Source organism: Dendropsophus ebraccatus, chromosome 8 (assembly GCF_027789765.1).
Source record: "Dendropsophus ebraccatus isolate aDenEbr1 chromosome 8, aDenEbr1.pat, whole genome shotgun sequence".
Lineage (NCBI taxonomy): Eukaryota > Metazoa > Chordata > Amphibia > Anura > Hylidae > Dendropsophus > Dendropsophus ebraccatus.
Window position 1 is genome coordinate 56,457,038 of NC_091461.1, and position 72,089 is coordinate 56,529,126.

The following is a 72,089-nucleotide window of genomic DNA, read 5'->3' on the forward strand; positions in this document are numbered from 1 at the left end:
TAGGACCCTCACTGTTCTCTACTAATTGAAAATAAATGTACATTTAACTGAGCTGCATGTGTTTGGGAAGATCAGATAGAGAACTGTCACTCTACAGATATTCAGTAAAATCTTATGGCCATAATATAGATACTATCTATCTATTTTCCAGCTTGGCTGATTATTCCAGATTGGTAGTTTTAAGGGTCCATTTACACAGAAAGATTATCTGACAGATTATCTGCCAAAGATTTGAAGCCAAAGCAAGGAATGGATTTAAAAAGAGGAGAAACCTCAGGCTTTCTTTTATGACCTGATCTCTGTTTATAGTGTTTCTGGCTTTGGCTTCAAATCTTTGGCAGATAATCTGTCAGGTTATCTTTCTGTGTAAATTGACCCTTATCAATGCTAATTAATTCAGGCACTTAACTACTAGAAGGCTATGTTCACACATACTGTTTAAGTGGCATTTAATTAGCGTCAATTTTTCTTGCCATGAGTTGTGCAATTGCAGTAAAATAGCACCAAATAACACAAATAAACACTATGGTAGACATTTATTAAGTCCGTAACTTTTTGCCCGGGGCTTAAAAATGTCCGAACAGCACCGATGCTCCCCGGATTTATGTAGAGGCGCAATATCTGTACATAAATCCCGTGCGCACCAGTGTGTGCAGATAGTGAAGCCTACGCCAGCTCAGAGTTGGCATAGGTTTCTTTAATATTTTACCTTTTTGATTATATGGTGATTTTATAAATAACCCTTTAAGCAGAATGGTATTATTTTTCCCAACAGACTTCCGCATAAAATCTGATTCACTACAACTGTATATGTTTCATATGTAGGCATTTATTAAAAATTTGACAGTTTTTTACAATTTGCAAAAATATAAGTGGATACATTTATAAATATCAAATACTTGTAGTATAATGCTTGTAGAAATTTAAAAACTGAGTATGGGTTAATTTTATAAAAATTATATGAAATGGAATGTGAGTATATAACAATGGTATACAAAATACGTCTGAACCAGCAAAGTGAGACTATTCACAGAATAATCAGGTCAAACATTCTTTTCAGCCACACAAATGGCCAATAAGATTTGCAGCAAGAAATAGGAATATATCATTAATACATCACAGTTCAAACAATTGCACTAACATAACATGTGCCAAAAATTCCCCTGGCTGGATTTCTAGATACACCTACAGCCATCTTTCTGCTGAACACTTGTTTGGCTGACAACTATCCCTTGACTCCCCCAGACATACATGTATGTTTGCAACCAAGAGAGACAATAAAAAAAGACAGGGACTAAGCCCCCAATGGAAGCCAAGGACACGGCCTAATGTAGTCCAGCATGCCCCAACGATCTCGATAACTACCAAAGGGGACCATCTGGACCCCAATACACATTAGATAATAAGCTGGTCCCACTAAAATTAGAATAGAGAATAGAAACACACTTGAATTTCCTATTCCTTTGGTATTGAACACTGCTTTTGGCTTCAAAAACTGCACCGCAACCTGCCACAAAACATCATGTGTGATTCCAGCTTTACTATGTTTCGCCATGTTCCCGCAACGTCTTTTTAGGCTAAATAACGGCCATTGTTAAAAAATGTAAAAAATAAAAACGACCATAGATAATGATGATAATCATGAAAAAATTTTATGGCTGTCTTCTGCCTAAAAACAATGGTGTATGAACAAAGCCTTTAACTGTTGTTGGCCTTTGGCAGAACATCCACGTTGGTGGACCTCTATACTTCAGCCTGGAAAGGAAACCCCAATGGTACGTTTACACAGAGATTTATCTGACAGATATTTGAAGCCAAAGCCAGGAACAGACTATAGACAGAGAACAGGTCATAAAGGAAAGACTGAGATTTCTCCTCTTTTCAAATCAATTCCTGGCTTTGGCTTCAAAAGTCTGTCAGATAAATCTCTGTTTGTAAACAGACTATTTGGCTATGTTCACACACAGTAAAATGAAAGCTAAATACGGTCGTAATTTTAAAACCGTGTTTGAACAGATGAAAACAAATGGCTGTATTTTGCAAAAGTAGGTGGTAAATAATGATCATGTTCAGTATTTGGACGGTTGTTATCAATTATAGCTGTCATTCTATACAGTGTGTGCACGGCCATACAATTTTCCATTGACAATAAAGTGCCTCCTTATTATGTTGAAAATACGGCTGTATCTTAACTTTTAATTTACAGTGTGAAAATAGCCATAGACAGCAAGTGCCAGATATTTGTCATTTACTTTTATCAAAACATCTAAAAACAAATCTCTGGCACTTTCTGACACCTGTTGATTTGAAAAAAAAAAAATTTAAGCTGGAGTTGCCCTTTAAGATGTGAAATATGTTATATTACACAAGAAATGAAAGGTACAAATATGGTACAATTTTTAGATATAGAGCATATCAGGGTCAACCTGTACAAAAAAACATGTAACTATTTACATCATATACACCTGACTTTTATCAATGTACAGTTATATCAATATATACTATATAGTGTCAATTCATATTAAAGCGTTACTGTCATGTTTTTTTTTATTGCAGAAATCAGTAGTATAAGCGATTTTAAGAAACTCTGTAATAGGTTTCATCAGCCAAAAAAGCCTCTTTCTGTACTCAAGAAGCAATCTCCCAGCCTCCCCCCCTGACTTCTTATCTGTGCATTATCAGGCAAGGGGGGAGGGGCTGAGGGAGATGAGGGAGCAGGAAGAGGTGACATGAAGGTCAGCTGTTTCTAGACTGTCTGGGCACCTAAACCGCAGGATTCTGGGGTCAGAAAGGTCAGTGCTTATCTATAAACTTACTGAGAGAAGATTGCAGGGTGTTGTGCTGTGCAGAAATCCTCTGTGCTCAGTCACTCCTAACAGCCCCTCCCCTCTCCATAGCCACATAATGGAGACAGAAATCCTGCTTCATTTGATGTGAGGGGGGAGGCTGGGAGATTGCTTTTTCACTACAGAAGGAAACTCTTTTAGTACATAAAACCTATTACAAAGTTTCTTAAAATCGCTTGTACTATAGATATTTAATGTTTTCAGAAAAATGGCCCTGAAATGACAGTTACGCTTTAACATATTCCGTAGTTCCCATCTGTGAAACTCACTGTTTGTGCGGTTGAAAGTGTTGATTTACATTTGGTGCAAAGCTCCCTTATATGTTATTGTTAGTCTATGAGCAGTAGTGAACCTATACTAGAGCAGGGTATAAGCAGAGAAATCTAAGTGCCCCATTATTCTGCTGTATATGGCAGCCCATAGTCTATCTATGGTGTAGCAGATTCCTGGCTAGTAACTCCCCCTCCACTCCAATGTCTGCTGATTAAAGGGAATCTGAGGTGCCTGTGGCCTCTATGTTTTATTGTCTGACCACTTTTGATTTTAAAGGAAATTATTATTATTATTATTATTATTATTATTATTATTACTACTACATATATATTATATAACAGATATATATGAACATTTACAGTGTGCAAACATATCCTCTAAATCCCAGCTTTGATCCCTATAATATTCAGTAGGCCCACAACACAATCTAAGAGTGCTATAAATATAAGTGTTGCCAATATCATTAAATGTTTGTATTGTGATGTGTGGCCTAAAGACATATATCTCGTAATAGTAAAATAATACAGTGATATTGGTAAGTGCTTCACCTATACTTATGGGATCAGTTTACATTAAGATTCACTGAGCATGGTTACATATTACCAATAACAAATAATAACAGTGGTTTATGCCATTACTACAGGAGAATATGTCCTCACTGTACAAATATCTCTATATATATCTCCATATGAAAACAGCTTTTTACCTGTATATATAATTTTTCCACTCAGATTTATTCACAGACTTATTGGGCACAGATGTATATTACACCATATGTGAATCCATCTGCAAGATTTTTTTCCACTCAAAGTGCATCCGGTGCTCTTATATGACAATATGTCTACTAAATATAAGTATACGTATAATAAATTGAGCAGTACACTTGTTTTAAAACCATAGGCATATTGGTTTTACTAGGTTAGATGATCCTTGATATTGATGATTTCTCATGGAGAAGGAATAACAAAAAAAGCAAAAAGATAGCCAGCACTCCACTAAAACTTGTTCACACTGTGCAGTTTGAACATATAGACAAAACAGAAAAAATGTAGCAGCAACCTGCAAGTGTCAGAACATTCTGTTTGATCAAATGGTTTGCTAAGAACCTCATAAGAAGAAATGCTCGTGTGTACGATGGAGGGAGTATGTACGGTGAGTCCTGACACTTACAGGTTGCTGTGCATTTTATTCAGAGAAGGAATAACATGACGTATAAATATTTCATAAAGAGAGAGCTGTGATGAATGACAATAAGAGAATTTTACCAAAATCGATACATGAAAAATTAAGAAGCACGAAGGTGATATGGACAACTACTCTACTGTTTTTTCATACCACTTAGAATGAACTGGATGTTCTAAATTTAAGCTAAAATACAATGATGTCCTCTGGCTTCATATATCCTGCTAGAATAAAGGTTCTAGGTAATAAATAGAGAGAGCGCTTCATAGGAGCACATATGCAGAATAAATAGCAGTGTGAGTATAATTCACAGATAACCATGATTCCAATGGGTCAATAGATGGAAATCCATAGACTTCATAACATACATTCTCATTACACTTTTCCCACTTTTTATAGTCTAACATGCAGATACATTCTATACATCTGTCTTCTGTATCCTTTCTTTTCACATATCTTCATCTTTTCTGGAAAAATATAAGATAGATACACATTATAAAAAGGATATTGAAATAATAAAGAATCAAAGTACAAATGATATTAGAACGTTCATAGACACTTCACATACTGCAGTACTCACCTGTTTAGGACGAACAGACTGGACCAAGCGTTTTCTCTGTTCACATTCTGTCCGAACACAATCATGGAGTTTCTGTCTCTTTTCTTAACCTCACCGATATCAGGCCTGGTGGAAAAAATATGTATTGGATGAGTGTGTTTATGAGCATAAAACAAGAAGAAGAGCATAAGATGTTATTACAGCTATGATGATTCATTGCACTTGTATATCAGGACATGTAAGTGTATCTGGAGGTGCTGGACACCCGGTGGAAAAATCGACATTTATCATTCCTTGTGATTCACATGTAACAAACATTCCATTCTCAGCCACATGAATGCTTTGTGGAAAAGAACACTCATACTCTCTTTACACGAATATGGCACTTTGATGTTAGTAAGTACAAAACATGGATTTAATGCCGAGAAATCTCCTGGGGGTCTCTCACAAGCTGCATGATTGTAAGACAACACCAGGGAGGGGAGGCAGTGTGGGGTCCAGCCAGGAGGATATAATAAAAAAAAATATATATTTTTTTTAAATACATACATCTAAGCCCAGACAACCATTTTTAGAGATGAGCGAACTTACAGTAAATTTGGGTTCACAAACTCCTGAACTATCAGCATTTGACTCTCACTTCCTGGAGAAGATAGATGCAGCCCGAGAACTACCTTAAAAACATGGATACAACCTTCTCCACCCACCAGGCATAAAATGCTGTGCATCCGGGAATTTGTGAACCTGAATTTAGGGTCCTGTTACATGGCCCAATCATAAACTGTAACGAGTTTATTGACCATTTATCAGGCCGACTATTAGGCAGCAAGGGCTGCACAGACATTGTAAGCGATGTCCATGCAGCTCTTGCCTTTAGTGTAAAAGAATAAATTATTAACTTACCTTACCACGTTCCCCGGTGTCCTAGGGCCTTCCCTGGTCTCTGCAGCTCTCCCTTCTGTTCCCTTCTGTTCCGGTCTCTGCACCGACAGGCCGCCGGCAGCTCAGACAATCACTGGCCTGTCTCGGCAAGTGATTGGCTGAGCGGCCGCGGCCTATCAGTGCAGAGACCGGATCAGAAGGGAACAGAAGGCAGAGCTGCAGAGACCAGGGAAGGCTCCCGAGGACACCAGGGAGCGTGGTAAGGAAAGTTAATAATTTATTATTTTATACTACAACTACCAGCCATCGGCCGCACATCGCTATTACATGCCCGATAATTTTGGGTCTGGACCTAAAGAAAAGACCAGCCAATGATTGCTTCATCAATGATCGCTCTATTACACAGAGCAATAGTGGTCCGAATTGTCCTGATTCGACTGATTATTGCTCTGTGTAATAGGGCCCTTACTGTTCACTCATGTCTATCCATTTTAAAGAGATTGTCTACTTAGGAACACCAACCTTTATACTTTTATGTAGCCTGTTAAGGAATTCTTGTAATTGGGGGGGGGGGGGGGGGGGGGGGGCATGTTCAGGATCCTAATCTCTCAGCCAGAATGGAGACTAGTATACAAGGGGGAGGAGGTGTAGATTTTTGCATGGTTTATGCTTGTTTGCAGACATAAACCATGATAAATTAGGCGCTGATAGAAGCCATACCTCCTCACCACCATTCTTTGTTCACCACAAAAAAGGTAAGAATCTGTGCTTTTTCCATGGTGTACGCCAGGAACACTATCGTTCTTAAATGTTCCACAATAATGGCAGTTCAGGGATTCAGACACCACCATAAAAATAATAATGCTTTTATTTGTATAGCGCACACAGATTCCACAGCACTTTACATAGTTTTGGCCAATTATTGCTCCCTGTCCCCAATAGACAGATAGATGTTGGTGGGATTTGAACCCAGCCACCGTGCTGCCCAATGGCCTGATGGGCTCCAATGACTATGATGGGATCTGGTGTTTTTACTGAAAAATAGAGCAGCAAACAGTACACTTTTTAGGCATTTTAATGGACTCTGCAGTAGAGATGAGAGCATTGCCTAAGAGATAGAACTACACATGAAACTTTCTCTGCCCTCTTCTTTGACAATAGGGTCAAAAAAGCAATTACATTGTTAAAAAAGGAAATGCACAGAATATGCTGTAGTCTAGGTTTTCTTTATCTTTAGACAATAGAAGGAAATTCAGAGCTTGACTACAGATGTTAATGTGACAGTAAGGGCTTGTTTGAAGAATATGTATATATATAGGTTGTTTCCTTTCGGCTCACGTACAAAAATGTGACCTATACTTTTCTCACTATTTCTGTTGTATGAATTACGGTCACAGGAGGATATCACACACCCTCAAAGCACCGTATTGCTAGGAAGTCCAAAATACAACCAAAAGAACAATCTGTAAACCAACTATACATGACATCAGCAGAGTCCAACATGAGCATTTTTTGAACTTTTTGGGCCTATTTTGGAGTCTGATGGGGACCAAGGGAAGTGTGGGAAGAAGAAGGGTGAGAGAGGAGATAGGAAATGGTAGGGACTAAAAGGGAAAAGTGACAGAGGGTAGTGGGTAATTGGTCTAGTCACAGATGGCGTGTGAGGATACTGTACATATGTTGAGGCATCCAGTAAATCTGAGCATAGGAACTCTTCTCAACCAGATGCTGAGACTCCTGTACAGGAAGGAGTTAATGAAGTTCATATGTGTGTGGGCTGGTTTTTATTTCCATAAGGGAAGGGTGGGCTCCATGCAGGCAGCACATGTGCAGCAGTAGTGTAATATGGCAACATGGTGCACAAACACTGGCCTACCCTTACTTGCTGAGCCTCTACTATATAGTGTAGAATTCCCTTATATGTGCAGTACCTGTGGAGTCTATCTAACCCCAGTACTATGGATTTTTATGCAGGATTAATCCCATGCATTGTGTCCATAGGTTTTTTGCCGGCAAGTAAAGCTATTTTTCTCAAAGAGAAAAGAGTGCAGTTTTCATACTTCATAGTATGTAGTCTAAGGAGCCCCAGCTTTGTAAATATAAACCCTTGACTGTAGGTTGTTTCTAGAAAAGGTGGTCAAAGTTCTTATAGGCAAATCTGCCCTGTTATGCACATTCTGCCCTGATATTTTCACTAGTTTTGCCCTCCGCAGGCAATTGTCAGTGGGTGGAGATTAACTGATATGATGTCTCCCATACACAGCACAGATCCCGTCCCCTATCTCTCTGTTGCACTTCCTCAGAAGCAGCAGAAGTATGGAGGATATTATACAGCAGTAGCAAAAAGTGAGAACTGTAAATGAAGTACAGGGTGCAATACAAGCTTTGCTACAAGCTGCAGCCATATTTTTCTATCTTTCTGAACTTTTTTCTCCTCCCATTAACTCACTTCTCCAGCTCCCCCCTCTCCATAGATGTCTATAGGTAACATGTTTCTCTTTAGCAGTAAATTCAGAGTGATTTACCATGTATGTGGAAGCTAGCTGTTATACATACACAGCACACACACAAATCCAGCGCCCTGCTCTCCCTTAAGAAGCAGCAGCAGTATAGAGAATACAATACAGCAGAAGTGAACAGATTGTCTATGAATTAAGTTCAGGGCTATGGTGAAAGTCTTACTACAAGCTAAAGTGTACCTGTCATTATAACTTTTAAAACCTAAATCAAAAATAGATGTGAAATAAAGCAAGTTTGCAATTTACATTTACATTTTTTTTTTTTTTAGTTATAATGGAAAACACAGCACTTCCTGCGTTCTGGCTTTTTTTTCAAAGAGTCTAAACAAAGGAAGTCCAGTGTTTCCCAGGTCATCTGCTCTCTCAGAGGAGGCAGTCATTTGATTGATAGACACTTTGAGCCATGACTCTCTGGACAGATCAGGCTTTCATGTGGTAAGGCTCTTTGTTTCAACAAGCACAAGACTAAAAATCTGCCTTCAGGAGACTGGACCTGGATTTCAGGTAAGTAAAGCTTTGTTTTACAGCATGATAGCAAAAAAAATGAATGTATATTGCAAACTTGCATTATTTCACATCTACTGTTGATTTAGATATTGACAATTATAATGACAGGTACACTTTGGGGGACACATATTAAGGTGCGTATCGGTGGAAAGTGCCGATTTGCGTATTATTTTATTCGCAAATGGCCGATTTGCGAATAAAATATTTGCATATCGGCACTTTCCGCCGGGTATGGCGGGGGTGTGGAGGGGGCGGAACAGGGGGCGCGGACTCAGAGTCCGCGCGATTTATCTTTTGTTCCAGGAGATACGCCGTACGCCTCTACATAAATCTCCGTAGCGCCAGAGATGCGGGGACATTTTTAAGTCCGGCGTAAAAAACGTCAGACTTAATAAATGTCCCCCTTTAACTTCTGCCCTCCCCTCTCCATAGACGTCTGTGGGCATCATGTAACCAGATTCCTCAGTTAGTTGATCTAGTCTCTCAGCACAGATTTTCACAATGAATTAAGAATTTAGAGTAATCTCTGACAATCTCTGTACAACAATATAGAATGTGCTAGTGCTTAATAAGTTACTGTTAATACATAAACAGATAAGTCCAACATAGATTCCAGTTTACCTGTATAGTTGGGGGCAGGATCTTTTTAGAGATGCTGAGCATAATCCTAGTTTGTTCTGGTTCTTATTTTTCTTTTTAAGAAGATCTCTGACTCTTCCCCATGGGTGGAGATCAAGCTGAAATACAGGAATAGGATGATGACAAGATGTACACAAGTCATATAGGACCCTGATGTATGACTGCTATTCATTAGCTGTTACCCTATGACCCTGTAGGACTAATAAGATAATGAGAGAGTAATATTTATACAATATCTAATACCATACGACCGGGCCACGCACAATCACAAACAGATTTATCCACTTTTTCCATCTTTTCCATGGATGATAGAATGTTAATAAAACAAGCTTTGTTATCTTTGCTTCACACATTCTGATGAAACGTATTTGACCCTGTGCATAATAATATATATCTCTCTCCGGAGTGATGTCTGTCTTGCTGGAAGCTATTTTCATTTGCTGTATTGGACTTCTCCAGTGTTAACAACCCAATCCTGCCAGAGAAGTCATGCAGTGTGGAAAAGCAAATAATGAAGTGCAGGTTTAGGCTTGTTCAGAAATACTGGAGGAATTTCTGAGCGGGCATCAGGGCAGCAGACACTTTATATTGTCTCAGAGGCAGAGCTGCCGATTCCTGGGCTTCCTTGTGACCGCAGTTATTGAGACAAACACCTGGTACTTCGCTATTGCGTTCGTATCTATTGCGAACGACCGAACGATGTCTTATTCAATGCGAACGATTTGCGAATGTTTTGCAAACGAGCAACGATAAAAATAGGTCCAGGTCTTATAAAGCGATCAACGATTTCTCGTTCGGTCGTTAATCGTTACTGCATTTCAACCGAACGATTATCGTTTAGATTCGAACGATTTAACGATAATCTGAACGATAATCGTCCGGTGGAATAGGGCCCTTAGTCTTGCTTCAGACTATTCTACAAGGTATCTGGCAAAGGATCAAGCCTCTGTAACATAGGATATATAGACAATGCCTCCAACTGTCCATCCATCTGATGGGTGTGCTAAAACAGCACACCCTACTATGTAAATTGAATATATTTTATGGCTATTGACACTGTTTCATTTTTATATTAATTTGTTTTGAGAATGCAAAAAAAATAAACTTTCTGAATAGTCTTTGTTGCAAAAAAAAAATAAATCCTAAAATTTAGCTGCTACTCACGGAAAGGCTATGTTCACACAACATTTTTCTTGTGTGTCCGTTATTTTGAGGATTGACCGCCCGTCATCACTGCTGGTACGTTATTCTAGTTTGGGCACTCACCGATCCGTGCTTGTACTTTATTGTTCCATCTTGTTAAAACATGGATTAGCAGCCAGCGAGGACACCAAACACCTTCAGCATAACAGCTGTTTCGTGTTTACACGATTCGTCTGACGAAGCGTGTAAACGCGAAACAGCTGTCATGCTGAAGGTGTTTGGCGTCCTCGCTGGCTGCTAATCCATGTTTTAACAAGATGGAACAATAAAGTACAAGCACGGATCGGTGAGTGCCCTTGCATTTTTTTTATGTGAACGATTTAGAGACTGTATATCTTGAACTCTAGCAAGAGAGCACCACATATAACCGTGCATGGGAATACTCCCCCATCTAGTATTGAGTCCTAACCACATGGTAGTAGTGCCGGTGTCTACCTTTTTGCAAGATTATTCTAGTATGGGTTACTAATTGGCCTTTGGGTGTGTCTTTAATTGAAAAGTCTATTGAATTTAATAGTAAAAATGGAGAAAGGATGGTGAAAAAAAGAAAAACTGTGTGCGAACAACTAAAAAAAACGTCCACTGTTTGCAAAAGACATCCGAAAATAATTGACATGATTATTATTTTAATAATAAAATTATTATTATTATTATCATCATCATCATTATTTTGACGTCATCACAGATAATATCTGTCATTTTATACACTGTGTGCATTGGACGTCCGTTAACAGTCAGTTAAATCGCAGCAATAACGGATGTCTTTTTAAATAGAAAAAAGGTGGCCGCCTTCTCTCTTTTTTTTTTTTTTACATTGTGTGAACATAGCCAAAGATAGGCTAAATCCATCAGACAGACCTCTCAGTCTGGGTTCACAATGAAGCAATATGGGGACATTTTTGTACTCAGATGATGTTTTTGTGTTTAGACTCTGAATGTATTGAAGTACAGTGTCCAAAATCTCTGCCCACATAGATTCACATGGAATCTGTACAGTACTACAAAAAAATGTGCAGCTTCTTACTAAAGATCTTGTAAGGATTATATTATAATGTAATATTCCTAAAATAGACCACATAGTATAAGCATCCTGGTTCAAGAACCATATTAAAACTTTTTGAGAAGTCACTTTAAAGTCTGTTTATTCAGCTGCATCTTTTATGTAGATGAATTTCATGCAGCAGATGAGCTTTTATGTATATTTACTGTTACTTAATATAGTCTGCCCTGTAATTATCTGCCAAGTGATAAAAACGTTATTCCAAAATAAAAAAAAAATTGTGTATATTAGTGATTGGATTTCACTGTAAAAGAGGAAGTCTCAGATATGTGCTTCTTGATCTTTAGTAGTTAATTCCTAAAAAAAAAAAGGGAAAAAACTGACATACCTTTTTCATATCTTGTTCTGATGCAAAGGGGTCATTGTAATTTTTTTCCCACATTTGCTTAATTTCTTTGTCATCACATTTCAGTTTAGTAAAAGGCTTCCTTACTCCCAATATAGAAGGACTCCTCCAGCCGTCTGTCTGTGCAAGATTTCCTAAAATGAATAATACCAATTACATTTTTACAGCACAATGAAGCAATGATTCTCTGTATTTATCCATGCATTGGACTAGAAACTGAAAAATCTGTAAGGATGTACTGTATGTATCTGAGATGTATTTTCTGCATCTATGATGGGCCTCTGGAGACTCTAGTTAGTGTTCCAATGGCAACCATGCCACTAAATCTGACATACATATGGGGGTAGATTCGCCCCTTCTCCCTGGCCCACGCCTGCAGTATGTCCTGCTCGCCTAATGGGCGGGGGAGGGGGGTCGACAAGGCGGGGCGAAAGCATGGCCTCCTCCCGCCTCGGCTCACAGGCGTAAATCATTATACAAATCTACACCTGCTGAAAGCAGTTATATATTTGATTTGTTGCTTCGGCTGCAGGGTTGGCTAGGTTTACTAAAAGGCGTGTGATTCTATTAAATCTGGCCGGGAAAAAGGGTCCGGGGCCCAATTTAAAGCTGGAGTATAGTCTAAATAAATGCCCCCCATAAAGATGACTACAATAGTCAGATGACATATTTTGATCTTGTCCTTTTAAATTTAGCGTCAGCAAAGTATTGGCCATTGAAAGCGATCTCTTCTTGGTAAAGTTGAATGGAACTGATCAAAACATACTCAAAATTGTAGTTTGTAATCCTATTGGATGTGCTATCACTGTGCACTGATGGTATTTTTCAATGTGCCCCTTAGGTACCATATACTTAATTGGAAACTGTCAATCAGGATTTCCTTAAGGAACTGCTGACATGTGTATATAGTATAAAGAGTGAAAAGACTGAGAGGGCGATCAAGAAGAGGCCATTCCACTATAACTCCATGGGTTGGTAATAAACATCATTTTTCCTATATAGAACCAACGAAGATGATACATACAGGTACCATTTGTCTAATTGCAATGTCAGCTATCCGCAAATGTCACAAGTTACTTATGAGAATCCTGGGTGCTGGTTTGCCTTTAAAGCATACATCAAATAACAAGCATTTGCTTCAAGACAATATAAAACTCATTCTCGTACTATTGTTCTCTTAACTTTTATCAGGGTGTGTTAAAACAGACACATTGAGATAAGAAACCAACCTTTGTAGCCAAACTTTTCAGAGTTAATGCCAATTTCTGGGATCATGGAGAGGTCAGATTGGTTTCCACTTTGTACAAACATACTATGCGGCCGGTTCCTCCTTACAGGAAAAGGTTTCTTAGAGTCCTGGTACGGAGAGAGGAAAATATTCGCTGCTCCACAGGAGCAGTGCTGTCCAACGTACTCCTACACCAAGAGGAGAAAGGAGTCATGCAAATGTTCCATCTCAAGCCTTCCAGTGAGTGCAGTGATATCATATGCCCACATTGCTGGCATTCCAAAACTAAGCCCCTTCTAATGGAATTCCTGGATCTTTGACTCAACATTTTCTTTATGCTCTCTCTGGGTAAACAGGCTCTGTGATTGATCACTTGATAAATTGATTACTTTAACATACATTTACGACCATCACTTGAAGTGTGTTTGTATTTAAGGTTATCTGGGTTCTGTACTTTGCGTTACCTGCTTGTAAGTGGCACAATGAAAAGACATTTATATATTGATCTACGCATGGTCAAATCACAGAGAGACCTGGAATAACTCCTTTAACTAATGTAATATAAAATGAGGATTACACCACTTTATTGAGATTTCTAATGAAATTGGTGGCCTGCAGATCAACTTTTTTAAAGGTGTTTTAACACCAACAAACTTTATAACCTATTTGCAGAACAGCTGATGAGTGGGAACCTCACTTACCATAACAACAGGTGTCCAGTGTCCCCCTATATGAACACATGGCCCTGAACAAGATAGACAAATGCTGTACTTTATCAGACCCATAGAGTTCAGTGAAGCAGTGGAGTACATGTTTAACTGGTACTCCATTCAAATGGATGGAGAAAACATCCCTATTTTTGTAAAAGGTGGGCCCTAGGTGATAGCCCTTCATGTATTACCTATCCTGCAGAAAGAGGGCTGAATTGTCCCTTCTTTCACATTACTTTTGAAATATTGACAATTTCTATAAGCTTTTATGGTGCATGGCTGTATCTTAACAATGTTGTGTTATCTGCCCTATAATCATACACATTGCCCAATATTTTGTGTCATAGTGTTTTGTATTATACAATTTTATTGCTTCTTACCTCTTTCATTTGTTTCATTCTATCTTCCTTCTGTAATGTAAATATTTGCTTCTGTAGTTTTAGGTTATGCTCCTGAAGTTGTCCAATTTTTTCTATTAGTTGACATATGTGTTCCAAATAGCCAAGACCCGATCCAAGAGCTTTCGATGCTCCCTGGTTTACCTGGAAAATAATTTTAACAACAAAATGGGAAATAAACCTTTTAAACTTATTGGAACTTCTGACAAAATTTTGAAGGAGTTGGTGGAAGGAAGAACACTACCTGGGCATGATTTAATGCCAGTTAGAAATGTTCTTCTAGTAATGCCTTGTAGGTTATTACTGCTAGCTACCTGTGTTACAGGTACAGAGGGAGGAATAACCTTATAAGATCTTCAAGGATCAAAACCTTTTCCTTTTAGTGAAAAAAACATTTGCCCTTCACACTCAGCTGAGATTTACAACAAGGTGTCTCTGAGAGTTACAAGGAGAGGAAAGGATCCCGGCATTTACCAGATAAAGAGTGTTACAAGGTTACATCAACAGAACATGTGTAATGATGCATGGCATGACCGACCTCTTCTGGGAAGTAACATTTGTGTTGTGTGGGTTGAACATACTATATATTAGCACCTTTAGCCTATGGGATGGATATTCCTTATGAATGCCTTATCTTGTTCTATCATATCTTCCTATGAGATTCTATAGAATATAAGGGATGACCTACTAAAGCTCACAGGCATCTTGTTGGTTAAGGTGGATCGGTCAATACATTTGTACAAAAGTTTCTGAGAAGGTTTTTCATGGTGACTTTTCCTGCAACGCTATTCATTGTCATTTATCTGCCTTTAGTTCTTGTATACTCTTTGACTTTGTAAGGATTCCCTCTAATAACCAAAATAACACACTTAAATAAGTATTCCAAATTAAAATAATTTATCCCCAAATAAATTTGTTATGAATGGAGTGGCTGCTCTATTCATTCTCTATGGGAACTGTTGTAGTTGGCCGTGAATTGCCCTGGGCTTCATAGACAATGAAAGGAGTGCTCTATTCATACCAAAGACCCGGGGCTCTATTCCTGAGATCATGGGAGGTCCCAGCATTGCGACCCCTCTGCAACCTAAAACTCATGACCAACCCTGTGGAAAGAAGGGGATAAATTCAAAATACCCTTTAACTTAGTAGATGTTCTATGGGATGAGATGATATCTAAGTCAATGTATTCCATGTTCAGTAAAGTGCTATATACCAACACCTTCAAAATGATGAATAATAAATATCCCAAAACACTCTAGGTAGGTTCAGTAAGCAAGATAAGAGGGTCACATGAGCCATGTATTAGCGTATCTCAAGGCTGCCAATATGTTAAACATTTGTGATTTTGTATATGAAAACTTTAGAGCATTACAAAATGTCATATTTTCACTTTTTGATGAAGCTTGGTGGGCTTGAAGGCTATGATTTAGTCCGTTGGGTAAGAGGTAGAATTAGCAGCATTTCCAACTAATACCAGCCTTAATTCTGACAATGATCTATGATATGATGGTTCCATAGATTGTAACCGAAAATGATTAAAGAAGTCCAGCAAAAATTTTTATTAAAGTATTATATTGCCCCCCAGAAGTTATATAAACCACCAAAATACACTTATATGGGGAATGCACATAAAGTGTTTTTTCTCTGCACTAACTACTGCATCAAGGCTTCACTTCCTGAATAAAATGGTGATGTCACGACCCGACTCCCAGAGCTGTGCGGTCTGTGGCTGCTGGAGAGGATGATAGCAGGGGGATGCTCAGTGTCCCTCCAGTGCCCTGTGTCCCTCAGTGTCCCCCTGCTATCATCCTCTTCAGCAGCCATAGCCACAGCTCTGGGAGTCAGGTCGTGACATCACCATGTTATCCAGGAAGTGAAACCTTGATGCAGTAGTAAGTGCAGGGAAAAAAGCACTTTATCTGCATTTCCTGTAATAAGTGTATATTGGTGATTTGTATAACTTTTGGGGGCCAATATAATACTTTGATACATTTTTTGGCCAGTCTTTTCCTTTAAAGATAAGGGAAGTATGTATTTTTTTTCCAATGACTCATGAATTCCCTTATACACACTTACTTATAGGCTGAGTAGGAAGGAAACATAATACCGTATCTAGCTTTACTGTTGTGAATGGCCACCACTGTCATCTCTGTTACACAAATGGGATATTAATTTTTTTTTTCATCTACCAAAGACACATTAGCTTTTCCTCGTTGCCAATGTCATCACTTTGTAAAAATAACCAAGCTGATTTGTGGAAACAAGCTGTGCTCATTTCTTTTACACTCTTCATCTCCCTTTACAAAAGCAGGATGTCAGCTCAAAGCTTTCCCATAACAAACGCAATATTAGGGAAATGCCAAACCAATGACTTTCCGTTCACTGCATTATGTGCGGACTAGTGTGAGGATCAAATGTTCAACAAGAACACCACCCGGAGCACATGATGAATGCATAAGATTTCCAATCATGTGGAAGTTCACAGCACTTCCGATCCGCGTGGAAGTATACGGTAATGTTCCTAACTTATCTCCACACAATGAAGGAACTGCTTCTTACTAGAGATGAGCGAACCGGGTTCGGGTTCGAGTCGATCCGAACCCGAACGATCGGCATTTGATTAGCGGTGGCTGCTGAACTTGGATAAAGCTCTAAGGTTGTCTGGAAAACATGGATACAGCCAATGACTATATCCATGTTTTCCACATAGCCTTAGGGCTTTATTCAAGTTCAGCAGCCCCCGCCTCATCAAATGCCGATCGTTCGGGTTGGGATGGACTCGATCCCGAACCCGGTTCGTTCATCTCTACTCCTTACCTTTTCAATGAGTTTATGTAAAACAAACAGCGTACCTAAGAAATTCTCTTGTAATGACTATATTCAAATCCTGTAATTTTCTGACTTCAACATAAAATACATACTATAACTAATTCTCATTTCCCAGTAGGCGAATATGGATTTACCAGATTGTTAGGTCATGTATAGAGATGAGCGAACCTCGAGCATGCTCGAGTCGATCCGAACCCGAACTTTCGGCATTTGACTAGCGGTGGCTGCTGAAGTTGGATAAAGCCCTAAGGCTATGTGGAAAACATGGATGTAGTCATTGGCTGTATCCATGTTTTCCAGGCAACCTTAGAGCTTTATCCAAGTTCAGCAGCCCCTAGCTAATCAAATACCGAACGTTCGGGTTCGGATCGACTCGAACCCGAACCCGGTTCGCTCATCTCTAGTCATGTAGGCATGCTACAATTTTGAAGTATTAGGATTTTTGTCATGCAGCAATTTTTTTTGTGCTAAAGTAATGGATTTGTGCCACTTTTTTATGTTTGACTTGGTGTTGTCCCTGCCCCCTCAGCTTATATAAGAATCCCTGTAACCCATTTACATTTTGCTTATAATAATAGTTCTACCACTTTGTGGCCAGTGTGTCTTGTCCAGTCTGTTTTAGTGGTTCAGTTAGCATCTAGCATTGGAAACTTTGGTTAAATGCTAAGTTTTTGTATATTGTGTTTTCTGGCCCTCTCCTTTCAAATAATTTGTTAGATCCTGAATCATCCTGTAATACTACTACCACCTCCATCGGCTGCAGATATTTTGTGGTGAGTAGTCATTTACTTTTGTTCCCAGCATTGTATGTCAGTCTCATGCAATTACTGTGGCTGATCTCCCTATTCTGCCATGCCATAAATCTAAAGGTGAAGGCTTGTTTTGCATCTGTCAGCATTGTAACAACTTTGTAGCAGCCTTTTTGAAATGTCTTAATATAGCCCCTTTATAAATAAATGTTCTAATGGTGATAAGCTGTTATCGTCAAGGTAAATGTAGTATGACATGGCCAATGAAATGAATGGCTATTTAGGTAATGAAGGCGGGTACTCCAGCATATTAACCTCTTTTACCAAAGAGGTTTTCCTAACAGACAGCCCTTTGCATTTCAACAGATCCCACTGATTTCATCAGGGTCCAGTCATAATCTAATGTAAATGATGATAGGAATTTACCTCTTGGGACCTTGGCGCAGTCTTTGGGTTGTAAGTTGCGACCAAGACTGTGCTTTTGGCCATGAATTGTGTATATTCTGTTTACTATCTGAGCTGTGTCTGAACTGTGTCTTAGGCTGGTATTACACGGAACGATAATCCGATTATTGCTCCGTGTAATAAAGACAACGATCAGCCGATGATCGCTGTCATCGGCTGATCGTTGATATAGGTTAGAACCTATAATTGTCGGGCGCCGACAGCGCATCGCTACGTGTAATAGCATTGTGCGGTCAGCGACTGACGATATACATTACCTATCCACGCTCCAGGGCTGCTCCTGTGGTCCGCTTCTCCCCGGGTCCCGTGCGCTCTAGCTTCAGAGCGGCCTGTCTTCAGAGTTTCCCTTGTACTATATCTCCTGATTCCTGCTTTGTATCCTTGACCTCCCCTGCTTGCTGCCTGTTCCTTACCATATTGCCTGTTTTTTTGACTATGCCTATTGGATCCAGATTTTTTACTATTGCTGCCCAACCATTGTGATCCGGTTTGCTGACTAGTCTTATGTGTCTTGTCAATACTTTTGTTTCATGTATCCAGGCCAGGGACCGCCGCCCAGTTGTCCGCTGCCGCTTAGGGCAGATAGCGGCAAGTAGGCAGGGACAGTGGGTGGGGCTGAGCTTAGAGTACATTGTCCATGTCTCTCCTGCATCTCTCTGTGACCTTAGTCGTGACATATGGCAGATTTCGTGACAGATTTCAACATGCACAAAACATAATCCACTGCCATTGCCACTGTCTTTCTATAGGTTACCACTGCTCATATATCTAATGCAAGGCTACAGTGCTAACCACCGTGCCACCCATACAACTGCTCATATATCCAATGTGATTTTGTGAAGTGAAGCATCAGATTCATCAATATTATTTCCCAGGTCACTGATCTATGTTATCTGCACATGAAACTAGTTCCCACAAGCCTGCCTTCCACCAGGAAAACTGCCTATTGCCGTCCTAATCTCATTCTGAGACTGACATGCAGCTGGAAGAACAGATGTACATTTTTGCCTTAGGTCAATAAATAAAGACTTCTTTGAAGTGAACTGAGCGCATAAACTACATAGAAAAACAAGACTGGAATAAAGTGATATCTTCATAGAAGGCATAACCTTTGTAGTTACATAAGCAGCATTAAATTGCCCGGTCCATTATCCGGGTCACTCACTACCAGGCATCTCAATGTTTCAACCTACATTTAACTAAGCAGAACATTGCATGGTAGAGATGAGGCTAATCCTTTGGTTACTTTCCATCTGGATGTGTTGCTGAACCTGCTGATAAATTATTAGCCAAAGGATAGTTCTGTGTATGATTTACCTGTGGACATCAAGCTAAGAAGTAGACTGTATATTCCTTATGGGATATAAGTTATGTAAGCAATGTTTTGTAGTACAACAAAGCAAAATTATGTCTCCTGTTTAAAGTAAAATAGGTTGTTAAGGTAACGCGCACTTCTAAGGAAAATATAAGCCTCTTGCACAGAATTCTAGGAAAAGGTGTTGCTGTGAGTTCTGTTTACAGATGCCAATCAGAATGTCTTTAGGTAAAAGCAAACCGTAGGGCTCTGTTCACACACAGCAAAGTATGTCTGAAAAATGGGTATAAAATGCAGTCGTATTTTTAATCTACATTACATTAAAAACTACGGAAATCAGTGCACACATTGTATAGACGTGGTCATATTTTTAATTAGATTTTACTGTGTGTGAAAATACTGTTGCTTAGAAAAAAAAACCCATCTGGAATCTGATTGGTTGATGTGGGTAAAAAGTTTACTTAAAATTTTATTAATATTTGTTTTTTTAAGAAAAAGAAGGCCCTGACCGGCCCTTTACAACCACGTCAGAGTACTGATACTCTAAGAATAGATTGAGCAGAGACAATATCACTTAAAAGGTGTAAATCTTGATTTATGTGTCTAGTCAAAAGGATGTCCTATTTCCTGTTGTGTACTTTATATGAAAATGCATCTCCCGTAATGGTAACAACATTTTCAATGTTTCCAATCTTCCTAAAAGGTGATTTGTACAGTAGTTCAAGTAAATGTAGGATGATGTACAGTACATCTTTATATATAGGACAATGTGGCATATAAATAAGCTGGTCATAGAGAGCTTCTAGAGAAAATGATAATCTGAAGATAGTATTAGAGAGGACCTGTGGCTTCTCCTGACCTGTCTGTTTTAGTATTACATTCTTCCCAATTCTTCCCAATAAAATAACAATTGTGGATTATTATGGATCTGTGATGAGTCATTCATCTGTTATTCTTACTGAAAATGTTTAACCAAAAGCCAACTGGGTGTTACCAACTGGGGGTGTGTCCTTACACTATCTGCCACTGGCAGCTTTGATTGGATAGTTTTAAACCATGTAATGACACGCCCCAGTTGGTTACACCAAGATTTGATATTTAAACATACATTTCTAGTAGGACTAACAGAGGAAAAACACAACATACACCGATAAGAAATATTTCACTTCAATAAGGCTTAGCCGCAATACTAAACACAGCCTATGTGCAAGTGGTGCAGTACCTATTGGTTAGATGTACCTACAATAACATCTACATGGGACTATCACAACCATCTCATCTGTGTTTTCCCTCGTTCCATCTAGAGATAAGTAGAGGCACAAATTCCCAAAAACCAGTCCTTCTCCATAGTAACTAAAATACTCTTACCAGCATGATAACTGTTTGTCCAGTGGTATTTATATGTCATATTACTTATAAAAAACATACTGATCCTTCCTATGTAAATGGCCCTAATGTGTGACTAGGTTCATGACTAGGAATGGGGCTGTAGCAATACGCCATGTGGAGTTAGAGTCTGGAGAGGGGGCATTCTGGAGACGTGACTGTGTGCACCTAAATGCCTTGGGGACTGATTTGTGGTCCTTGTCCTTCGGGACGGGATTGATGTGGCACTGCCGGTGTGGCGGTACACCAACACCTAAGGGGTTAGGTGTTATCGTCTGTGGCGGTGGGGGTCCTCAGGGTTGGAGTTGACTGGAGTGGACTTGGATGTGGTGGGAGGGGATCTCGGAGTGGTTCAGGACTCCCTTGAAATATAGATACTGTTTGGGCCGGTAGTTAGCTTGGGCCGGTAGTTAGCCGCTGGCTAGGGTGGGGGTACGACTGCCATAAAGGAGGTCTAGTGGGACGCATGCAGGTGCTTAGTCTGGTGCCTCAGAGTGTCTATGTGAATGGTGACAATCTCTGTATAGTGCTGCAGTATATCATATAGCATTATTTAGACATTCAGGGGTTAGACTAGTAAAAGTCCATCCCTCCCAGTTATATGTTGTCTTTGACTGGATCAGCAGGTTATATGGAATTTGAGTTATGGTCTTTTGTATATATTATTTTTTCAGCATCACTGAACCGCAAAGAAACAAATAGGTAAATATAGACTGGATTTCCTTACTATTGTTCTAGAATGTCTGAAAATGTCAGGTGCTTTCTGACTTTACAATTGGATTATTTCCTATATGTGTTAATTATAAATGACCTGAACCTTTAAAAAAAATTTATTTTCTCCCAATATTATCCAGAGCATTCCCAACAACTATCCTATGTCACCTGGTCATACCGATTTCCTTCAAATAACAAAGTTGACGTAAAAATAAAAAGAGGACAAAATTCCCCTTGAAAACCACAGACCTACGTAGTAGTCAATTCCCTGAGGAATGTGCAAGGCATTGTCTTCTTTGTGGACTTCTTTTAATAACATCCTAGTGATCAGAAATAGAGTCTGCAGCTGGGAACAACTTCACAGCATGGTTTTCCTTTTCTTGATCTTAGCTTCCTTTACTGTGAGGCTCAGGACATGCTAGAAAATCCTGATCTTCTTACTGCCTTTTAACTGGAGTCATCTGACCATATCACAGCTAATTCACTACATACGGTGTGCGGGAATCGGGCCACGGTTCAAATAGGAGTGCGGAACCGGCTTCTCCGCACCAGCTATGTTCTATTCATCTGCGAAACTTAAAGCAAATGTACTGATGGTACATTCACTTTAAAGTAAGGATGGTCCGAACCCGCCGAACGCTCGGCATCAGATTCCCGCTGTCTGGCCGCTCCGTACAGTGGGTGGATACAGCGGGAGGACCGCCTGGAAAACTGGGATACCGCCTATGGCTATGGCTGTATCCCAGTTTTCCAGGCGGTCCTCCCGCTGTATCCACCCTCTCCACGGAGGTGGAAGACAGCGGGAATCATTGCCGAGAGTTCGGGTTCGTACCATCCCTAGTTTAAAGCATACAGTAGTTGGGTACTGCGGAACCCATGGCCTGGATAGGAAAAGACTTATGGGAAGTTGTGATACCCCTGTGAACTTCTACAGCTTTATTGTTTTTATGTTATTAAATGTGTATCTGTGGTTTTAAAAGAAAACCTGTCATATGGAGTGATAACAAGAGGGTTTTAGTGCCCTTTCCTAATTGCTGATATTGAGCTAATGAGTCCCCCGACGCACACGCACACTCTATGGTGCACAGCTATTTATATGGGCTGTTTGCCTGTATACTCATCCCTGGATCAGGCAGAAGGGTAGGTGCCTTGTGAGTTTCTTTCTACCATATGGTATAACCTAAATAGAAGAAGGCTTTTTAAAACTACAGTGACCATTTCAATTCTTAGATTACCTGGCTCTTATAGCTGAACTTTATTCCAGATGTCTCTACATTGTTGCTGGTGAACCTCAATGGTCCATGATCGGCACATTAGTGCTAATGAGTGCTAGTCACTTCTGCATGCCACACATGCTTTTGCTGTATCATGTTCCAGATGATAGGTTTAATCTGTGACTGCTAGAATACAAGTCACTATTATTTTCCATGATCTGATTTACCTACATCTATGTTCCAGCTTATATGTTTCTATAGTCCATGTGTGCCGCCCTGTATTTTGTATCATTTGCCTCTACATTTCAATATAGAGGAAAGCTACCACTAATAGGTTACACTAAAGAGTCAGACCTTTTCCTTCTGGATGAGAAATTCTATGCATATTAATATGCTCTGTTGCCACAATCCACTTTCTTCCCTATAATCTTCTATTATTCGAGTTCTGATAAATTCAAACAACTTAACAATTTACTTTAAAGGAAAAGTCCTGCAAAAACTGACGGGGGGGGGGGGGGGGTTGTCGAGGGAGGGCTTGGCAGAAAATAATAAACAAGTAAACTCACCCCTCCTCGTGCCTTATAGCGCCGCCTTGGGGTCCTGCAGCTTTGCTAGCTGAGTGATTGCCCACTCAGCCAATCAGTGACTGGGGCGGGACACTGTGGGACAACACAGACTGTGGGACAACACTGACTGGCTGAACGGGCGATCGCTCATCCAGGCCTTGAGCTTGCAGCTGGAAGACCTGGTAATGTGACGTGCCCCGTCTCCAGCAAAAGATGACAGCCGGCTGCTCTGAACGGAACCTGGGAGTGGCGCAACAGAGACACATTTATGTTTATTATTTTCTCTCACATCCCTGACTGCCGATTTTATTTTTTTATGGGACTTCCTCTTTAACTTGCTGTAGCGTACAACATACATTTTATAGTACTGTACAGAGTATAGTACTGTACATTATATTCAGTATAGCATAAGGTTACGATTTCCCATTTCTCATAATGCTGTAACATTGAGTCTTCTGGTTGAAATAACAGTACGCTGGCTATTTCCTATACAGGAAATGATGGTTTGAGTGAATATGAGTTCCAGCAGATAAAGATATAAAAATAAAAAACAGGGTGTTGAGTAAGTCTTACAATATTCTCTGTGCCTTTGTTTTTACTGAGACAGACAATAGCCCAAGGCTGGGGCCAGTACTTGTATTTCATTTCCAATAAAAGATAAGTTATTAAATTCTAGGGAAACTCTAGAATATGTTTTCTTTAAAATGTAATTATTGTTATGAAAGATAATAAAGCAAAATACACTATAGTATCCGCGCTCACAGGACAATGTAGTCTTATTGAATATATTACAGTCCGTAGGAAAATAAACATGATTTAAAGGTAAAAAGTATGTTTTATTTTAAAGCTTTAGTGTCATTTATATTAACTTTTGACATGTAGTTTAGACATTTAGGATTGTACAAGATCAAAATCTTCAGACTTGCTGCAGAGGGAAAAGGGGGGAAACGTTAACCACGGTAATTTGTTGGATCGGGTGGAACAGCTGTGGAGAGAAGTACGTGGCTGCACAATTTCCCCAGCTATGACTGATTGCAGTGGGTCTCAGAACTGAGAACCGGTGTGATCCCAACCTTTGACATGTTTGAACAACATATCAAAACCTAATAAATGATAGTTATGCTTTAAAGTATCTAAAACAGTGTTCTTTTTTCAGTTTACACAGCATTTTGCTTCTGAAACTGTTTGTATTCTAGTTTTATTTCAGCTGTAACTGGGGACAAGAGAAGGCAACCGTAGCAGCCACTGAGGGCTCTGTCCATGACATGTGATTGTAGACATGTATATAGACTATTCCTTTTATTTCCTATCTCCCCTTCCTGCTTTCTTAATTACATACAGGTGGTTTTCATGACTACCCCTACACTGATTTAGGAATATCCTCTAGACAATGTACATGTTCCAAGTCCATATCTCCTTGTTCATATGTCCACTTTAGTGATGTTCAAAGAAGAGTGAGTTTGGCCCTGGAACAATGAAAATGCATCTCCCATTATGGTGCTGGGTTTTGCCATCCAGTTAAGATAGGCTTAAAATGGCCATACCCATAAGAGCTCTCCCACTCCCCCATATAATTGCCAGCTTGGCACAGCTTAGTGTACATGTATTCTCCATTGTGGAGGAAGGCGAAATCTAGTACCAGACTCCTGGCTTATGTCCGTAAGAACAAAATCATTCAGTTCTTGAAATCCAACAAGCCCACTTGGGAGGTCACTACACACATTAGATGGGCATCTGCTCTCTCTAAAGGCTGACTGACACATATCTAATATATATGCCTTAGTGATTGGTTTCCCCTCTATATCATTCTATGACCCTTGAGCCAATTCCTTACTCCCTTGTTCATGGATTATGCAGTTTCTCTGTAGAGGGGAGTCCTAATCAGGTTCTCCATGCACAGTAGCAAAGGTGATGAGACCACCCAGGGCTTAGACCCATTCCCTGGTCAGCTTCTGCAGTATGCATACCACTGTCCACTGATAGCGTCTGGAATCTTACTGAAGACCCTATAGAGGTGGTTCCTCTCTAGTAAGTATATGTGTCCTAATGTTTCAATGTCATATGGGGTTCCCTTATGTTCCTTTTTCATTCTTTCTATACGTTCCTTTCTTTTGTTCTTACATGGTATACTGACCTTTATAGGTCTTTGCACACATCATCTGATATAAGGGCGAGTTATATGATAGATTCATGTGTGATCCGCCATGAGTAATCTCCTAGTGTTCCAGAGTAAACATATCAACCAATCCTTTAATAGTGTTAAATTTTCAGTTCACTGTTTACAATGTTCTCGTAAGATTGATGTCATTTTCAATGAATGTTTAACAAAGCGCCATATCTCTGATCGCAATTTTCTTTTTCTTCTGAAGATAAATTACATGATTGCTTTTAAAGCCCGGCGATGATACAGGTTGAACAGAAAACAACAATCTGTCAGCGCAGGGGATAAACCTGAGCTTCTGAAGTATAGAAGCAACGGGAGCTGGAGCCGGGCCAGACTGCTTATAAAGCCTCATTCAACAAAGATGCCTTTATTGGCTTGAAACATAAATAATTTAATCAATGTAGAACCTGTGTTGAAAAATGTAGCTTGTTGTACCATGCAAAAAGTTACATGGCAGGACAAAGGAAATGCATTCTTCATGGCCTGCGAGGACTTTTAAGTCATCCTTAAATATTCTATAATGGCTGTTCTGTGTCCTGTGTCCAGCTTGTCTGTCATGTGTGGCCTCCAATGACTGCTAATTACTGTATGTGAGGGGGCCACGTAGAGAGAAGGAATGCCTCAAGGCTATTAGCTAAGAACTGTTGAGCCTAAGGAACAATGATGTGCGCAGCCTAATGATTAGAAGTCAATGCACTTACGAGGAATATACAAAGCACCACAAACCCTTTCTTGCTGCTTAATCCTTTCAGTTCGAAGAAAAAAAGTTTTGCTATAGAATCAGTCAAAGCAGACATATCCATTCTCCTCTATATGACATGAGCCAATATTTGTTGTTCAATGAATTCTTTGCAATATAATCAACAGCTATTCATGTCCATTTGGTGTTTTACAATAGAATCCACAGTGTCACGTTCTGGAGTAATACTAACATTATCACATATGGATAGTTAATAATTATACATTTGCGGATGTACCCCCTCATTACGCGGTGGCGCCCCTCCCCCCCCCCTCTGGAACAAGTGGCGCAGAAAGATCCAATCCAAATAAAATATTCTCAAAACAAGTGTTTGCGAATATATTTACACGCATTTGGCCCATGTGTGCCACAAAATGGCATCTCCACCAGAAAATAAATGTCCCCCTAAAACTTTACAGCACTTTAAAGGGAATCTGTCAGCTGTAGTTTGCATTACAAACTGCTGACACTGTTAGATAGCTGTTAGGTCAAGGAGACACATGGTACCTCTCATATATCCAGCTGTGCTTCCAGGATGTACAAAAAAGGTTTTATTTTCCAGGTGTCAATCGAGAATTGAAGTAAGGGTATAAGAGTATGTTCACACTACAGAATAGGCAAGGATTTTCAATATTCTGCCTGTCCCATTGATTCAATCTGATTTCTCAAGCACAATTCTCGATCCGCCCAAAAAGTTTGGACATGTCAAATCTTTGGGCCGGTTGCTCTTGAATAAATGGGACAGGTAGAATTTCAAGTCGAAATTCCTCACCTATTCTGTAGTGTGAACATACCCTAAGGGCCCTATTCCGCCGGACGATTATCGTTTGCATAATTGTTAACGATTAACGATCTCAAACGACCGCTATTGCGAAAAACCTGAAAACGTTCACTCATTTCCATGGAACGATAATCGTTACTTATGATCGTAATTGCGATCATTTTTCTTCGCTATTTAATCACTATTGCGTTCGTATCTATTGCGAACGACCGAACGATGTCTTATTCAATGCGAATGATTTGCGAACGTTTTGCGAACGAGCAACGATAAAAATAGGTCCAGGTCTTATAAAGCGATCAACGATTTCTCGTTCAGTCGTTAATCGTTAACTGCATTTCAACCGAACGATTATGGTTTAGATTCGAACGATTTAACGATAATCTGAACGATAATCGTCCGGTGGAATAGGGCCCTTATACCCTTACTTATTCCCTTATTCTGCTTGATTGACACCTGGAGTCCGGTCAGGTCAGGGTCAGGTATTGGGGAGGGGGTAAGGAGGTGTTATGTAAATCAGGCCTTAGGACAACTAATTGTACCTATTTGCCCTATTGGACTATTTGAATATAATAAATAGGGGGGGGGGGGTGTCTCTTGAGTCCTCCTAGTAGCCACAAGGGAATGTTGTCAGATGAGACAGTCCCCATGGGTCCTCAGTTCCACCTCCTTGCTGCTCTTTAGCAAGCTCCTATCCTAGATTCACCTTTTCAAAAAGACTGCAGTGAGGGAAACAAACACCAGACGCGCCTGTTGTGGGTGAAGAATCCAGCACAGTTATGTTGGTCATTGCAATGGTTCCCCTCTCATTGTATGCCACTGGTGGTGATGAACACAGAATTAAAATCTCATTCCATTTGCTTATCCACAGATTAGGTAATTGTCTTGCTCTTTCTTTATTGGGAAGTGAAATTTAAACACTTGTCCTTTGTAGTTTAGTATAGCTTTGGCTTTAGACCAGCAAACAGGTATTGAGTAACAGGTTTAGTTGGGAAGTTAAATAAGCTCCGTTAACCGCAGAGTTCCGCCACATTGTACTGGGTTGGATACTATACTTGAGCAGCTCAAATATTTTCCTATGTTAAAAAGACATTATTTGTCAGAGGTCCAAAACACATACATTTAATAGCACTACTTGTCAACGGTTAACTACTATCAGCTGCAATACTGTTGGCCAGCCCATCCGTACTAACAGAGGTGCCAGGGAAAATGTTCTTTGCTTCTTGCTGAACTAGACATAGGAGATGGTTTTAGGGAAACTTAACTCTCTTAAAACAAAAACCTATATTTCATGGATAACATAGACAAGAGTTGAGTGCTGTGTAGTGAATACTCCTTTAAGGGAATCTGTCAACTGAAATTCACGTTCCAAACTGCTGACACTGTTCTATAGCTGTTAGTGCAAAGAGACATATGGTATCTTTCATATATCCAGCTGTGCTTCCAGGGGGTAGAAAAATGCTGTTATTCTGTGGCACAAGGTGTCAAAAACTTTACCGAGCCCTCATCTGCTGCATCTGTCCCCTCCCTCCCCTCCATGTTTAACACCTGGAAGCTGAGTCCCAAGCAGGGTCAGGTAAGGGCAGGGCTGGTGTCAGCACAGGGCTCACCCTGGCAAGTGCCTGTAATGGCCCAGAGAGGGAGAGGGGCGCTGGGAGTGCTGAATATCAGAAGACATGAGCAGGACATGATCACATGACCGGAAGGTCCTCAACCTCTCAGTGTGGAAAGCAGCCCGACAGAGAGAAGACTGAGCTGTTAGTGCTGTGTGTTAGTGTCTGAGTGTGTCAGTGGGTGTGTCAGTCAGTCTGTCAGTCAGTCAGTTTCTGTGTCAATTAGTCAGTGTTTGTCAGTCAGTCTCGTCCGTGGAGCCGGCCCCTGAGTAGGAAAGCTTGTTGCACTTCAGGAGCTCAGTAAAGTCTCTTTGACTCCTCATACCAGAGAATAAAAACATTGTGTATATTGTGTTCTGGAAGCACAGACAGATATATGAAAGGTAACATGTGTCTTCTTGTCCTAACAGCAATTTAACAGTGTCAGCAGTTTGGAAACTGAATTGCAGCTGACAAATTGCCTTTAACTGCAACTGAAATAGGCTCTTTAAATGAGTTCCAATCTTGTGAGTTCCTTATTGTTGGACTTAAACTGCTTTACATTAGTAAATTCATGGCAATACATGTCCTACATGCAGAAGAAATGGACTTACCTCACTAATCCTGCAACATTCATCCATATATTCATCCAGGCTGTCACTTGTTGGGCATCTTTTTAACTTATGCAAATTCTGGATATCATCAAAAGTGTCTTTGTAAAAGTCATTCATGGCTTTGGTTTCCTCCTCCATTGTAGAGGAAAGCTCTGTATTAAACAAAGTGATGGCTGCAGGTTCATTTTCCTCACCACACGGGGGTAAATCTAGCTCCTCCTCTTGGCAGTCAATAAAATCTTCGACACTATTTTCATTGTCATCGCCATCTTCTTTACCATTGTCCATGTCTTCCTTAAACTGGTCTACATTAGAAAGGAAGGTGTCAGCCACATCCACAGTTGTTCCTGCGTTCATTTCCATGTGGCCTACAGTAGGTGATGAAGATGCACTAAGGACCCCAGAGTCACAGGATGAATCTCTGCTGTGCATTACAAAACTTTTCTCAGAACCTTTGGGGGTAGAAGGTGAGTTTGCTCCACTTGGCATCTCCACCCCAGAATCCTCTGACTCAAACTTATACAACCTCTTAAACTGCTGAAGAGGGTCACACACGGGCAGTTCACATACATTATTTTCTTTAGCGGGAACATCAGATGGACAATCTGAACAGGCATCTGTGTGATCGTATCGATCTCCATTTAAGCTTTGAGCACTTAAAGAGTCATTTTCATAATCATTTATCAGCTTCTTCATATGTGTCAGCACTACTTCTCCTTCAGACGCGTTACTTTTCTTCCCTGTGGAAACAAATTAGTTGGAATTATTTAGTAACTTAATTAGATTTTCCAGATAAAATCTGGATGACAATAAAAGCTGCCCCACCAATGCTCCCAGTTCCCCGCTGGTCTCCACTTCTTCTGCATTTTTTGTCATCCCACCCACTGTAGCCATTCAGGCGGGACACCACTGCACCTCTAATTGTGTGTTTTCTTGTTTGTTTAGGATTTTTTCTGCAATGGTTTGAGGATATTTTTACCCCCTCTTTCAATTACCTCTTTTGGCTTTTAGCCTTCAGAAACAACATTTTATTTTACTTTTTGCCTCTTCACATTATGTCTATCATAACTTTTTATTTTGTTCTGATGAGTCCTTTGTTAAACAAGAAAATGGCACAACCAGGGATACTGGTTTTATCAAGCATACTGATGAAAATTTATCAAGCATTCAAAAATTCACTTTGTTGCAACCACAGTTTAGCTTTTATATTACTGGATCAATATGAGAAATAAAAGCTGAGCTGTGACTGGTTGCAACAAGGAGAATCTTACATACGAATGCTTGATAAATCTCCTATTTTGTCTATATTCAGTGTATTTTTTATTTATTTTGTGTGGCTTTGTTCACACTACGTATGAGACCTGACGCGGCCTGACATGTGCGGCTGAAACTGAGGCCGTCTGAAAAATAGACATGCGGGCGAATTGTGAAGATACGGGCGAACCGCAAACATACGCCCGTAGTACAGTTATGCTTCCTAGCTTGTTTCGAAGCGGTCTGAAACAGGTCATTTACTTGGAAATCTTCGCCCAGCCCAATAAACCACACAGAACCTTTTGGATCTAAAAATCAAGTTTAATTTGGCTGAAATAAGTACTTTGTACGGGACCGCATGGAAATCCACGGCCGTGAGTTGGAACAGTTCCGGCCGCAAACAATGGTCTTGTTCATTTTTCACGGCGCCGTATACGATCCACCCGTAGGCTCATACGTAGTGTGCATTGTGCGGGCGTATATCTTATACTTTCCAGCGTACGCATCAACCTCATAACTACGGGCGTATATTCGCGGTTCGCACTACGGCCGGAAATATACGTAGTGTGAACATAGCCTTAAACTATTTTTGTACTGTAATTTTATTAGCCAATGGTGATTTTAATCAATCAATGAATTTGTACTAGGTTAGCATCAATATACATTACCCTGTATGAAAGATCAGACTCCTTTTGTCCCCTCTCAGTTCAAAATTAGTGGTTGAAGACGTTATCTGGCCTGAGAAAGGTTGTGCTACTGTACATAGCTGCAGTTATATAGAAGATAGTAAAGAGCCTTTGCTTACCTCTATGCCCTCCCCCGATGTCCTGCTTAATCTAAGGTTTCCCCCACCGACTGCAGTCCCACCCCTTCCGACACGGACTTGTCTAGGCAGCTCAGCCTATTACAGGCTGTGGTGCTGTTCCGTCTCAATCAGTGATTGGCCGGGCAGGCTGTAATTCCAGAGATGAGTCCGTCTCAGAAGTGGCAGGGCTACAGTTATCAGGGAAAACTGGAAATGCTGCAGTTGTTGCTTCTTTTATTTTAATTTTCTATTTTACTTGCAATTCTTTTTAGTCAGGCCACTAAGTCTATTAATAATCTGCCACTTTCCGTTCCGTAAATATTACTTTTCAGCAGTATCCTCCTTATGATCACATGCAGAATTGCAGTAAAAGATGACACCAGTATACAGACAACAGAAGATCTACTGTTCTCAATAGGTGATTGTCACAGTTCTCCATCCTCCCATTGCACAATGACTTGTGCACAGGTTACAGAGCATGCCTAGAAAACTCTTCAATAGAAGTCAATGTAGCTATAAAGCACATTTTAAAAAAAAAATCCTACAAAAATGGCATCAATGCTGCCATGTACAGTAAGAACAATGCCTACGAAATTGTCTATAAGAAGTGTGTGTTATGGCACATAAAATGTGCAATCTATGAGTCTAAAAGGTAAAAAAGTTCACAACATGCTCCTCTTTTAAATATTGTACCAAATAAGCAATTGATGTGATGTTTTTCTTGCCTCCACAAAAACGTCAGAAAAAACAACAATGCTGCAAAAGGTGTTTTTTTTCCATGCGTTTGTACTTTTTTGGATTTGCATTTTTTTCTGGCGTTTTGTGTTTATGTGTTTATTGTGTGTGTTTGATGTTTTTTTGGGTCAGTGTTCAGACCCCATCACAGACTTCTTCCCTGAAGTACGTGTGCGGGTCTGAATGCCGACCCAAATCCAGACGTGCCGGAAGGGAAGGCATTAAGTGACCCCCTCCTTGCTGGGGCAGGTGGCAGACCTGGCACACTGAGTTTTCTGTGAACCAGGTCGCTAAGGGGGGGGGCTAACTAAACCCCCTGGGGGCCAGACCATGCTTTGTGGGGTGTAGGGCGGGCGGGTCGGGGTTAAACCTATCCTCCCAGCGTCCGGCGGATCTTTACTCAACCAGCTAAACAGCGTCAGGACCCCTGTGGGGGCCACGCTCTCAGATTTTGGGCACAAGAAACACTATTTAAACACTATAAATAAGCTATGGCATTTTTTTAGATGAGCAAAAGAAGTCCTATTGATTTTTAGGGTACGTTAACACTTACCGGATCCGCTACGGATCCGCAGCAGATTTAATTTAAATAACTGAACACAGCAACAAATCTGCATGATCAAATCTGCTGCGGATCTGCTGCAGATCTGCTGCGGATCCTGTAGGTGTGAACGCACCCTTATAGGAGAAAATTGCAACAAAACTCCACACTCTCAGCATGCTGCCTCTTGGAAAAACTGCCATAGAGCCCCCAAAAAACACCAGAGAGAAGAGAAAAACGCCAAACCAAAAAAAGGCGAAGTATGTAAGGCATCTGATAAACGTCCATTGACTTCCAGCTAACAAATGGCAGCTGGCGTTTTTGCAGAAAAAAAAAAAACAATGGTGTTTTGCTAAATTTTGAGGCAGTGTGAAACCAGCCTAGCAAATATTAAATGTGCCTCTTCTGGAACTTTACATGAGTCCATGGAAACAATGAGATAAATGATCTTGAAGAAAAATATACCAGACACTCATTCCCTTGCACTGAGATGCTGAATTTCTTCACACACCCTGTATAAATCCAACATGCACCTGCTGATCTTAAGGCTGGGTTCACACGTTGTGGTAGTGTGCCACAAAGCCAACTACATGTTTTACAACAAACTGTGTAGCCACTCTTCTGCAATGTCAGAAGACATAGTCACAAGTCACACATATATCTGACATTGCTTGCTCTTGAACTGGTAATGTATGCAGGTGTTGGTAGGAAGTGGAGATAATAGTGGAAATAATGCTTATAGGGTAGAATTACAATGAAACATTATGACTTCTTCATTAGTCAGATTGTGGAGAACCAAACAAAAGTATCTTCATATGCCTTAGTATAAAATCAGACACATACAAAAATACAGTAGAGGGCTTATGGTAAAAATCAGAAAGTACAACACTATGTCCCGACCAAGAGAAAGCTATAACACTAATCATAATACCTATCAAACCCCTGTATGCTATTTCAGTACTGCTCTGATGTCCCCACTGACTGAGATAGGACAGCGGTGCGGCCAGTGATTGGCTGAGCAGGCTGTCACAACAGGACACTGGGGGAGCACAGAGAGGTAAGCATGCAATGTTTCTTCTTCATGTAACAGCTCAATATTATAATTTCTTTCTTCAAAATTAAAATCTGAGCGCAAACTTATAATACTGTGACTGTTGCTGAGCAGATGCCATAGGATATTGGCTATAGAAACAATTATCTCTATGTCACATACATCCAAAAATGGTTCCATATGAATGGAATGGTTTTCCGAGGTGTCCTGTGCTATCTGACAGCATTAGTAGTAGATCCTTTAAAATGTATCTATTATTTAAAAAAAACTTTTGATGTGTCCTAGAGACATGAGGTGGAGGTTCCACGGATAGGACTTGTTTTTCCAGCACATCCCTCAGATACTTAATCGAGCATATGTGGGGAATTTAGAGGCCAAGTGAAGACCTTGAACTCTTATGATCTTCCTCATATCTTTCCTAAACTACTGGTACAGTGTGTCAGGGGGCAATCCTGTTAAAAAAAGGCTAATACCATTAGAGATTACCATGAGCATGAAGAACCATGCCAGAATAACATCTACAGAAATGCCTAAACTCAAGGTTTCCCAGTAGAACATTGCTCAGAACATCACATTGCCTCCACTGGCATGGGTACTTGTGGTGCACATGTGCCTATTCTAGGCATTTAGACACGCAAGGCTACCTTGGCCAGTATGTGGCCCATACTTGTAAAGCTCACTTGTAATCTGTGTTCTGTTACCTTTCTATCATAGCATTCACCTTTTCAGCAATTTTGTGCTACTACTTGTTATTAGTTGTTACTTAACATTAGTAACAGACCATCCTTTGCCTTGGCCCTGTCATATGTTTACCAGTAGTCCTTCCTTGGACGATGTATGAGTGCCAACCACTACATACTATGAACAGACCCAAAAGGACTGCTGTTTGTAGATGCTCAGAGTAAGTGACCTAGTGCTCGCATTTTGGCCCTTGTCAGAGTTGATAAGATCCTTTCACCTGCTGAAGTTGGATAAAGCTCTAAGGTTGTCTGGAAAACATAGATACAGCCAATGACTATATCCATGTTTTCCTCATAGCCTTAGGGCTTTATCCAACTTCAGCAGCCACCGCTAATCAAATGAAGAAAATGATTGGGTTCGGATGGACTCGGGCATGCTCGAGGTTCGCTTATCTCTAATTATAATGAATATTTTTAAAATGCAAACTTAACTATGATTATTATGCATCCTGATAATGTTCATGGTTACCTAGTATAAAACCAGTGCATATTAGTAGAATATAATGGGTGTTATTTGGCAGATGCCTACTGGGGGGACTGGTTGTAGAAATCTCTGTTGCTCATCCCTTATCGCAGGGGGAAAGCTTGGACTGGGTTCTGCAAGGGTAATGTAATATTACATGCTGGTGAATCAATTCAATTATCATCTTCAATGTAGTATATGCATGGGATGGGTCCACCACACCTAGGATCTCCATTGTGGCCAATAGACGAGTGTCCCAATTGGAGTCCTTCCATGATGTCTATAGGATGTTTTGATAAGTGCCCTAGCTGTTGATAGAGTAGTGACTTTTCTATTACAATCGAAGCATTATAATAATAACTGAAAACAGCATCTTCATACCTACACAGAGCACACTGTACTTGTACTGTACTGTGTACTGTGTAGTGTTCCTTCATTGCAGTCACACATGTGCCAAAGCATGTGCCAATGGAATAACTGGCTTCATGATAAATAACTGATTTCAGAAATGATAAAACAATAAAAGGAAGTTCATAAATGAACAGGAACATCTTTGACTCGTATGAATAAAGTAAGCATTGTTCTACTATCCCCTGGAGAAGAAAATGTCACTTTTAGAGTACATCCACTGCAGTACAAAGATAAATTATTCTGCTGTTTACGTTTACAAAATGTTTGCGTCCTGTTTATCCAGCAACAACAATGATGAGGTAGGAAGCCAGAAGAAGAGCAAGTGAAAAACAACAGCCACCCCCTTACCCCAGCCGGGTTATTATATGGCAGTGGGTTCATGCCAAGACTTAGGTTATCTAAGCTGTTTTTGTCTTTTCTTTGCACTGCTACAAAGTATTCATTATAATGATATTATCTCTGTAGAACCCACAGAAATATTATAATAGAAAGAGTTTTAGACCCACTCCTGTTTTTGGTTAAAGGAGAACTCTGGGCAAAATCTATTTTTTTATATTTTATTAGATAAGCAAAGTTAAACAAATTCCTGAGGTACACTAATTATGGGACATGCACATATAGTGCTATTTCCCTCAATCTAGTTGATCAGGCAGGCTTCAATTTCTCTATAGAGGTGTGACATCACAACCTGGGTGTATGTACCTGAAGGGTCCAGCAGGGGGCTCAGTATATGTAGAAGTATAGAAGTAGAAGTCTATGCAAAAGTATATGTAGTGCAATCATCCCTGTCCCAGTCCCCTCCCATGCAGCGGGTAAACTCTTTAATTACCATCTATCCCATTCCCATCTGCCTCCCTCCCTCCCCGTGCTGCCCACTCATGTGCCTTCCTCCCTGTGCTGCACGGTGCCCACTTATGTGCCAACTTCCCTCCCTGTGCTGCCTGATGCCCGCTTATGTGCCTCCCTCCCCGTGTTGCCCGTTCCTGTGCCAGGCTTCTTGCCTGTGCTGCCTGGTACCCACTCATATGCCAGCCTGCCTCCCCGTGCTGCCCGCTCATGTGCCTAGCCCTGTGCTGCTTGTTGCCATGCAGCAGGGTGAGCGCTCCTTACCTGCCTTCCTCTGCTGATCAATTACTGCAGTCGGAGAGAGATGGCAGGGACCGATAGAAAAAAGCAGGTAAGGAGCGCTCACCCCGCTGCATGGCACCAGGCAGCATGGGGCGGGCAGGAGGCAGGGAGGCACATGAGCAGGCACCAGGCAGCACGGGGAAGGAGGGAGGCAGATGGGAACGGGATAGATGGTAACTAAAGAGTTTACCCGCTGCATGGGAGGGGGCTGGGGATGTGGATGATTGCACTACGGATACTTCTGCATAGACTTCTACTTCTACATATACTGAGCCCCTGCTGGACCCTTTAGGTATATATAACCAGGTCGTGACCTCCTTTTTTTTTAGAGAGAGAAATTAAAGCCTGCCTGATCCACTAATTTGAGGCAAATAGCATTATATGTGCATTATATGTACATTAGGAATTTGTTTAACTTTGCTTATGTAGTAACATATTAAAAAATAGATTTTGCCCAGAGTTCTCCTTTAATTTCTCCTTATTTTCCACTACTATTCATACCCTTTTATCTATTACCTAATCTGAGTTTCCATATGGCACAGATTTACGTAGCTCTATTGATTATAAGTCAATTTCCTTTGGTAAGAACAGGTTACAAATATCCATGCTAAGTATCTGCATTATTAAATAAAGAAGGACAAATCCATAAGATAATAAGAGATGAGAAAAAGCTTGAAGAAATGCAGGCCCATACCATTACGCCTGTGTTTCTAAATGACATGGCCTATCTATTGGAGCTACTAAGCAGGTCATACCTTGACCTTCACCTACCACTGCTGCTGTGCTTGACAACGTTAAGGAGGTAATATGGCCAGAAACCATCCATAAGTGTTGTCACAATGGTCAGCTGTCTGTTTGCAAAGCTTCCAGGAGCAGAAGCCGCAGTAATCCAGGCCATGTAGTGATGCTTGTATGTGCGGCATGTCATGTAGAGTAAACACAGACTGGCGGGGACCACCAGAGCAACGGCACAGGGGATCTGACAGGTGAGTTAGGTTTGTTTTTTTATTATGTAACATTTCCTGCAGCATGTTTAATTTCCTAAACACTTGGGCAATCCTTTTAAGCAAATGGTAGTAGAATTCCTGTCAGGAGGAGAAAGATGAGGTGATGAAAGAGAAAAAGAAGGAAAGGTCAGGACTAGAAAGGCAAGGACAAGCAGAGAGTGTGAGACACGAAGTGAAATGCAGCCTTGTTTACTATTCTTTCACAATATTGTCACTTTTATGACCACTCATTTGCTTTTCAGCTATCATAAATCACATCATCTTTATCTGCTTAAGTGGCCATTATCCAGAAACAAAAATTCAATCTGGCGGAATACTCCAATACAGAATAACATCAGTGTGTGTGCTCCTATATCTATTTTACATTAAAGCAATTTATTGGGAATACATGAAACTTTGACAAAAGTGACAAGTACATGGGAGGAGGGGGATGCTGCTTCAGTTCTTCTCCTGCAATGTACAAATCATGATCTAATCATGAGAGCAGGGGGTGGGTATAATAAAAGTACAGCCTAAAGCTGGCAATGCAATTTAGCAAGCTGCCAGCTTAGGCCAACAGCTGTACTCACAGTAAGGAGAGGGTAAAAGGCTGCCATCAGACACCTAAGGTGGCAAGTTATCCTACTTGAGAACAAAGGATCAGGCCTTTAGTTGTCAAAAATGATTATTCTTTACCACAATATCTGCCATAAGGGTATGTTCACATACCCTTAGAACAGGCGTGTGTCAATAGGATACCTCGCCCGCCTACGCTCTCCATGTCAATTCTTTGAGTGCAGCGTAAACTGGAGGTGTGCGAGGCATCCGATTGATAAACTGTGGCAGGCAGGATTCTGAGCGGAGTTTGCGGCGGGGGCTCTGCTGCAGAATTCCGCCCGTTTTACTGCGTGTGAACCTACCCTAAGAGGGTAACAGTAACATTCAATATATGTTAGATGACATCATCTGGTAAAGCTGAAATCAATGTATTCGCCAACACTTGTGCAGTGCAAAGTGTTAGGGTGGTATTACACAGGCCGATGGGGGCCCGATAATACCTGTAAACGAGCAGCGATCTGCTGGACCTATTACACGGCCCGATAATCGTTAAACAAGGGCTTAATTATATACATTATATGCTTAATTATATACATTACCTATCCATGTTCCAGGGTTGCTGCTGCGGTCTTCTTCTCCACAGGTCCCGCGCGCTCTAACTTCACAGTGTCACCTGACAGGCCTCTCAGCCAATCACAGGCCGGGACCACCGCAGCCTGTGATTGGCCGGGCAGCCTGTCAGCTGACAGGCCACTCTGAAGCTAGAGCACGCAAGACCCGGGGAGAAGAAGACCGCAGCAGCAGCCCTGGAACGTGGATAGGTAATGTATATCGTCAGTCGCTGACCGAGCACCGCTATTACACGTAGCGGTGCGCGGTCGGCGCCCAGCGAAAATAGGTCCAAACCTATATCAACGATCAGCCGATGATCGTTGTCATCGGCTGATCGTTGTATTTATTACATGGAGAGATAATCGGCCGATTATCGTTCCGTGTAATAGTACCCTTAAAGAGAGAAGACCAATCATAAGACGATAAAAAAAACTTTTAACATCTCTGCGACGTCAATTTGCAGAGCAGAGGAGACACTTGTCATGGGGATGGGGGGATATCTTTATAACGCTTGCGCGGGTCTGACCTCCAATGCACAACGGCCCTCATTAGTATATTGGATTACAGGCAAATATAACGGGAACCAGGTGGCAGAATAAAAAAAAAAGCTGATTGACCGCAGCGGCACAATGGATGGTATGTAAATCTTATTACCCGCTTTAAGGTTATTTCCAAAGTTTCTTTCAGTTAGAAGTATCCCTGATTAAAAGCTCAGTGTGGTTAAAGAAACATGTTTTGCAGTTCTGCCAATAAAACAAGAATGTTTTGCAAGAAAAATTTTGGAGGGAAAATCTTGTTTGTATCTCATGATAAGGAACAATACATGACAATGCCAATTTCTAGTGAAGAGTACAATAGATGATTCAGTAGCCGAGATGTAGGAAGCCGTATTGACTTCATCAGTGTTTCAACAATGGGATTCAAACCGGACGTGAGACAAGTGTTAATGCATTTAGCTAATGTTTTAACCACTTGCTTTAGTTATAGGTCAGTGCATGTGAATACCACATTTCGCCATTACACGAAATGGCCACTTGGTTGTGGGCCAATATGTCTCTGTATCGGGTTCACCGATTAACACTACAGATCATCACCTATTGTAACTGACACACTTGTACACCTTTGCAGTGTTCTGTATAGATTATCCTGTTTGGAATTTAGCAGAAAAACCCCATGCACATCTTAAAGTGTCTAGTCTGATAAGATGTTATGGGCATGTCAAGACTGAACTAAAGAAGATTAAAGGGTAACATGTCAGCAGTGTTTAGAATCTTAAAGGAAATAGGCAGCTTTGAAAGTGCTTGTTTTGGGAAAAAGATCCCTGGGTTGTCTTGCGGTACGTCCACTATTCACTGTGATCTGTAACACAATTTCAGTCTGTTGAAAGGATTTCATCCGATTATTTTCTTAATTTGAGTCTCGAGACAAAAGGTTGTTTTTAGAATTTATAGTTTATGATCAGGCTGAGATAAGAGAATTTATGGGACTGTAGTGTTTGGGCAGGGGGTGAGTCACTGTCATTACAGGGCTTCTAGTCCTGTTTAGACAGATGTTATAGGGTGTAGGATGTAGATCATTTGCACATCGGCACCTAGCTGTTTCCACAATCCCTTTGATCACGCTCACTGCTAAAATCATACTGTTACTGTTATGAAAACTTACCTGTCTGTGTTGGTTTAAATGCTGATTTCCCTTGAATTCATAAAGCAACATCATTTACAACAATTCACAAGTCACTTGTAATTAGCCACAGATAACTATGTCTTGCTTTTGTTGTATTGTATGGAACACAGATATAACAAAGCTGAAATTGCCGCTGAACTGTTTCACTGTGTTAGGGTGCGTTCACACCTACAGGATCTGCAGCAGATTTGATGCTGTGTTCAGTTATTTAAATGAAATCTGATGCAGAAAATCAGCTGCAGATCCTGTAGGTGTGAACGCACCATTAAGGGGATTAAAGAAAGCACCACATATATCCACCAAGGGCTGCATCTGGTCTTGATGCTTAGATCCATTCACTTTAATGGTAACAGACCATGGCCCATGTACATTTAGGGTACTCTTTTTTTTTGGGGGGGGGGGGTCCTTTTTTTTCTAACACTACAAAATTATCTAAAACAACACATAACACAATATCTATGTAATAATATAATAGATCTCTGTAATCTGATGACTGGTGACATGATCGCTATGATAGCTGCTTGCTGATTGTTTCCAGTAACAGTAAGCAGAAGTTACACCAGTGAATACAGTTCCACACTGTTTAGAAAATTCTATGGCTAGAATAGTAGAACAAAAGTAATGCAAATATGTTTAAAAGTTAACTTTCTATATAGATTATTTGTATACCTTGTAAAGTGTTTTTTTAGAGATAAACACACGTTTGTCTAATTCTCTGCAGTTATAAAATAGCATTTTATCCGATAATAGATATTTCAGCAGTGTGGAAAATTGGCAAATATGTGCATGACATAATGACATCTATTTGTTTGACAAACAGAATCCACCAGTAGCGAAATTTGATGGGGGGCAGGGGGGGCGGCCGCCCCCGGGCCCACTCTGGCAGGGGCCCACTCAGATCGCTATTGAATTTTTGCTCCCTAAGTCTATTCCTGAAGATACAGACTGCCTGTGCAGTCTGTATCTTATGCTTTTACCTAATCCTGTATAGCGGAGAAGTACGGCCGGGGGCGGCCATCTTGATGACGTCACAGTGGTGCGTTCCAACGCTGGAACGCAAGGGACGTCATCAAGATGGCGCCCGGCTTTACTGCACCGCTACAGAGGACTGGGTAAAGTATAAGATACAGACTGCAAAGGCAGTCTGTATCTTCATGAAGTTTATTTCTGAAGATACAGACTGCCTGTGCAGTCTGTATCTTATACTTTACCCAGTCCTCTGTAGCGGTGCAGTAAAGCCGGGCGCCATGTTGATGACGTCCCTTGCGTTCCAGCGCGGGAACGCACCACTGACGTCATCAAGATGGCCGCCCCCGGCCTTACTGCTCCGCTACACAGCTATAGGTAAAAGCATAAGATACAGACTGCACAGGCAGTCTGTATCTTTAGGAATAGACTAGAGCTGGACATGTGGATGCAGGGGGAGCTGGACATGTGGACACAGGGGGAGGTGGACACGGGGGGAGCTGGACATGTGGACACAGGGGGAGCTGGACATGTGGACATAGGGGGAGCTGGACATGTGGACACAGGGGGAGCTGGTAAAGAGGGGGAGCTGGACATGTGGAAACAGGGGGAGCTGGACATGTGGAAACAGGGGGAGCTGGACATGTGGACGCAGGGGGAGCTGGACATGTGGAAGCAGGGGGAGCTGGACATGTGGAAACAGGGGGAGCTGGACATGTGGACACAGGGGGAGCTGGACATGTGGAAACAGGGGGAGCTGGACATGTGGACATAGGGGGAGCTGGACATGTGGACGCAGGGGGAGCTGGACATGTGGAAGCAGGGGGAGCTGGACATGTGGAAACAGGGGGAGCTGGACATGTGGACATAGGGGGAGCTGGACATGTGGACACAGGGGGAGCTGGACATGTAGAAACGGGGAGCTGGACATGTGGATGCAGGGGGTGCTGGACATGTGGACACAGGGGGAGCTGGACATGTGGAAACCAGGGGGAGCTGGACATGTGGAAACCAGGGGGAGCTGGACATGTGGAAACCAGGGGGAGCTGGACATGTGGAAACAGGGGGAGCTGGACATGTGGACACAGGGGGAGCTGGACATGTGGAAACAGGGGGAGCTGGACATGTGGACATAGGGGGAGCTGGACATGTGGACGCAGGGGGAGCTGGACATGTGGAAGCAGGGGGAGCTGGACATGTGGAAACAGGGGGAGCTGGACATGTGGACATAGGGGGAGCTGGACATGTGGAAACCAGGGGGAGCTGGACATGTGGAAACAGAGGGAGCTGGTAAACAGGGGGAGCTGGACATGTGGAAACAGGGGGAGCTGGTAAACAGGGGGAGCTGGACATGTTGGAAACAAGGGGGAGCTGGACATGTGGAAACCAGGGGGAGCTGGACATGTGGAAACCAGGGGGAGCTGGACATGTGGAAACCAGGGGGAGCTGGACATGTGGAAACCAGGGGGAGCTGGACATGTGGAAACCAGGGGGAGCTGGACATGTGGAAACCAGGGGGAGCTGGACATGTGGAAAACAGTGGTTTTCTGATTTAACCCTATTTGGCCCAGTTCTCTCTGGCAGCTTCATAGAGGAGCTGGGGGCTGATCTGGAGATCCTGGGGGAATGGGGGCAGAGGTCCGACCCCTCCACCCCAGTCTCTTACAGGATAAGGGACAAGTATGTTTAAATCAGAAAGCTGTGATTCGGATCACAGAGAGCAGGGTGCAGCAGCCTGTAGTGGCTGCCCGAGTTAGCTAGTGATTGAGCCTGCGGTACCTCCCTGTGAGTGATGCACCTGTCTTAGGCAGAATGCAAATTATCTACCTCTATGGTATATGGGTCAGTCAGTGTATAGGGAAAATAATAGTCTTTGCATAATGGATTTAACTTTTTTTTACAGTTTTAACTACAGATCTCAGGTGAACCTGTTATACTGCCCATACATCCATGACATTGGGATAGTGAGCGACTCCGATGAGAAGACACCCCTTGTAAGTCACTGTTTCATTTTATGTGTCTATATATGTAAATGTAGAAGCCTCTAACACTGCTCTTAATTCACTATGAGTAATGGAGCAGAATATACCCTTTATTATTTAGAAAGCATTGTTGTCAAGCGAGGTTCCCTTTGAGTAACATAATCGGTTGGGGGCCCACTCAGACTTGCTCGCCCCCCCTAGGCTGAACCCCTAGCTACGCCCCTGGAATCCACAAAACCATCAGGGTCTAACAAAAGATAAGACTCAGTTTACCTAATGGCAATAACTTATCAGCAGTGACAAGGTGGATTTTGGCCATTGCTGATGTTATAGCTTAATGGTGCGTTTACACAGACAGATTTATCTGACAGATCTTTGAAGCCAAAACCAGGAACAGACTATAAACAGGGAACAGGTCATAAAGGAAAGACTGGGATCTATCCTCTTTTCAAATCCATTCCTGGCTTTAGTTTCCAAAATCTGTCAGATAAATCTGTCTGTGTAAACGCAGCATTAGGCAGTGTAGTATAGCTGAACCAGCAGGAGGGATCAATTATAAGCTGTACTTTGAGGGATATGCAGATATAAAAGATAGATAGATAGGAGATAGATAGGTAATAGATAGATAGATTAGATAGGAGATAGATAGATAGGTAAATCTTTAACCATTTTAGAGCTATGTCCTTATCCTTTAACTACCAGTCTGTTGGCAAGCAATAAATAATAATAATTTCCCTCTGATTATCATCATTACCATAAATTTACTTCATATAAGCTCCTTTTACGTAACCCTAACAAACCCCATTTCTCTACTATTATAATTAAATGGATAACATTGTATTATAGCCATAGACACCAATACCAGCTATGCCTCTGCATAAACTCCTCTTATAATAATTGATAATGAAATGTAAAAAATTCTCTATTAAATATTACATGAATTCTCTCTACACATTACAGATCTATCTAGCATGAGTAGAAGTCCTACCTCTCTTCCAGTATGGTAAGATAGCAAAGGTTTTGTGCCAGTTAAACATGGTCCCCCTCTCCCAGGCAGACTGTGGCAGCTTGCTGTGCACTTGTGTCCTCTCCAGGGAGCAGTGACTGGAGACCTGTGCTGTGGAATCCTCTTTGCTTAATGCAGCAAGGCTATAAAGTAATCAGCTTCTCCTTCAGGCTCCATGATTGCAGTATGTACAGCCAGCTATCTCAGCAGAGTCTGCTTTCCAGCTGGAGAAGGAACTGGAGACTGGATTCTTGTCTCTGCCACAGAGGAAACTGAGCTAAAAGCTCAATCAGTGCTGGCTCTTTGAGAGGCTGTGCTGAACTGTAGGTGGCTCCCAGCCAGCAGGGACTGAAGAAAAGGGAGCAGCCCTTAGGAATGTATCTCCCTTGGTTGATAAGCCAAGATGACTGGATGGGTTGCAACTACCTCTGTGAGGAGAGCACCCCTGAAATGCCTGAGCTATTACACAATCTTACCACATGCTCTGTATTGTATCCACCAGAATAAAAACATGGAGAGTGAAGTAACGGGAGCGATGAAGTGTAAATCTACTGCAAACAAAAGATCTCAGCTATTAGGAAATGTTGTTTTATTGTCCTCCTATGTGTATGGTGGCAGGAATTTGGTCAGAGGGTAGCAGTTTCATTTTATGATTTGCGTTGTTACAGTTCTCACCTATGTTCTCGTTCACCTCAGGGAACCTCACCAATGTGGATTATTTATCTGAGATTGAGACTTTATAGCAAAGCCAAACTAATAAAATGTGATTTATGTTGGTATGTTCCACTGTATAACGATCATTTTTGGTATTAATGTTACGCTATAAAAATGTGGAAATTATATAAACTATAAATGGCTTCTTATATATCCGTGCATACCTGTTATTTAAAAAAAAAAAAGAAAGTAATATGTCGCAGAGACATGTCAAAGGTTTTGAGTACGCCAAATGGAGAACCTTACAGCTTTCAACAATAAAAGGGTGGAAAAACTTTGAGCCGTATGGGACCTGTGGGAAGTGGTTTGTGGTCCTACTGTTCCTCCATAAGAACTTATTCTCACGTTCGGTATAACATGGAACCTATGGACGGGAAAGCCCTATAGTGGACTCTTTCCTCGCCCCAACACTGTAATAAAACAGCCACGGGGAGCAGGGAGAGGACCAAGTGGCCGAATTGATCTCAGTCTGAACACCAAGACTCTGACCAATAAACACTTTGGACGTACTCACCAGTTCCCTACATTCTGGGCTCCTGGTCCCCACTGCTCTCCACTACTTCTTTCATTACACACCCAGTTTAATCCCTGATTGAACATTTCTACTTTTGTGCCTCTCTGTTTTCTTGTATTTCATTAACTGATTACGTATTTGCATTAATACATGGTTTCATATGGTGTCTGTTAGGACCCAGGAAAGGTGACTGCTATAGGTAAGGTGCCGACTTGTGACCATCCAGAGTTATTACACTATGCAAAGTTTGCAGAAACCTTTAAGTCCCACTAGGTTCCGAGTATTGGAACATAAATAGGGAAATACCAGGGTGGCCACTTTTGCGTCAAAGTCTAACTCTGTGGCGAGTATTGCGACATGTCAAGGGTCTACTAAGGCAGGCATCCATCCACAGACAGCCGTTTCGGGGTAGTTGCCCCTCATCAGTGTGGAGTAGGATTCTGGCTAACAGGGGCAATGAAAAATAGACCAACAAAACACAACAATCGCTGAGCTCAGGGAGACCAGCGACAAAAAATAAAATGGAGTACTCACTGAAGAGTCTCCATTGATACATTGCCCCCTATAAATTTAAATATGCAAAAGAGGGGTCTGTAGAGCCTCAGTTACGAGTCTTAAAAGACAGGAATAGCCAGATATCCCTCCAGGGGAGAAAATTTTGTAGAAAGTACAATGCTGATTTGAACTTGAATTTGAACGGAGTAGTCCACTTTGGCAACCTCTTTTCATGTACCCAATAAGGCCATATAGAGATGAAAAAGGAGATAAGTTGCCCGATCAAAGATCCCATTATTATTTACAGACAGAATTGATTAAAAATCATATTATGCTGTACTGGTTGAGTAGTTCCCTAACAATGGTGGCACCTATGGCAGCAAAGTAGGTCCATTATTTGGTGGGACCTGGCGCAGCACTGCAGCCACAATGGATCAATGTCACTAGCAGGAACAATGTTGGGTGTAGCAGCAGGTGAGTCGTAGTTTTGACAAATGTCTGGGCCAGTTTAAGAAGGATGAAAGCAAATTACTACATTCAGGGAAGACTTTGGCAGTCTCTGCTTCTGTTCTCACAATTTTACAATGGATTTCTTGCTTGGTGAACTATTTCCTTGAACACATTTAGCTCTTTCGCTCATTACACTGTACCAGGTCAGGTAGTATAGAAGTCAACCTCACCTTATCACATGTACTGCATTCCTTGCTAGCACTTTATAACACATTTCCACATACTAACCTGTACACAATCTGGTATCATGGAAAGTAAATATGGTTATAAGTGCAAATATGGTGCAATCATGACTGCAGCAGGTCTAATACTGTACATGAACTCAGAAGTGTACTTGTGTCATGTACATCAGGGCTAAAATATTCTTATTTCAGCTGCATTTTCTCACTGAGACTTTTTCTCCATTATCTTTTCATAGGAACGTACGGTAATAGTTTGCTGACTCATCCAAAACTGAACCAAAGGAGATAAAATAGACAGGACACTTCAGCGTGATGGAATCCATGCCTGAAATGTAAAAATATACATCGGTATACAAAAAAAAAGATTTTTAGTGAGGCTGGGTTTACACTGTCTTTTTGCTGTCTGTTTAGCTGATCCATTTATTGGGTAAAACAGGTGAAAAAATGTATGCATCTGTTTTGATCTGTTTTTTATTGACCTCCAATATATTATATATATATATATATATATATATATATATATATATATATATACTTATCATATACAAAGATGGGGTCAGCTAGACAGCAAAAATACAGTGTGAACCTAGCCTGAACTATTGTGTATCCAGCAGATTGTGGTTAAAGGGCTTGTCTGGCTAGAAAGCTTTATCTACCCCCTCCACAGGCATATAGCTAAAACCCCTAATGCCCAAACAACACGTTTAACATAGGTTTTCTCAGAATATATTATACAATACACACGATTAGGAGACATTGTAGGTCACATGTGCCAAACTCAGGCTCTCCAGCTGTTACAAAACTACAATTCCCATCATGCCTGGACATCCAAAGCTTTACCATGATGGGAATTGTAGTTTTGCAACAGCTCAAGGGCCTGAGTGTGACACCCCTGTTGGCGGTACGTGATCCTAATAAATAATACTATAAAACCATATGCATGTAAATACCTCCATTTCTTCCATCTTAATTTCAAGGTGCAATGTTCCATCAGATGCCATATGACAAAGGTATCATATGGCATAACGTTCTGTATACCTCCAAACAACCTTCATGGACACAGCTTTGTAATGTGCAAAGAGCCCAGGCCATGTTTATAGATTACTTTATAGTACGACACCACTTCCAGCAGGACATACTGCAGCTGATAAGTAATGGAAGACTTAAGATTTTTAAATTAAAGCAATTTACAAATCTGTATAGCTTTCTGAAACCAATGGGTATTCCAGGAACAAATTAACTTTTCCCTTATCCACAGGATAGGGGAAAAGTAGGAGATCGTGGGGGTCCAACCCCTAAACCCCCCCGGCGATCTCCGCATTGAACCTCGCCAGCTCTGTAATGAATAGAGCCCAGGTCGGTGTGCAACCCGCGGCTCTATTCATTCCTGTGGAGCAATGGAAAGAGCCAATTACACCAAAAGAGGGCAGTACTCGGCTCTTTCCGTAGCTCCATAGGAATGAATAGAGCCGGTGGGGTCCGATACGAAGATCGCCAGGGGGTTTAGGGGTCGGACCCCCCATGATCTCCTACTTTTCCCCTATCCTGTGGATAGGGAAAAAGTAATTTTTTTCCAGAAATACCCCTTTAAATTTGTACAAATTTTCATGTAGAAATTTTGTCAAAAATACAGCAGAAAAAACAGAAAAATTTTAATTTCCACAAGCCTTGAGAGCAAAGATATGGCTGCACATCTCACCAATGGTTGATACTAAAGCTTGTTCAGCTACATTTAAAGAGGTTATCCAGCGCTACAAAAACATGGCCACTTTTCCCCCTACTGTTGTCTCCAGTTCAGGTGCAGTTTGCAATTAAGCTCCATTTACTTCAATGGAACTAAGTTTCAAAACCTCAAACAAACTAGAGACAACAGTAGGGGGAAAGTGGCCATGTTTTTGTAGCGCTGGATAACCCCTTTAAAACCAACATGATAAATTAGTATATAATTTGATCAAACCATATTGCCTTATGAACCAACGTGGACACTGGCTTTGCAGTGATGGTGGTCGCTGACTGGCACAGTGTCGTTTAGATCAAATTTAGATGGTTTGATCAAATTATATACTAACTTCTGATGTTGGTTTTTAATGTAGCTGAACAAGCTTTAGTATCAACCATGGGTGAGATGTGTAGACATTTCTTTGTTCTCCAGGCTTGTATAATTTAAATTTCGTATACAAAGAAAGAGGCCATACTATTTAATAAAAATCCACAGTAGACAATAGAGAATGATGCTGCAACCCATGTAGTCTCTTGGTAAACTAAGGTAGCTCAGGTCGTGATGACAAAGTATAGTTTAGTTATTTTTAGTATGGACAGGTATAACAGCTATCTTTTTTTTTCTATTAGACCAGTCAAGTGTTTTGTTTATTTTTACTAGACAGGTAGGGCTTTGTATTCTCAGACCTTTACACTATTAGGGTGGTATTACACGGGCCGAGCAGGGCCCGATAATACCTGTAAACGAGCAGCGATCTGCTAGATCGTTGCTCGTTTACTGGACCTATTACACGGCCCGATAATCGTTTGACAAGAGCTGCAAGGACATCGTTACCGATGTCCTTGCAGCCCTTGCTAAACTGGCATACATTACCCATCCACGTTCCAGGGCTGCTCCTGCGTCCGCTTCTCCCGGGGGTCCCGCGCGCTCTCTAGCGTCACAGCAGCCTGTCAGCTGGTAGGCCGCTCAGCCAATCACAGGCCGGGACCGCCGCGGCCTGTGATTGGCTGAGCGGCCTATCAGCTGACAGGCCTCTGTGACGCTAGAGCGCGCGCGGGACGCAGAGAGAAGCGGACGGCAGGAGCAGCCCTGGAACGTGGATGGGTAATGTATATCGTTAGTCGCCGGCAACGCACCGCTATTACACGCAGCGGTGCGCAGTCGGCGCCCGACGAAAATAGGTTCTAACCTATATCAACGATCAGCCGATGATCGTTGTCATCGGCTGATCGTTGCATTTATTACACGGAGCGATAATCGGCCGAATCGGGCCAATTCGGCCGATTATCGTTCCGTGTAATACCACCCTTAGTCTATGTTTTGTTAGATGTATTAGTATATAGTTGACAAAAATAGCAAGGACCAGTGAAGGATTATGTAGTTGAGTAGGCTACCCAGGGGTCAGGGTGGTGGTTTAATTATTGCCCAAGGTGCTCATATGATAATCCACAGCTTGAACTGGCCCAGCTTATACACGTAAAGGAGCAGAGGCTTTTTATATTTTAAGGTGCTGGTCCTCTCTTCTCAGGGTATGATGCTTTCCATTCTGACATGTAGGAAATGTCTACTTGACCAATCACTGCCTGAGATCAATCCTGCTGTAGTAGTTGGCTTTGTGGGCGTTTTCTATGTGTTGGAACACAAGCAGAAAGCATCTAGCAGTGGGGACAGGCACCACTAGAATGGTAACAGCAAGGTATTAGCAGCAGGTGAGCACATGCAGTTTATTCAACTACCGCCTCCCCCACCACCACCAAGAACACTTTTAAAGCAAATCTGTACCCACAATCTGCCCCCCTCAAACCACTTGTACCTTCAGATAGCTGCTTTTAATCCAAGATCTGTCCTGGGGTCCGTTTGGCAGGTGATGCAATTATTGTCCTAAAAAACAACTTTTAAACTTACAGCCCCGTGCCCTAACGACGTGGCTTAGAATATCTGTGCCCTAACTTTGCACGACCCCTCCGTCCCTCCTCCCCACCCTCTTCATCATTAGGAATGCCACTGAAACATTTTCTCCATGCTGAACATTTGCACAGGTGTCTTAACGATCCAGCCCATGCGCCGTGCTGACACAGCTGACGAATAGTAGGCAATCTGCCTGGAGCATTCCTAATGATGAGGAGGGCGGGGAGGAGGGACAGAGAGGTTGTGCCAGCCTAATGCATACACAATCTAGGCCACTCCCGTAGGGCACGGGACTACAAGTTTAAAAGTTGTATCACCTGCCAAACGGACCCCAGGACAGATCTTGGATTAAAAGCAGCTATCCGCAGGTACAAGCAGTTTGGGGGGGTCAGATTGCGGGTACAGAGTCGCTTTAAAGGAGGACTTCGGCACCCCCCCCCCAAAAAAAACCAAAAACAAACATACAAGAAACAAACAAAAACAAAACAAAACAAAAAACAGACACACACAACATATACACTAACCATCCATCCGGTGACAATTGCCGTTTGAATCTCCCCCATCATCTTCGTCCACCATCCTCGGATCTTCCTTACTCCCAGGTTATCCAGGTTGCGGAGCAGTGTATGGGAGAGAAAAGGATGCTGGTGCGCATCCGCAGCCTTTTCATTGGCTGGAGCGCATCACATAGCTTCCAGCTTGCTCAGCCAAGAAGGGGAAAGGGGAGGAACGGGGCCAGATAGCTTATTGACACACATTACGAAGTTATGTAACTTTGTAATGTGTGTTAATTAAGTGTAAAAAGTAAATCACCGTAGTACTCCTTCAAATACAAAAATACATGGACATCTCCTTTCAGGCAAGATGTAGGAGTATAGATGGAGAAATGGAGGAGTAGGCCTGCTAATTACCTACACCTAACATCCTCCTGAATCCGCACCTCTCACTCCTGTCTTCAGGACTTTACTCGGGCTGCACCAGTTCTATAGAATGCATTACCCAAGACTGTCAGACTCACCACCAATACCCAAAGCTTCAAAGGTGCCCTCAAAACTCATCTTTTCAAGCAGGCTTATAAGATTCCCTAATTTGTTCCCACATACTGTGCCCTTCTATTCTAGGGCACCGGACGGGGGTGAAGCACTCCAGTGGGAGGAAACCCCTGCCCCTCTATGTTGCGGCTTCATTAGAATCAATAAAGCTGTACCATAGAGGGGCAGGGTTTTCCTCCTGCTGGGACAGACTGGCCGCCTCCAGTGCTTCACCCCCGGCCAGTGCCTCAGAATAGAACGGCATCGTACGCAGGAACCGGTTCAAAAAAATTAATAAATGTATTCAGTGGAAGTTTTAAAAGTATAGAGATGTAAGTATAGATTAAGGGGGACAGCAACAAGCAACCCAGAGTAAGGTGTTTTCTACCACGTGGCCATGTTGGCCCATAATTAACCTGGATTTTAACACAATCTCTATGCTGAAATCCACACGAAAATCCATTAACAATCTGCATCCCTTTCATGTTAATTTGGTCCACAACACTCCAAGCACTACAGAAAATTTAGTTTTGGTCTATGCCATGATAAAAAAAAATGGACTTATCATGACTTATTCCCACAGATTCTATGCAGAAAAGCTGATGGTGAAACATGGAGCATCAGAATTGAGGGCTCTCCAAAAAAACTGAACCATGAGTTATACCTCATTACAACTTTGTCACTGTAAAAAAAAACAAATTGCCTTATTGGTATAGAATCAGTAGTGTGAAACGTGACTAACATACAGCCTAGCAAAGGTTGTGACTCCCCCTCAGTCACAGCAATAAATGTAGCACTGCTCTGCATATGTGATCCTTCATTGTCTACATAGCCGGGGCTTCCCTGTGGTCTTCTACTAAACAGTAAAAAATAAAAGCCTTCTGCAAGGACTCTTTGAACTCCAGACGTATATGCAATGTAATGACGATGTAGGATATCTCCTGTTCATATCTGTGTATGCAGACATATACGTCATAACTGCTACAGACTCAAAGGACAAGACCTTCATGACTTCCACATATTATGTTATACCGAGATCATTTCTAAAGGGAGAGCAATGTCATCTGCATGTTCCAATGTCACTTATTCTTTGAAGATATCATTTACATGTTTTAGTCAAGAAATACCTGAGAAATTATCAGTTCAAGGTAAATAAACCTCTTAAAGTATACTTTCATATTGTTATGAAGTATTACATTACTGTGACATTTTGCACATGTTCATTTTACGCTAATAAAAACCATATCGTCCAGTAAATATTTGTAACTTTAGTGTGCTTAAAGCGCTCCTCAAGGGAATGATACATCTTTACTTTTTAAGGCTATGTTCACACACCGTATATTTCCATAAAATCACGGCCGTTATACAACGGCCATGATTTATACGGAAATATACGTGCCATTGCTGTCTAGGAACCCCGGCTTCAGTGTATAAAACCATGTCAGTGCACACTGTGGAGCGAGCGTCCCTGGCCGCACACTCCATAGTGTGCTGTCGGCAGAACTCTGCGGCCGAAAAGATCATCTGGCCGGTACTGCAGTATGGAACAGCCGTGACGTCCGTGACCCAAGGTGTTTGGCGTTCCCCACCATCCTCAAGCCGAGTAGATGGCTTTTATGTTTTTGAAGAAATAAAGAAAATATTTTAATAGGTGAGTGCACCCCCTACTATTTCTTTTATATATTTCTATAAGATTGTTGGACTATATCTATAAGGGAGCAGCACCAGGATACCCACATTGTTATACACCCGTAACCTCATACCATTCCATTTGCTATATACACCTGTAGTGCCGGTACTGTAGCTTCAAGTGACTTTTGTGTACAATATTAATAAATATATTTGCCAATAGTCACTCAAGCACGACTAATAAATACAAAAATACACTAGGAAATGATAAAATAGCATACTGAGAAAAGGGAGGAGGGAAAACTAAAAATCAGAAAGGGATGAAGAGAGTTGAAGTGAACTAAAATGAAATAAATAACTGTTATATGTAGATAAAACATACCCATAGAATAATTAATATATTGTCATCAGTTAACTAATATACCTGTTAGAGGGATTAATTCATCCCCTCAGGATGCAGGGTATTCAATTGGAAGATCCAGAACATCTCTTTACTGCAGAGATTCCTGAAATCCAAAGTCAGTTCTATGGGGGTGATACGAAGTAAATTAGCATCACTATTATGGTGTGAGGAAAAGTGGAGACACTACTATGTTTATTATAGCTATGTACAATGTTGAACCGATGTTTATTGATCTGCTGGCGTAGGGGATTGGTAGTTCTCCCTACATATCTCATACCACATGGACACTCCACCATGTATCACATAGTCTCACATGCCACTCCAACTATGTGATATGTTTAATGAGATAGGGATCATTTTCTCCTGGTATACCGATGTTAAGATGTCTCAGCACAAGGTTATCACAGCATTTGCACCTCGGTTGACCTCATTTATACACTCCTGGAGCAAGTGGTGTTATTAAACTATTTGTTTTTGTCTTGTTCATAGTCTTATAGATCCTTGGTACTGAAGGGGCAAATATGTTCTTTAAAGTTTTACTTTTGCGAAACACACAGCAGTGTTTTTTCAGGTAGATGTTCTCTTAGTATGTGATAATTTTTTTAAATTTCCCAGTTTGAGGAATTCAAGTTTCCACTATTCGTTTATGCTCAGCACTGTACATAGTGGTAAAGGCTGTATTGTATTCCAGGTTATTGTTTTTATGATTACTTTTTTAGTTTTATTATTAACCGGAATGAGGCTGGTTTCTTAGGTTAGTGATAGGGCCCTATGAGCTGCATTATCAATCAATGTGGAAGGATAGCCCTTCTCCATAAATCTTTGTTTAAGAGTAGAAAGTTAGTCTCTACATGGTATATCATTACTACAATTTCTCCTGATCTGCTTCATCTGACTATATGGAATATTGTTTTTCCATTTTTTTAGGTGACAGCTCCCAAAGTCAAGATAACTGTTTGAATCCACCTCCTTAAATTGCGTGGATGTCTTAGGGCCCCCGGGAACACAGAGACACAGGACAAGTGGGCCCTATAGCTAAGACCCCCCACACTTTCCCTACCTGCTTGCAGAGCAGGCCCTAAACGACAGTCCGCAACTGGGCGATGTTCCCTTCACTCAAATAAGTGTGAACACAGACTAGACACAGTACAGACGAACAAGGTACAATGACAGCAGACAAGACAAAGTCACAAAGACACACAGAAGGACAGGACCAAGAAAGCAGCAAGGAACGGAGGACCAAACAAACGGAGGACGAAAGCCAGAGATGCAACCAGGTAACGGTGAAGCCAAAGCCAGAACAGTGAAGCCAAAGCCAGAGATAAAGCAAGAAGAACTGAGCCCTAAACAAGGTAAACTGAGGACTAAGGAGAACACTGAACCAAAAGACAAAGAAGCTAATAAACAAGCAAGGGATCAGGAAACCAGGAATACAGACAATATCACAGAGGCAGGATCTAGCAGACAGACAAGCTGCAAAACTATCAAGAGCCCTGAGTGAAGGGAGGGAGAAGTTTATAAGGGAACAGAAGTCCCGGACTCCAAGCGGATAGGTGGAGCAGGAGAAACACACAAGAAATCACAGAAAGCCAGAGGTGAGGAGACCTGTCCATCACAACACAGCAGACAACAATAAGAGAACAGACCACAGCAAGGAAAGTGCATGGAAAACTGAGAAAACATGGACTGGATAACAAAAGACAAGCAGAGAACATAACAAAACCAGGCACGGACTTAATGCCAAAAGCGCAATCTTTGGCGCAGCGGTCGGATCTTCACCGCAGAGGGTGGCACTGATGCCTGATCATGATCAGGCATGATCATGACAGGATGTCTCTATCTTATTATCAAATGTGCAAATTTTTAGATCAAAAAACACATTTTCAGTGCGGCTAATATGGCTAGTAAAAGCTAATCCCCACTAGAATTCCCCATTAGAATTCAAGGTGTCAATAAAATCCATAAGATCCTCCTCCTCACCTCTCCATATCAAAATGATGTAATCAATAAAACTTCTATAAATAATTATATAATAGGAATAAAAGACAGCTCAAATGCCGCCATATAAAGATTAGCATAAAAGGGCGCAGATTTCGTCCCCATCGTGGTCCCATAGGTCTGTATAAAAAAAAAAATTTTTATGTTTTAAAACAAATTATATGGCTTCAGTAATAAAATCCTTCTGTCTGTCCGACATAAGTGGATCTTCGTCTAAAAACATAGCCACAGCTTGGGTCCCCCCTCGTGGGGGATATTACTGTATAAAGCGGTAACATCTAAAGTGGCCCAAAGATAATTGGGTTCTCTATTAACCTCCTTTAATAGCTCTAATAGGTGAGTGGTGTCCTTAAGGTAAGCAGGTAAATTTTTAACATATTTTTGTAACTGATGGTCGATATATTCAGATAGATTGCCTGTAACTGAGCCCATGTTTGCTATGATGGGTCTACCTGGTGGAGTTCTTAAATTCTTATGAATCTTAGGGAGGAAATAAAAGAAGGGAATATTTGGATTCAATGTATAAATATAGTTTTTCTCACTTTTTAATAGCATATGTTTGTCATGTGCTCTGTCCAAGAACATTTTAAGGATACTATTAAAATCCAAGGTAGGATCTTTATCTAGATCTCTATAATAGTATTCATATCCACTATCATAGTATTCAGTATCCATGATGACTCCCCTCCCCCTTTATCTGCTGATTTAATCACTATGTTTTTCATACTCAGCTGACATCTGGGCTCTTTTCAGATTTTTATTACATCTATATTTTTCCTTTTTAATTGATTTTAATTCCTGCATCACATTATTGTAAATAGGGTCCTTTACTTTCTACTGGGTAGAAGGTAGATTTAGGTTTCAACTCAGCAGTTATAGGGTCCAGAGCGATATTCTCTACCAACTCGTCTATGTCAAGCATGGGTATGATATTATCATCATTATTGGTGATGATAGGAATGATATTGGTTGTTTGGTTTATGTTTTTAAGTGCAAAGTGTCTCTTGATTGTTAATTTCCGGATGAATGCGTTTAGATCCACAAATAGTTCAAAGAGGTTGGATCTACATGTGGGGCTAAAATTTAGACCCTTACTAAGGACACTAATTTCATAGTATGGGTTTAGACAGATTAAAGATCCCTAATTTGGTTGGGTCTATTTTCTGGTCTGTGGTGATCATTTTAGTTTTTTGGGAGTGGTTTCCTCCTCTACATCCTCTTCTGTTACGTTTCCTCTTTTTCTGGAAAGTTTTATTGGTGCATACTAGTGTGTGATATATTGCACATTTGGATGTAGAGGTTTCTGAATGGGGGAGTGAATCAGTGGTTCTGTAATCTGTATGACCGATAGTGGCAGGATAGATGGAGTTGGAGATTGGACCAAACACATACACACACAGAAACAGATACAGCACAGGGTGAGTGGAAAGACCAGATGTCAATCACCAAAGCAAAAGAGAGGTTAACTGTTAATTGGCCAGGGGAAACTAGCAGGGAAGAGATGTGTGTGGTTAGAATTCAATCAGCAAAGCAGAGGAGTACAGCTGTGTTCAGACAGTGTTCAGAGAAGTGCAAATAAAACATAAAACACAAATACAATATCATGACTTAATTATCATGCATAATCTCGGCCGTATACCATGAGCTAAGAATCGCCCTGAGGTCCAAACAGGTATGCCTGTGATGGTGTTTTTATCTCCTATTTGGCATTGTGATTGCTTACACTACAAGACAGATTCAATTTAAAGTTTAAAGGAGGTACTTATGGCAATGATTAGTTTATGTTTTGTAGAACATTCTGTATGTTTAAATCCAAAATGTTTGACCTTTCTTACCCCTGAGTGCTGTAGCGGGATAATTGGGCTTCCCGTACACATTACCTTATTGGCATTATCCATCAACACTTGTGCGATATGTATGGCCATAGTGTATCTATACTTATCTTTATGATAGATTGGAAGGAATGCACTAATTGAATATACATGAAACCTACCATCTCACAACAAAGGATAACTAGAACAAGGAGATTTTATAAGGGAATTCACTGGGAATTCACAAATGTCATTTGCTCATTTGCAATATTACTGAGCTTGAGGAATTCATGTGAAAAGAAGCTGAAAAATATGTAGCAGAGAAATACCTGCTTCTTGGAGGATTATGCAAGGCAGCAGATCAAAGCCTGCATCCATCATCAAAGACAGTTCTGCCTCTCTGCCAAACAGCAATGGGTTTTGATACTCTCATAGAAATATCAACGAGGTATTGCTCAATAGCCTAAAGAGCCCATTATGCTAGCAGGAAGCTCAAGATTATATTATTAGAGGATATCAGTATCAGAATGTTCAAATAATTCTTTTTTTCTTTTTAATTCCCTTATTATTAATCTTGTTTTTTTCATTTTACCTGATGAGGGCACTTAGTTAATTTTACCTCTATCAATATTTACGGTATGATCTCGCATGAATAATTTTAGCCTAGTCTACTGACAGAAGGCAAGACATGGGGAGTTGTAGGCAATTGCAATAGTCCATATATGTGTATATATATATATATATATATATATATATATATATATATATATATATATATATACTGGCACATACATAATATCATTATTAATACATATACTTGTTCACATATCTCATATCTATAGATAGCGGAACCTAAGACTGCCTATTCTCATCATTACTTGTAGGGCAGCAGTACAGTGTATTATTTTATAATGTTGATCATTACAATTACATTAAAGTTCTGTTCATCCACAATTAAGCTTATACTCCTCATATACATTCTTCCTGAATAAGTTCTTCTATTTACCGAAGGTCATTGATTCACGGATGTTTGAGCGCCTCCTCGCCTTCTAAGAGCCATATCGCTTTTATTCTTCCACTGACAGGACAGGTTCAGGTGTCATTTTTTGCACCATGATCTCGTTTTTATTGGTATCATATTGGTGTAAGAGAAAAATTTTGATTGTTTTTTATAATTTTTTTTAATGTTTAATTTTAAAACATCCTGGTGCTTTTTTTTCACTTTTCATTTACTCTGTTCTCTGTGTGGGAACAATATTGTTATATTTGAACCCTTAGAGGACCGGGCCAATTTGCATTTTTGCACTTCTGTTTTTTTCCTCCTTGTGCTTAAAAGGCCATATCACTTGCATTTTTTTCATTTTTTGGGGGGCATTTTTTTCACCTAGAGACCCACATGAGCCCTTATTTTTTGCGCCACTAATTGTACTTTGCAATGACAGGCTGAATTTTTTCATAAAGTACACTGCATAACCAGGAAAAAATTCAATGTGTTGTAAAAAAACAATGCATTTTATTTATTTGAGGGGTATTTGTTTTCGACTTGTTATATATGTTCCTCAAGTCATTATGATTACAACGATATGTAACATGTATAACTTTTATTGTATCTGATGGCCTGTAAAAAGTTCAAACCATTGTTAACAAATATATGTTCCTTAAAATCGCTCCATTCCCAGGCTTAGGGTACAAACACACACACCGTATAAGCAGCAGATCTGCAGCAGACTTGGTGGTTCAGATTTGATGCTGTGTTCAGTTATTTAGATCTAATCTGCTGCGTTTCTGCTGCGTATCTGCTGCGTATTGCACCAGTAAATACGCTGCGTATATGGTGTGTGTGTTTATACCCTTAGGGTATAAACCCACACACCGTATATGCAGCGTATTTACTGCTGCGATACGCAGCAAACTCGCAGCAAAATCGCAGCAAAATCGCAGCAGATTAGATCTAAATAACTGAACACAGCATCAAATCTGTACCAACAAATCTGCTGCGTATTTGTTGCATATCTGCTGCATATACGGTGTGTGGGTTTATACCCTTATAACGCTTTTATCCTTTGGTCTATGGGGCTGTGTGAGGTGTCATTTTTTGCACCATGATGTGTTCTTTCTATCGGTACCTTGACCACATATGCAACTTTTTGATCGCTTTTTATTAAAATTTTTCTGGATTTGCGCAATTTTGCACTTTGGGATTTTTTGGCGCTTACGCCGTTTACCGTGCAAGATCAGGAATGTGATAAATAATTTGGGCGATTACGCACGCGGCGATAATAAACATGTTTATTTATATATTTTAATTCATAACATGGGAAAAGGGGAGTGATTCACACTTTTATTAGGGGAGGGGGCATTTTATTTTTAATAACACTATATTTATTATTTTTTTTACACATATACTAGAAGCTCCCCTGGGGGACTTCTAGTATAAGCACACTGATCTCTTATTGAGATCTATGCTGTATAGTTATACTGCATAGATCAATGAGATCCCGGCCGGTGCCGGATGGGAGGAACGCCCCTCCGTGACTATGGGGGGGGGGGGGGGGGCGATCCTTAGTTCCTTAGGGGACTTATATATGCATATACTGATGAATGTTTTGCCATAGCATGGCTTTCATCAGTATTATTGTTGATCTGTGCATAGAGCCTGCCTGAGAGCAGGCTCTATGTACAAATCGAAGATCCGACAGGATGGAGGTAAGTGGCTTAACCCCGCCTCCAGGTACCTGTCACTATCTGATGAGGACCCCCAGTCCTGATCAGTCAATGACAGGTTCTTGTCCTTTTACACGCTGCGTTTGCTATTCATCGCGGCTTTTAAGGAGGTTAATGACAGGCAGGTGTGGAACCAAGGCTGCCCAGGTCTGGGGACAGTAATGTGTGCAGGCCCGATCGCATTGAAACGCCCTGCACACATTAAAACCCCTTCAGAATCAGAACTGTTTATATCAGCAGGAACGTATATAACTTAATCGCTGACTTGAAGGGGTTAAGTAGAAATCCCTAATTTTATTAGAAATGGAATGGAAACTTTTATGAGCCAGTTTCACAATACTTTCTTGGTGTGCACGAACGGCATGTTCACAACTTCCAAAAGGAAATGATAGGAAATACCATTATTGTCTATGCTGTGTGACTTACTTCCATAGGAAGCTGTGATTCTAGTCTTAGAAAATGTATTAGGTCACAAGTACAGTGTCCTTTTAGGGGAAACGAAAGCAAACAGGAATCAGCCTTATGAAAATACATTTGATAACTGGGTGGAGGTACCCAATAACCATGTAGATCCATTATGCAGCCAGTGTCATTAGTAGAAATGTAAAATATGTTTGGCCTCCTATGAAATACATGTTGAAAAGACAACTTTTTATTTAAATTCCTTAAAATCTAAAAATGAAAAGTCAACTTTGCCCCTAAATATGTAAAGTAATTGTTTTCTTGGCACAAAAATTAAACCTACTGTCAGCCATGTATCTAAGGCTGAGTTCACACTGCATTTTTGCAGTCTGCTTAACGTACCCATTTTTAAATGGTTACTTTTACCGCACACAAAAAAATGGTCAACCACGTTTTTGTATACACAAAAAAAGGGGAAAAAAACTATCCGTTTTTATTTATTTATTTATTTTTTTATAATGGAAGTCAATGGAAAAATGGATTCAAATACAATTGCATCCGTTTTTCATCTTTTTTTTTTTCCATAAAAAGTATACGTTAAACAGAGTGCAAAAATGCAGCGTGAGCCCAGCTTAAGCTTTTAATCTGTTCACCCTGTTAAAGTAGCCATAGATTTTAAAGGTCATATGACACCAAACAACTTTTGTCTGCACTTGGCATATTACCAGCCATTCTGGACAATAATTGTTTGCTGTAATAGCGCATGTTAAAAGACCACAATCGGGCGGAGCTAGCCACTGATGTGACCGGACGTGTGCAGGCTGAGCTCCCGTCCCACACAGCTCCTTTATAGACCCCAGGCCTCACAAAACTAGCTGGGCTAATGAGACAGAGGTCCAGGACGACCCCCAGACGCCCCTCACCTGTTGGGGACACTTCCAGGACTCCCCGGACACTGGACTGCTATTTTGGGACAGGTGCCGCCACAGCCTCTGCCCGGGCCCGTACCTCCATAGCAGCATCTCCTCCCGGATCGCACCGGAATCCCCCTGCAGAGTCCAGGTCCCACAGTCTCCCCCCGCACGGGTCACGGAGTCCCCGGGAGCCGTGGGCGACGGAGAACGAGACCCCCTCGGCCGCACTTCCGCCTGTGACGCAGCTCGAGGACGGCGCGGCGCCATCTTGGAAGGGAGAAGACGGGAGGCAGCTGCAGCAGCCAGACGCTTTAACCCCTCCTGCTCTGGACATCTGTGAGTCTGAGCCCTTGGGCTCCCTCCCGGTCAGTGACCACACTCTCCTAACCCAGAGATACCCAGGAGAGGGCAGTGTGCAAGGGGGCAGTGACTGTATTAGTGGCTTTGAGGGGCCCCTACTCCACAAAATGGCATCTGTGACTAAGTCACAAAAGGGGGACAAGCCTAAAACAGGGAAGGGAGTTCAGGGCTCCTCTGTGGCCAAAGCTTCATCCCGGCATAACAAGGATCCTCCTGAGCAGGGACAGTCCGCTACCTACCACACTGAGTCTGACTCAGATACCTCCATTACCAGTGCAACTTCCCAGCGCAGTCTCAGGAGGCTACTATCCCAGTTACCTACGAAGCAAGACCTCCAATCTCTAATCTCTGAGGTCAAAGAGACTTTCCGAACTGAACTTGCTGGGGTTAGGGAGGACCTGCAGAGTATTAATGCCAGGGTTGACTCATTGGAAACTGAACATGATGCCACACGTACTTATATAAGCTCACTGCAGACTGCCATCTTCACTCAGAATGCCGCTATGGATGACATGCAGTGGCATATTGAGGATCTGGACAATAGGGGGCGCCGTAATAACATCCGAATTAGGGGCCTTCCGGAGGCGACCCGTGATGATGACCTTATAGCTACATTGGAGGGCATGTTCAACATGCTGTTGGGCGAACCAACATCTCACAAGATCAAATTCGACAGAGCACACAGGGCCCTCAAACCTCGTCCCACTTCGGGTGCCCCTAGAGATGTTATATGCTGCGTGCATGATCATACAGTAAAAGAGGCTATTATGGCAAAAGCACGTGCTTCTCGAGATTTTGAGTTTGATGGGGTCCCTGTCCAACTGTACCCAGATCTTTCCTGGATTACTTTGCAGAAAAGACGCCTCTTGCGACCGTTGCTTACGATGCTGAGAGATCATGATGCCACATATAGATGGAATTTCCCATTTGCTCTCCCGGCTCGCAGGGATGGACGCTCAGCTGTCTTACGAAACCTATCTGACCTCACCAAGTTTTGCGAGACGCTTGATCTTCCGGTCCCGAAAATCTCCGATTGGACACTGGCTGCCCCTCCACCGCCTCCGCCTACGGTTTGGCAGTCGGTACATCATAAGAGGCGACGCCGAGGCTCTCATGATTCCTCTTCGGGTGGTTCACCACAGCACATTCCGGGATGAACACGTGGATGTCGCATTTGAGTTTCGCTTTTCCTCCATTGCTGTTCTACATGTGATGTTATTACCTTCCTGGTTCCTCTTTTTCAGTTTATTCTATGGGTGCCTAGGTCTTTTTCTGAGCTGAATGTTTCCATAGCTGTGTGGACGAGCTCTTTGCTCGATCATGTTACTGTTCATGTTTAGTTGGTTTCTCCTTTTTCCCCTCCGGGATGGACCCTCTCTAACCATAGGTCCACTTGTTTGGACCCAATTGTGTGTAGTTTGGTTGGAGAGTAGTAGGTCTCCCCCTCCTGTCACTGGTTGGCAGGGGAATTGGTCAAGTGCCTTAAATCTATGTTTGTCGTATGTGTTGTCTTTTGTCTTTCCCCCCTGGTCCTCTCTCCCCTCTTGTTTTTTCCTGCAGCCTCAGCCAGTTCTTGGGACGTTCCTGACATCGTGGATTGTATCCCGGGTGACCTGCTATCCCTTCTCGAGATGGGTGAGTGGCTACATTGGAGTGTTCCCCACACCTCACTGCTCATATGGTTAACTGTGTAACCCTCAATGTCAAGGGCCTTAATTCAAATCTGAAACGCCGACTGCTCCTGAGAGAGCTTCGGACCTTAAAGGCGGATATTGCCTTTTTACAAGAGATGCACTTTGATTCCGACGCCACCTTCCATTTTGCCAGACATTCCTTTCCTACTGTCTACTCAGCTTCCAGGGGTAATAAAACAGCGGGGGTTGCTATCCTATTTGCGAGGGAATGCCCGTTCCAGGCTCTCTCCTCCTGCTCGGACCCTGGAGGACGATTTGTATTGGTAGAGGGTACACTGAGAGGCACCCCAGTGGTTTTCTGCAACATCTATGCCCCCAATAAGGCCCAAATTCCTTTCCTCCGTAGAGTCCTCTCCCGCCTTGCAAAGTACCCCCCTTCCTCGAGAATCTTGGGAGGGGACTTTAATATCCCCTTCTCAGAGTCTTGTGACCGGCAGTCTGTTGTGGGTCGGCCATTCTCCTCTGATCAAGCCAGAGTGTCGACAGAGTTTCGTAAGCTGATCCGACTACATAAACTATATGATCTGTGGAGAATTGACCACCCCATGGAAAAGTCTTTCACGTTCTATTCACATCCTCATAAATCCCACTCACGTATTGACTATTTTTTTGGCAATGCCCCAGCGGTTCGCCTCTTGCGGGCAGCCCGCATAGATCCTATCTCCTGGTCCGATCATGGCCCTGTTCTCGTGGAACTAGCAGACTTTGCTACTCCCGTCAGGCACTGCCATTGGCGTCTGAACGAAAGTCTCATTAAAAACCAATCCACGCGTGACTCTATCAAAGCATGTATCTCTGCCTACTTCCTTGAGAACGAGGGCTCCGTTCCTTCTAGCTCGCTACTATGGGAAGCGCATAAAGCAGTAGTACGGGGCCATTCTATAGCCCTGGGATCTCGCCAAAAAAAAGATGCACAGGCGGCCTTGTTATCAGCCAAACAAACTGTTAAAAATCTAGAGCGCTCACTGGCGGTGCGGCCCTCCTTGCGGACACTGAGTAGACTGGTGGAGGCTAGGGCTCGCCTGAAAGACTTGTCTTTAGTCAAGGTGGAACGTCTCCTCCTCTACTCTAGACAACGCTTCTACGAGAAGGGCAATAAGGCTCACACTCTTTTAGCCCGTATGCTGAATGACCGCTCGGCTGCTCGGTCTCCGCAGGTTATCAAGGACTGCTAGGGGAACCTTAACCCATAGCTGCACCAGGACGTTATTGAACGTCCTCGTGCCGCTATGGGAGTTCAGAGGGGGGTCGCGCGGCGACCACCCTCTGAACTGCCGCGATCCCGGGTGCCGCGTGTAGCCCGAGCTCGCGGCTATTAGCGGGCACGGTCCGATCGCCGTGCCCGCTAATTAAGTACTTAGAAGCAGCTGTCAAAGTTGACAGCTGCTTCTAAATACTTGCTTTTATTCATACCTGGTGGTCTAGTGGGGGGATCGCCCCCCTGCGGCGCGATTGCGGGGGGGCGATCCCTGCATCCATCCCGGGCCGGGGTCTGCTCCGTAATGGCGCTGATCCCGGCTCGGCATTCTATTGCTTTTGGCTGCAGCAGCCAAAAGTAATAGAACACCGATCTCATGGATTCATGCAGTATAACTATACTGCATGGATCTCTATGAGAGATCAGAGTACATATACTAGAAGTCCCCCAGGGGGGCTTCTAGTATATGTGTAAAGTAAAAGACAAATGTATTTTTAATAACACAAAACCCCCTCCCCTAATAAAAGTCTGAATCACCCCCCTTTCCCCATTTTATAAATAAAAATAAATTAATTAATTAATAAACAAACATGTTTGCTATCGCCGCGTACGTAATCGCCCAAACTATTAATTAATCACATTCCCGATCTCGCACGGTAAACGGCGTCAGCGCAAAAAAATCCCAAAGTGCAAAATTGCGCAATTTCTGTCGCATCAAATCCAGAATAATTGTAATAAAAAGCGATCAAAAAGTCATATATGCGCAATCAAGGTACCGATAGAAAGATCACATCATGGCGCAAAAAATGACACCTCACACAGACCCATAGACCAAAGGATAAAAGCGCTATAAGCCTGGGAATGGAGCCATTTTAAGTGACGTATATTTGTTAACAACGGTTTGAATTTTTTACAGGCCATCAGATACAATATAAGTTATACATGTTACATATCGTTTTAATCGTAACAACTTGAGGAACATGCATAACAAGTCAGTTTTACCCCAGGGTGAATGGCGTAAAAACACATTTCCCCCAAATAAAAGAAATGCGTTTTTTTTTTCAATTTCACCACACTTTGAATTTTTTTCTGGTTTCCCGGCACATTTTAGGCAAAAATTACATCTGCCATAGCAAAGTACAATTAGTTGCGCAAAAAATAAGGGCTCACTTGGGTCTCTAGGTGGAAAAATGCAGGCGCTATGGCCTTATATACACGAGGAGGGAAAACGAAAACGCAAAAATGAAAACTGGCTGTGTCCCCTAAGGGTTAAATACCACCCCAAGGATATCTCAGATGTCTTCCAGAAGTACTACGCTAAACTATATTCCCTTTCCTCGGCCTTACCCTCGGACCCGGTGGCGCGTAGCGAACGCATCAATGCCTTTCTGGCGACATGTGACCTGCCGACCTTATCCCCCCAGGCTGTGGAGGAGCTTAATGCGGCAATTACGGCTGAGGAGTTGTCGGAGGTGCTTAAAGAGTTGCCTTCGGGACGGTCCCCGGGTCCTGATGGTTTCACTTACTTATACTATAAAACCTTCTCTTCTGAGCTTTGCCCCAAACTTTTGTCTCTCTTTAACTCTTTCTTGCAGGGTAACTCTGTCCCCCCTACCATGCTACACTCTTATATTACCCTTATCCCTAAACCAGACAGGGACCCTCAGGAATGTGGCAATTATAGACCTATCGCTCTTTTGAACTCAGATCTTAAGATCTTTACCAAGATCTTGGCGACCCGTCTAGGCTACTGGCTCCCGTCGCTGGTGGATAAGGATCAGGTGGGTTTTGTGCTGGCTCGGCAGGGTGGGGACAACACCCGGAGAGCAATAGACGTTATTGACGCTGTCAACCAGCAGTCGGGGAGGGGCCTTTTATTGAGTTTGGACGCTGAAAAGGCCTTCGACAGGCTTGGCTGGCCTTTCCTGTTTGAGACGTTGAAACACTTTGGTTTCATGGGCTCCTTCCTGACTGCTGTACAGGGTCTTTACACCAAACCCACAGCGGCGCTCAAATTTCCCCATATGGTTTCTGGTACGTTCCCCCTTTCGAATGGCACGAGACAGGGTTGCCCGCTTTCTCCGCTGCTTTTTGTTCTTTGTATAGAACCCCTGGCAGCAGCCATTCGGGAGAACCCGGACGTTAGAGGGGTGTCGATACGGGGAAAGGAGTCTAAAATAATGTTATTCGCAGACGACGTTCTCCTCACCCTGTCGGAGCCGATCACTACTCTACCGGTCCTTCACAATATACTAACGACATTTGAAACCCTGTCAGGGTATAAGGTCAATTCTTCTAAATCTGAGGCGATGTCTCTAAACCTCCCTTGCTCTGTAGTGACCCAACTGAAATCTAACTTTCCTTACCGCTGGACGACGACGTCCCTTAAATATCTGGGTATCCGTCTCACCCCCACCTATGCTGATTTATACTCAGCTAATTATCCTAGTTTGTTTCGGGACATTAAGTCTTTACTGGCCAAATGGTCTTCCCACTATATTTCCCTCCTGGGCCGTATTGCCTCAGTTAAAATGACCATTCTGCCAAAGCTCCTCTACCATTTCGAGACTTTGCCAGTGCGTATACCTATGCATGAGCTGAAGGCCATACAGACAGCCATGTTCAAATTTATATGGCAGTCTGGTAGGCATCGAATTCCAAAGTCTGTCATGATGAGCAGTAGGACCCAGGGGGGATTGGCAGTCCCGAATGTTCTAAATTATTACTGGGCGACGCACTTGCGGCAAATAGTAGCATGGTCTAAGTACCATGCATATAAGAAATGGGTGGAGGTGGAACGTATATGGTTTGCCCCCTTTCATCCCAATTCTTTCCTCTGGCACTCGTCTCCTCCTTCTTACTCCCATCTTTCTCTATTGGGGCCTATGCGCTTCAGTCTTTCAATCTGGTCAACGTGTTCTTCTAAATTTGGGTTGTTCTCTCAGAGCTCTCCCCTCAATTCCTTTCTATTATACCCGGATTTCCCTCCTGGCTTGGACTCCTCCACAGTGAGGGCATGGTCTTCCAAGAACCTCTTTCAGTTTGCGGACATAGTGGACCCCCTGTCCCGTACATTGCTTCCCTTCGAAAAGTTGGTGGAGAGACGCGACCTGGCCCCCACTGAACGCTTTTCTTATATGAAAATCCGTCATTTTATGCTGGTGCGTTTGGGGTCGCTCACAGTCTCTAAACCAACTGCCTTCGAGCAACTAGTGCGTATGGGAACATCCACTACTGGGCTAATCTCGGCTCTATACAATATCCTCAACTCTCCGACAGGTGATACTCCTACCCGACATAAGTACATGGACAGGTGGGAGGAGATACTGGGAAGGAACCTCTCTCCTGAATGCTGGGGAATAATCTGGGATAGGGCTGCCACGTCATCAATATGCACAACTTATAAGGAAGCTAACTATAAAGTTATGATGATGTGGTACCATACCCCAGAACTTCTCTATAAGCTGAACAACTCTATCTCCCCGCTCTGTTGGCGATGTCTGGGTGCGGTGGGATCCCTATTCCATATTTTCTGGTCCTGCCCCCTCATTACAGGTTTCTGGTCTGAGGTTTGCGGACTGGCCACCAGGGTCTTCGGGAAAAGTGTTTCCCCTGACCCGGTTCTCAGTCTCCTCAGCCTGCCCCCAAAAACCTTTGGGAAAAAGGCCTCTAAATTGCTTTTGGTTATGTTGACGGCGGCCAAGTCGCTAATAGCTAGGTCCTGGAAGCAAACTGTCCCCCCGTCCCTTAACTGTTTGGTTGTCAGAATCAAAGAGCTGCGCTCTCTTGAGCGTTTGACGGCCTCCTTAAACAATACTTTGGATGCCTTTGACCAAATTTGGTCCCCGTGGGATAGTCACACTCTCCCTACGTCCCTTTGAACTTGCTGGCTTTGCTTCTCCTGGCTGTACTCCCTTATTTCCCCCCCCCCCCCCCCATCCCTCCTCTTGTCTTCTCTTTCTTTGCCCCTATATTACTCCACTAGAACTTTTTGTCTGCGTCCTTTGTGTCATGGAGGCTTATTGTTGTGCCTCTCTTGGTTAGGTCTCTGCACTATTTGGTTCTCATAACTGTAGTCATATGGAATTGTGCTTATTATGTTTTTGATGGAGACTTGATTTCGAATTACCTGACCGATCTTTTCTTTACTGCCTGTGTATTGTCTGTTCTGTTATAAAACCGAAAACTTTCAATAAAAACACATTTATTAAAAAAAAAAAAAAAAGACCACAATCAGCTGACATGCACAAAAATTTGCATGATCTGTCGGCGTCCTGGTGTTCAGATACCTATGGATCTTTAAATAGGGTCAGGAAAAGTGCTTGGCTTGACTGATTAAAACTTTTGACGTGTCTTTAAGACATACTAACAAGTTGTAGGGTGTAACAAGACTGTGGAGATTAGTCCCAAATGGCCGGAGTAACGGATGCACGCCAGATCGCCAGTAGATTCAATGAAGGCAAACGAACATATATGGGGGAAAAGATCCAACATCTAATTTTATTCAATTTCCAAATATGCAATGTTTCGGCCCTCATAAGTCTTTGTCAAGCATACAATGTATTTAGGAAATGTCAGAGGTTTTTTTAGTGTGACACTTTAGCTGTCAGCCAAATGCTTATTTAAATAGGAAAGGTGAATATGCCATTGAGCAACCCATTTGGCAGCAGCTTATTTACTGTGGGAATTCCAACATACCCAATTTTTCTCTTCCTCTACATCAGGATACAGTTATTATACATTAGATCAGGGATGGGGAACCTTGGGCCCACCGACTGTTAAAAACTACAATTTCCATCATGCCTGGACAGCCACAGCTTTGACTGTCCAAGCAGTATGGGAATAGTAGTTTTGCAACAGCTGAAAAGCAGAGGGTTTCCAATCCCTGCATTAGATAGTTGCCAGTACAGCTGATTTTCTCATAATAAGTTTGACCAACTTATTGATCTCCCTAAAGTACTTTGAGACTTTGTCCTTCCTATGTACCATTCATATGAATATACATCCTATGTACCAGTGATATGATTGAGTAATATATACCTGGAATTGTTCCCACTCTGTGCAATGAAACCAAGCAGGCAGCTATATAAGTATTGCACAATTCCAATGACCACAGTCATACCAATCCTATTACACTAAAATACAGTAGTGATAAAAATGTGCTAAGTGATTTAAAAACAGATTAGTTATCTTATAAAAATGCTTTATCAATGGCTGTTATTGGGGTAAGAGACAGCTTGGTAGTACAAAGTGAGGTGTATGGGTTCTAGTTCTCTAGCCTAACCCCTTATTGCACATGAATATATGTACATTCTGCAGGGTCTTCCTGTGGGAAACAACACCCCGATGTAACAGCTGGGATCAGAGTCAACTGAAGCATTTTCTAAGGTTAATAAGGAAGTGTATGCTCAACCTAAAGCTTCGGATATACTATATATATAGATCAAATAAAAATTTGATAAACAGGGAGCTTTAAAGGAGAAGTCTGGCAAATTTTTTTATTAAAGTATTGTATTGCCCCATAAAGTCATACAAATCCCCAATATACACTTATTACGGGAAATGCTTATAAAGTGCTTTTTTTCCCTGCATTTACTACTGCATCAAGACTTCAATTCCTGGATAAAATGGTGATGTCATGACCAGTGGCGGTCTTTGGCACCAAGCACCCTAAGCGATCGCTTGGGGCCCCCAACATCCAAGGGGGCCCCCAGGCCCCGCTCTTGTGCTCAAGACGGCTGGACAGGGCCGCTGTTCGCTCGATGTTGCCATCTGAACTGTAACTATGAGCACTCGTAATGAGCGCTCATAGTTACATGCAGCAGCACTGACAGGGTGGGAGCCATTGGCTCCCTTCCTGTCAGTCACTCTTGTGGCTGCAGAAAGTGGCCGCTTTGTCCTTGTGGTGCTGGCGCTCCAGTGACATCACTGGAGCATCGACGCCAGGACAAGGAGAGTGCGGCCTCTTGTGATCGCAGGGAAAACCCTTCCTGCGGCCACAAGAGTGAAGAGAAGAGGAGACGCCCGGACCCAGGTGAGTATAAGTGTTTGTTTTATTGTGTTATATACTATATGGGAGGGGGAGCACACAGGGGTCTGTTTAACTGGGGGAGTGCACATCGGGGGTCTATATAAATGGGGGGAGCACATAGGGGGGCTATATAACAGGTGGAGCACACAGGGGGGGCTCTATATATCTGGGGGAGCACACAGGGGGGGCTATAGACTACTGGGGCTTCACAGAGGGGTCTATATACTACTGGGGGCAGCACACAGGGGGTCTATATACTACTTGGGGCAGCAGAATGGGGTCTATATACAACTTGGAGAGCACACAGGAGGTCTATATCCAAGTGGGGGAGCACACGGGGGGCTATATACTACTGGGGGGCACACAGGGGGTCTATATACTACTGGTGGAGCACACATGGGTCTATATACTACTGGTGGGGCACACAGGGGGTCTATATACTACTGTGGGAACATACAGGGGGTCTATATACTACTGGTGAGGCACACTGGTGGTCTATATACTGCTGGGGGCAGCACACAGGGGGTCTATATATAACTGGGGGAGCACATAGGGGTCTATATACTACTGGGGCAGCACACAAGGGGTCTATATAATACTGGTGGGGCACACAGGGGGTCTATATACTACTGGGGGAACGACACAGAGGGTTTATATACAACTGGAGGAGCACACAGGGGTCTATATCCAAGTGGGGGAGCACACAGGAGGTCTATAACCAAGTGGGGGAGCACACAGGGGGGCTAAATGCCCCTGAGGGAGCACACAGGGGGGCTATATACGAGTGGGGGAGTACACAGGGGGTATATACAACTGGGGGCAGCACACAGTGGGTATATACGACTGGGGGCAGCACACAGGGGGTCTATATACAACTGGGGCAGCACACAGGAGGTCTATATACTTCTGGGGGAGCACACGTGGGGCTATATATAACTGGGGGAACACACAGGGGTCTATATACCACTGGGGGAAGCACACAGGGGGTATATACTACTGGGGTGCAGGACACAAGGGGTATATACTATTGGGGGCAGCACACAGCGGTCTATTGTTGTGGAGCGCGTGTTGAGGGGGGTCCCAGACATAACTTCGCTTGGGGCCCCAGAAATGCCAAGACCGCCCCTGGTCACGACCCGACTCCCAGAGCTGTGCAGGCTGTGGCTGCTGGAGAGAATGATGGCAGAGGGATGCTCAGTGTCCCTCCAGTGCCCTGTGTCCCTCAGTATCCTCCTGCCATCATCCTCTCCAGAAGCCACAGCCCGCACAAATCTGGGAGACGGGTCATGACATCACAATTTTATCCAGGAAGTGGAGCCTTGATGCAGTAGTAAGTGCAAGGAAATAAGCATTTTATAAGCATTTCCCATAATAAGGGTATATTAGTAATTTGTATAACTTTTGGGGGGCAATAAAATAGTTTAACCTGGTTCTGCGCCAAATGGACCAATTA

The 72,089-nt window shown here is 42.1% G+C and overlaps 1 protein-coding gene across 1 annotated transcript; it reads right to left on the reverse strand.

Moving 5' to 3' along the window:
* Positions 1-3,422: 3,422 nt before the first annotated feature.
* LOC138798599 (uncharacterized) lies at positions 3,423-44,805 on the reverse strand. Its single transcript, XM_069979118.1, has 8 exons — positions 44,381-44,805; positions 29,478-30,217; positions 14,335-14,496; positions 13,246-13,432; positions 11,999-12,150; positions 9,390-9,505; positions 4,882-4,986; positions 3,423-4,768 (listed from the first exon to the last, which is right to left on the reverse strand). The coding sequence occupies exons 1-8, from the start codon at positions 44,427-44,429 to the stop codon at positions 4,750-4,752; spliced, it is 1,530 nt and encodes a 509-aa protein (XP_069835219.1). The 5' UTR covers positions 44,430-44,805; the 3' UTR covers positions 3,423-4,749.
* Between the last annotated feature and the right edge of the window lie 27,284 nt (positions 44,806-72,089).

Coding starts and splice junctions, on each gene's coding strand:
- LOC138798599 (XM_069979118.1), bottom strand. CDS start 44,429: ATGTTTAACTGGCACAAAACCTTTGCTATCTTACCATACTGGAAGAGA. Junction 30,218..44,380: donor CTTACCATACTGGAAGAGAG/GTAGGACTTCTA, acceptor TTGTTTCCACAG/GGAAGAAAAGTAACGCGTCT. Junction 9,506..11,998: donor CAGAACAAGATATGAAAAAG/GTATGTCAGTTT, acceptor CCTGTATTTCAG/CTTGATCTCCACCCATGGGG.